This window comes from Strongylocentrotus purpuratus, unplaced genomic scaffold (genome assembly GCF_000002235.5).
Source record: "Strongylocentrotus purpuratus isolate Spur 01 unplaced genomic scaffold, Spur_5.0 spur5_contig_846, whole genome shotgun sequence".
Classification (NCBI taxonomy): Eukaryota; Metazoa; Echinodermata; class Echinoidea; order Camarodonta; family Strongylocentrotidae; genus Strongylocentrotus; species Strongylocentrotus purpuratus.
In genome coordinates this window covers 562185-623132 of record NW_022145553.1, presented here as the reverse complement: position 1 = coordinate 623132, position 60948 = coordinate 562185, and the positions used below count along the sequence as shown (strand labels likewise).

The window sequence follows — 60948 nt, the reverse complement described above, 5'->3', positions numbered from 1 at the left end:
AGATCTAAAAGTATGTGAGTACTCATGCATTTTTCATCCATACATTTGAGGTGATGAACCTCACGAAAGTGCTGTGCATTATGATAGGCCTAATCCATGAAAAATATTTATCTACGAGCAGACTTCAAGTAGGGTCTTCCTTGAGGAATAATCAATCTTTTTTCAAATTCAAAGGCTCTGTGGTGCTGCCTGGTAAAACTAGGCTATGCGCACAGTCTATACTGATTGAAATTTATACTGTACATCTCCCGGGGGCTATACGCATAATGTTTCTTTGTGAGAGGCACACATGTACTGTATGTACGTTTTCTAGTTTTGTGGCTCTTTGTCTTCTTGCTGTTGCATGCTTCAAAAGCGAAGAAATAAGAACAAGAAAAAAAAATCAATGAATGTATCTAATTTCATCAGTGAGAACACTTATAAATGATTCTGTTTTCAATATTTACAATTTTTTAAATGATTTTAAATCAATGAATTTGAAAATGAGAATAAGTTACTCCCTCTTTTAACCTGGTGATAATACTTGTTCTTTAAGCTTTCATTTATTCTATTAAAGCTCTACCTTTCAACCTTTCAAATACCCTCACACTCATGCCAAATTGCCAATAATATTAAATAGTTTAGAATTAACGTATCAAAGTCCCATATAATTGGCTTTGAAAACCCATTTTAACTGGCTTAGCTAGAATAGCAACCTTGGGTCGAAAAGTGGCTTAGAAAACTGACTTTATATTATACACTGGCTTTGAGATCAGTATATCAAAACCTTGGCTGAAGGTCTTGATTACCATCTGTGCCAGCTCAAAATGAAAAATATGATCAGTAAAATTGCTATCCTCTGTCATTTAAACTGTAGTTATGTGATAATAATTGAAAGTTGTGAAAAGGAGAAGGGCATTGTGGGATGGGGTTGATGAATGGAATGTGGGTACCTATCTAAATGAGATAGCTTTTGTTGTCATATATATCGTCCCTATTTTCACGAAGTGACGGTAGTGAGGAAAATCTTAACGCAAAGTGAATGCAATTTTTTTTCACTACCGTCACTTCGTGAAAACAGCGACGATATGATACCCTCTCTGTAAACTAAGGCAGATGGGCTTGAGCATCATTTTTGCCCTACTTTTCCCCTCAATTTTCTTTGCCTTTGTAATGAAAGGATGTAAAAGAAATAATGATGATGGTGATGATGATGATGATGATGATGATGATGGTGATGGTGATGGTGATGGTGATGGTGATGGTGATGATGATGATGATGATGATCCTGATGATCATGACAGCAATGGCGTCATCAACAATTACAGTAATCTAAAATGGAATGGTGATGATGACTATAACAATAATAAAACAGTAATGATATTATGTTCATGAAAATGTATGATGAAAAAAGAAAAAAAAAGATGCAGAAACCAATAAATCAAATCAAATCAAATCAAAACACTGTAACAACAACAAAGGCAGCAATGGCTGTGGCTGTGATAAGGCAGATCGATGTGAATAAAAAAGAGTTGAAAAAAATAAACAGAAGTACATGTAGAGTCTACATGCAGGCCTCGTTGAAAAGATGAGCATTCCTTCTGAACATACCCACCATATAGAAGATAGGCAGGTACATATCAGAGCCGACTTGGTTGCCCTTTTCTCCAATTTGTGAGCAATATATTCCTGTGCGCCTCTTTCCTAGAGTAGGACACATCTTGGTGCAAAGCCCGTCAATTTATGCAGCATGATTGGGTATTGATTGTTGTGAGGCGACCGATTATCGTCGTCCTGGTGAGGGGATGCCACTGAATTTAGATTTGGAAATAGAGTTGAGATTGAAAAAAAATTCATATAATGTCAGCTTAGAGCCGGGTAGAAGGGTTTGAACTTTGAAGCCAACATTCACATGTATGCAATATACAGTGTATTGTCTTTCTAAAGCCAGAAGGGCACTAACCCATGTAATACTACTATATTACAAACACATGTAGTTAGATAACGCCCTTCTGGCTCTCAGCAGATGATGAATACACATTCAACAGCGGGTGTAATGATCATTACCATCTAAACTATTGCAAAATAGAACAGAGCTCTAGGTTTTAAGATTCAAGATTTTATTGTCCATAATATAATACAGAAATTTGTTTTCAACTCATGTGAGTTCGCATTGTGTTTAAATGCCTTTCTGGCTTTCATTCTGGGTAATGCTGATGAGGATTTAAAGGCTGGATAAACAAAATTATAATTATGAATAAGTTGTGTCAGAGGATTTTAAAATTTTGCATACTATTACAAGTGTGCACTGTCTAAAGCAGTTTCAGTTTCGGACATTATTGAATTGAATTGAATTGACATATGTTTCCATCATCCTGACTATATATATATATGTATATATATATGTATATATGTATATATATATATATATATATGTATATATATATATATATATATATGTATATATATATATATATATACAAAGATAAAAATATGGAATATCATAACAGATAGCAGTATCAAAATTCAAAATTGCATATTAATTGACGTATTAGCATTCAAAATACAAAGAAAATATATACACGTACATGTAAGTATAAACCACAGTACAAATTGAAAATGGTGCATTCGTAAAAGCCAAAAGGCTTGAAAAGTTGACAACTAATGCACCAGGCACAGAAGTAATAATAACATATAACATGTACATGTATGCTAGAGGTGAAAGCTTTTTTTTTTTTACCTTGCTAAATCTCCACTTTGAATGCATTGCTTGTACTTTATACTTTACAAATTACAATTTCACTAGTCCCTAGATTATCTACATTAACGCAGTATCATGTACATGTAGATTGGTTTTTTGATAGATGTGCAATTTGTTCCCTTGGCCATTTCTTTGAAGAAGTGTTGATCGTTCTCATTCCTTTTCAGTATTCTAGCTCCATGTTCAGGCTACAAGAAACCACTGTATAATTATCAGAGAGTCGTTTAGATATTTTGGTAGGTAATTACCTTTCCCCCAATCTGAACATCGTTAATGAAACATTGTTCAGTGTATAACAAAATGTCATATCGGAAGCGTTTTTTTTAGCGTTGTGTCGAACAAAAACTCAATAAAGAATCAGGGTCTCGTTCTAATCTGAACATTGTATCAGACGCATATCCTATAAATGGACGGGGCTGATTGTGAGCCTGCACTGATGATTGGCCAGCTGTAAATCCTATAAATGGGCGGGGCTGATTGTGAGCCTGCACTGATGATTGGCCAGCTGTCACTTCTTCAAAACTAGTTTCTGTAGACGTTTCCTTACAATGTTCTTCTAGACTGTAGGCCTATGCCCCTTTCACTATATGAGATGATTCTTTATACATGTATTTATGAGTTTCATCAAAATTTCTCTAGTCTAAACAGGCTTTCTGTCTGTCCGCGCTACCATTCTTGAAAGTTGACATTTGAATGCAGAGTGGAAATCCAATTATTATTCTATAGAGAGGTCAGCTAGCTAGCGCTGGCTGGATGGCTGGTGAGAGAGAGGAAGACATATGTATTAGGGAAGAGAGTGATGATGCAACAGTGGGAGCTAGAGGGAGGATGGAGCAGAGATAAAGAGTGGAAATGAATAGTTCAGATCATTTCTCTTGGAAGTTGAACTGGAAAACAAACCTCAAGTAAAACATGAGGTATTGCAGCAATGTGACTCATTAATTCTTCCCATATGTTGAGAAGGAGTCATCTTTTATTCAATGTGCTAGTCTAGCAGTCAGGACTCTGGAGTATAGAGTAGTGATTTCTAAGGTTTCTAATGATGCCTACTGTAAAACCAGACACTATCACCTACATGTATATGAAAAAGTGTTATGGAATTTTTCAGATTAACAACATTTTCATGCCAACCAAATAATTGAATCACAATTTACACAAGAAAGTTTTGCAATTCATAAACATTTCTTGTCACAAAAATATCCCATTTTCTTGCTCTTAGTTTTCTTTTCTTTCTACCCTCCCCCTCCCCCTCCCACCCCCCCTCTCTCTCTCTCTCTCTCTCTCTACCTTTTTTCCTGTTAAATGCATTTAACACGTATTCAATCCTTTGAATCCTTCGTCTCATTTTTGGGGCTGGAATGTGCACAATTTGCTACCCATTGCCTAGCTTTTATGAGGAATGAAGTAATTGAAAATTGATATTTGATATTAAACCAACAATTACATCAATCATTAATAAATGAGCGTGAACACTGATGGAACATCACATGTATTATGCATAAAAGATTTTCCTTTTAAAATTATCATCTCTTTGGCTTGGAGCCTGCATGAAGGGCTTATTTTTTTGTAAAGTGACACAAGTTACATGTATGTCCTTTTGGCTCCAAATAGACCTAATCTTACCAAAAATACAGTGGATGTACAATGTATGACAATATTAACAAGACATACATATACATTGTATTAGAATTCAAGCCATGTTGTAAACCTGTAGTTTTCAGTATGACATTAAGAAATATAAGTAAAATAATTGAAGATTTTTCAACGCACTATTTTTAGTTTGCTTTATTGTAAATATCGGATTATTCATGTACTAATATTGTGGCAGTGTTTTCAAACATGTCAGGGATGTTGTTGTTGCTTTGCAACTAAATGCAGTGAGTTGTTGTGACTGGAAGAAACTGTAATTTTACCCTTTATTAAATCTTAGTGTAATCCCTCAATAATATGCTTCATTGATATTAATTACAAATAATACACACAAATGAAAATTAATCTGTTATTTTACACCTGGGAACTTTAGATTTATCCTTTAATCATCCAAACACTTTGTTTGAAAGGGTAGCAGACCTGCCAACCACGTACGATTTTTAGAAGCAAATACGACAGTACGATTTTCTTCAATAAAATACGATTTTCAATTATTATTTATTTATTTATTTTTTTTTTAATTTAAATTTGTTCATTTATTAATTAATTTTCAATGGCAAAATGCCCATTCTGTCCTGTAAAGTATCCTTCAAGCATCTCACATAGGCAATTTGGGGATGTTTATTGGTTCATCGAATACACCAGTCGCGACAAAATCATGCATATTCAACCAATGATCCATTTTAAAAAAATCTTCCTGTATGTAGGAACTGCAAGAGGCATTGATCCACGTAACAGTCCGTGTTTATTTTTTAAGAATACAACTTTTGTCAGTAAAATACAACTTTTGGGATTAATGAATACAGTTTTTGATCTCCAGAGGTTGGCAGGTTGGGGGTAACTGCGTGCTTTCAAATTAATTGAAGTTATCTTATAGTAATTGCTTTCAATATAAATTTGTACTCAGAGTACATGTATATTGTGTGTGTGTGTGTGCATGTACCTTGAACATTGTAATTACAAAATATTAATCATACATTTTGCTGTATTTATGTCAATCATGAGTGATTGATATTAATCAGTAATGAAATTATCCCCAGATCATCCTGAAAGGCAATTAATGTTTGATCATCCACCTGTGAATATTAGGTTTGAAGAGCTACCCATCATTCTCAAACCAATTCATCCATGTTCATTTGTTGCCTTGGCATTCAATGAGGACCTTCCCATTGAGCAGTCGAGTTTGCTATCATAGGACCATTCAAATTGCGGATAAAACAATGTGATAAACCATCATTTTTTTTTTAATTACCCTTTTCACTAATGGAAAAAACACTGGTGTTTGATCATTCTAGGTATCTTTTTGTTTTTGTGGGGGGGGGGGGGGAGGGGGGAGTTGTGCGGGTTTGTGACTACAAACTATGCCCCTCCCTCCTCATTGTCAAGTGGTCTGAAAAGCTAATTACATCTAGCGGCTCAACTGTAGTTAGTATTCATGATGAATTGATAGCTTTGGGCTGATGTCTGTCGGGGCATTGTGGGTCTGCTGAAGTGTTTACTCTCATCTGCTCTCATCATTCGATGGAAGACCGAGACAGAAAATTTGCACCCACCTTTAAACAAGCTTTGTATACAATGGTTTGTTCAATTTCCTCTTTTCTGTGTCATTCACATGTCTTCTCTCCAATTTTGTCCAATTAGAGAGGGCCTTTCTATTTTTAGGAACCAAAATTAATGGTAACTAGTCTTTAATTTGTCACTTTGACAAATTAGGTGATACGTATGCTCATGATTTACATAATGAAGAATGCATTTTCACGACGTCATATTGTTATATCAAATGCTTCTCCCATTATGATCTATCCATATGTCAAGTTTCTACTGTTTAGCCTTGATCATTATGGATGTATGGAAGATATATTGAGACAATTTGACCATTGACCCTAATTAACATAATGAGGCCTACACATACACATTACATATTCCGTGGAAAGAATGAAGCGAGGGAAATGAAGGCAGTGACAAACGAGTGAGAGAGAGAATATGGCCAGGTTAAAATTAAGTGTTCTTTAAATTATTAGACCCAGTACTGAGGATCTTTTTATCTGCCATGTTTTTGTTATTGGATGGCTTTTGAAGCTACATAGAAATGCCGTCTTTTGTCACCAAATATTGTTCAAATAGCATTGTAGAGACGATGAACAACTACTAACCAAAGTCGTAAGCCATGACAAGGTCAATTTCTATCTCGTTCTGCTAAATAACCTGAACAATATAATCAACCAAGTGGAATCAACTGTTAAACGAATTTATCATGAGTTCTGAAATTTCAATTTGGTACTGCACGTCATAATAGTATTAAAGAGCAGCAATGGTGAACGATTGTCGCTAAAATTCAGAAATCGTTGCTTAGATTGCTTAAATTACCATGAGACATCAAGCTTCATAGAACTATGATCGACACACATGATATTGTTTGGAAAACAGTCTGAAAAATTGGAGGTAGAATGAATAAGAGATAATGTGGTCATGTAAACAAGTGCATTATGTCCATGTTAATCCCCTAGTTCCAAAATCATGATTGTATTCTTTATTTATTTCTCCTATATAATTTATTTCAATTGAAAATAGAAATTCTAATGTTCCTTCTTTTGGCTTGATAATATTTCAGCAACGAATTGACATTTTTGGTAGACATCTTGGATGTATCATAGCAATAAATTCTTGGCACATGACGTATTGTGTATACGATAATAATGATAAGAAGAAGAAGCATACAAATAACTATAAGAATAATAACAATAACACATACTTACTATAATAATGATAATAATTACGATATTTACTATAATAATAAATAAAACAATGATAATAATAATTATTATTATGATACTGCTGCTATTACTACTACTACAACTACAACTACTAAGGAGAAGTAAATGAAGAAAAAGGGGTAGGAGAAGAATCATTTCAGCAATATTAGTCAGTATATTCTCAATGATTGAGGCATACACGTGCATACACATTACATATTCCGTGGTAAGAATGAAGAAAGCGAGGGAAAATGAAGGCAATGACAAACGAGAGCGACAGAGAGAGACAGAATATGGCCGGGTTCAAATTAAGTTTCCTTTAAATCTCACCCAGTACTGAGGATCTTTTTGAGTGCCATGTTTCCGTTATTTGACTGCTTTTGACCCTACATAGAAATGCCGTCTTTTGTCACCAAATATTGTTCAAATAGCATTGTAGAGACGATGAATAACTACTAACACAAAGTCGTTAGCCATGAGAATATCAATTTCTATCTCGTTCTGCTAAATAACCCAAACAATAGAAACAACCAAGTGGAATCAACTGTTAAAGATGAAGTTGAGTTCCAGTCATGCGATTGCATTGTGAAAGAAAGGGTGTGGAACCAACCAGAAAAGGTTGATCATCTAGCATATTAGAATTTGTGTGTATTGCAAGGTTCTGGAATCATCAAAATGATAAGAAATGTGGCCAAGTCTTGGTAAAGTTACAAACACTTGCACAGAAAGATGTATATGGGACTACACGAACACGTGGCGTAAAAAGCCAGCCCCCCGATTTTTACGATGTTACATGCATATTTAGAATATGAAGGCATTTGAAGAGCCATACTTTTCAGGGAACATGTCTTAACTGATTTTCTTCCACACTTGCATAATATTATGAGTAATGCTCACAAATTATTTTTCACTTCTTCCCAGAACTCAACCTTTTCTTTAAACGAATTTATCATGAGTTCTGAAATTTCAATTTGTTACTGCACATCATAATAGTATTAAAGAGCAGCAATGGCGAACGATTGTCGCTAAAATTCAGAAATTGTTGCTTAGATTGCTTAAATTACCATGAGACAAGCTTCATAGAACTATGATCGACACACATGATATTGTTTTGAAAACAGTCTGAAAAATTGGAGGTAGAATGAATAAGAGATAATGTGGTCATGTAAACAAGTGCATTATGTCCATGTTAATCCCCTAGTTCCAAAATCATGATTGTATTCTCTATTTATTTCTCCTATATAATTTATTTCAATTGAAAATAGAAATTCTAATGTTCCTTCTTTTTGCTTGATAATATTTCAGCAACGAATTGACAGTTTTGGTAGACATCTTGGATGTATCATAGCAATAAATTCTTGGCACATGACGTATTGTGTATACGATAATAATGATAAGAAGAAGAAGCATACAAATAACTATAAGAATAATAACAATAACACATACTTACTATAATAATGATTATAATTACGATATTTACTGTAATAATAAATAAAACAATGATAATAATAATTATTATTATGATACTGCTGCTATTACTACTACTACAACTACAACTACTAATAAGAAGTAAATGAAGAAAAAGGGGTAGGAGAAGAATCATTTCAGCGATATTAGTGAGTATATTCTCAATGATTGAGGCATACATGTGCATACACATTACATATTCCGTGGTAAGAATGAAGAAAGCGAGGGAAAATGAAGGAAATGACAAACGAGAGCAACAGAGAGAGAGAGAGACAGAATATGGCCGGGTTCAAATTAAGTTTCCTTTAAATCAGACCCAGTAATGAGGATCTTTTTATGTGCCATGTTTTTTCGTTATTTGACGGCTTTTGACGCTACATAGAAATGCTGTCTTTTGTCACCAAATATTGTTCAAATAGCATTGTAGAGATGATGAACAACTACTAACGCAAAAAACGTTAGCCTTGAGAATGTCAATTTCTATCTCGTTCTGCTAAATAACCCGAACAATAGAATCAACCAAGTGGAATCAACTGTTAAACGAATTTATCATGAGTTCTGAAATTTCAATTTGTTATTGCACGTCATTATAGTATTAAAGAGCAGCAAAGGCGAACGATTGCCGCAAAAATTCAGAAATTGTTGCTTGTTGCTTAGATTGCTTAAATTACCATGAGACATCGAGCTTCATAGAACTATGATCGACACACATGATATTGTTTTGAAAACAGTCTGAAAAGTTGGAGGTAGAATGAATAAGAGATAATGTGGTCATGTTAACAAGTGCATTATGTCCATGTTAATCCCCTAGTTCCAAAATCAGACAAAAAGCAGACGATGTCCCATGACATCTCACACATTTTCAGTGCCTGTGTTTTCATCTTCTCTTGAGTTCTTTCTCTTACTTCAATCCCGTCAGGCTAAATGTATAATCTATTGCCTCACTCTAAACCCCGCGCATGGTTTATTTTGATGACAAATGCAGCGATACAAAAATAAAGGAATCTGTCGCTTGTAAGCAAAATAAGACGCCATTGTATATTCAGCTGCACACTACGCGGTATGTTCGGCGTTTCAAGAGGGAACAAATGCCGTCCTTAAGATCATTCCGGGGGTTTTTCAATTTGAAAGCCTGGTTTCTGAAACGTATAGAAAATAACTTAGTTTGGGGTTTTAAGCACTTTAAATTTTTGAAATGGAAGGCGCATGTGCGTGGGCTAAAATTCTGACGCATGACCTGAGCATGATTATATGCCAAATTTGTATTGAAATTGATATTGCATGGCTGAGGTACGACCATTAATGACATTTCACATACTGACGTCATGATGACATCATGATGACCTGGCGTCACTGTAAAGTCAGGCAGTTCTAAGTTGGACTAAGATCTATCTTCAGGCCAAGTTTCATGACAATGGCTTGTTCCATTATTGAGATATCCTACGAACAAGTTTATGGAAGAATGATAATAAATTCTTCCATACAGACACAAAATAAATACTAGACTTTAATTCGTCACTTTGACGAATTAGGTGATACGTATGCTCATGTGTAACATAATGAAGAACGCATTTTCACGATTTCATCTTTCGTTTACTACTCCCATTATGGTCTATCCATGAGTCAAGTTTCAACTGTAGGGCAGAGGGAGACAGACCAAGAGAATAAGAGGGAGGCAAGGCAAGGCAAGAGAGAGAGAGAGAGAGGGAGAGGGTGAGGGTGAAAGAGAAGAGAGATAGATAGATGCAGATACAGACCAAAAAAGGAGAGGGGCAGAACATGAGAGGAGGAGGGAAAAGAGGAAGAGAGAGGAGAGAGAGAGAGAGAGAGATGCAATTCAACAATGCCTTCCAGATGACCATGATTAAAAGTGGTATAGCGCCCCCTTCAGGTATTCGATTGAGGATTGTTATATATAATAATTGACATGTCACCTATGTTTGAATTTTTGAATATGATAACGTCATGATAATGTTAGATAGTCTACATAAATATTGTGGAAACTTGTCTCAGCTACAACATACTCAAAAATCAACAAAATCCAAGCAGAAATACCAGCGATATTGCTCAAAACACAGGAATGTAGAATCCAGATTTGAAAAAAGTCATCTCCCATAGGGATTAAACGCAAAAAGTAATGGATTTAGTGAAAATAGGGTAATAATAAAGTAAATAGAGTTGTGTATTACATTATTTGCGACTCTACGTGTTTTAATAATCAAAGGAGATGGTACAGTGAAAGGTCAAAAAAAAAAAAGTGAAGACAACTATTGTTGGAGACACCCGGACTCGAACCATGGATCTCGAGAATTGAAGTCAAGTGCGTTACCGATATACCCAAACATTTCCCATAGCGATTACACGTAAACGGGAAATGGAATTCTCAAATCCTACTTTGCAAGTGAAATATGAGCATGATCCCGGCATATGATCGATATTGCTCGCAAAAGACGGAAATGTAGAATTCAGTTTTGAGAAATAGTCATGTCCTATAGACAATACACGCAAAATGTGAAAAATTGACATGCCTCCTTTAATCGCAAAAATACGCCATGATACCTTTGTCAAACTGGAAAATTATGGACACTGCATTTGTAGAAAATTATCTCAGCTAGAACATATCAAAAAATAAATTTGAAAGAAAAACATTCAATATTTACAGAGATACAATCAATTTTCCAAAAATATGCAAACGTCATAATATGCAAATTTAAATTTTAAGTTCGGAGGCCATTATGATGACATTATGAGTTAATTGAGGGTCAAATGAGACATGAAATCATATCTCCAACTCATAATCTACCCAAGTATGAAAAAAATATTGGAGTTCCCATCTTTTCTGAAGAGTTACAATGATTTTTGTATAGGCATGATTTTGTCCATGTATTGTGGATAAAGAAAACGCAGATCCGCGCGTGCTGCCAACTTTGACGGACGCTCATTGCGTTATTAAAAGCTGAACAAGTTATCAAAATGCTTAGAAAAATATGCCAAATATGATGACAGAGAAAATTCAGCGATTCTATGTTGCAAAATGGTAGTACGCGCGGAAACGCGCACGCATGTGCGTGTGCGCAATTTTTTTTCAAAATTCTTTAAATGGCCTGAAACGTATGCAAAAAAAATTTAAGACGATTTAGAGCATTTTAAATTTTTGCGCACGAACGCGTATGCGCACGTTTATTGACTTAAAATTGAGCGGACAGATATTGATCTTAATCGTGATAAATATGAATGAAGAATTACTTTCCGTTATGAAGATTTGATCATTAGTTGATTTTCACAAAATGGCGCTTGGATGACGTCACGATGTCTTTGAGTCCTTGAAAAGTCACGCAGTTCTAAGTTAGACTAAGATCTATCATCATTGAAAGATTCATGATAATGGGTGGTATTCTCATAAGTTAAGCCGGGACTAAGTCCAGACTAAACAAGAATTTTAGTTCACACTTCTATGGAATGCTAGGTTTCATCTTCCTCCTTCAATATTCATGACAAAGATAATCTACCAAAGACTTTGTTGAAATTCAGTTCATACTCATATTATCTTTTTCTTCCCATTTCATTGCAAAATTAATTTTTTGGACACTTTTCATTGAAGGTTTAAAATAATCTGTACAGGATAAATGAGTTGGCAACTGGCACTCCATAAAAGTGTGGACTAACTTAGTATGCGCTAACTTAGTACGCGCTACCGGAATACCACCCAATGGCTTTATTCAGTCTTGAGATATCCTGCGAACAAATTCGAGGAAGAATAATAATAAATAAATAATAAATAAATAATAAAAATCTTGACGAAATCAAAAGGTGATACGTCTACGTACGTATCACCTAATAATAAAAATCTTGACGAAATCAATAGGTGATACGTAGACTTTGTACGTATCACCTAAAAATGCAAGTGGATAAAGGGTTGTGTGAAGATTTTTAACTTCCGTAGCTGTGCTCACATTTCAGCTGACTAATATGTCATATTAAGGATTGGAGTAAATAACTTTTGAAAGTGTGAATGGAATAGCATAATCAACTTATTGACAAAATATTCAGCATCAATGCAAAATATTCTCAGACAACATGCTCTAATATTTCAAAGAATAGATTTCATACAGCCTGCAAGCCTGGCATAATTACAAACAAATGCATATAGGAAGTTTAATGCATTATGGGATTTAGAGCATCCAAATATCAAACCTCCCTTTGCTCACACATACAGTGCCTGCCAAAAAACTACATGTTAATGTGTGGCTAGAAGAGCTTTGTTGGTACTTTATTAGGAAGAAGATAAAGCTCATCAATGTTATATACATGTTCATCCATATTGGTCTAATAATGACATGCAATTGAAAGTAATATCCTAACCCAATCTAGATTGCGATCTACAAAATTAGATTTTTATGTAATTTTCTCCCCAAATTTTGATGGATTGTCAAGATAAAATATAGATTTTAAAACCATTGAAGTTTCCTGCTTCATCAGATTTGTTGCAAAATCTATGTCTGCTAAAATACTTGAATGTGAACTATTATTAAAACGCTATGCATGCATTGATGCCTGTGTTTCTATGCGGCAGATGAAAGCGCATCTCCTGGACAATCTAGACCAATTTGTTATAAGTCTGTAGCATCTAGCAAAGTGGAGATGGGACCGGAAAAGGAAAGATATGAAAACGAATCTGATATGTAAAAAATGGTGCCTGGAAAGTCATGCATGAGTGATTTGGGAAAATGAAAAGTTCAGTAAGCACATACATGTGTAGGTGTCATGGTCTAGTGGATACGTCACTAGACTGTGGATCATATGGTTTGCGGTTCGAGTCCCACTGCAGCACCAATGTCTTTAAGCAAGGCATCAATCTCCATTTGCCACACCTGACCCAGGTGAGGTACATGGGTACGTGGCCCGAATTAATTCTTTGAAATGCTAAAGAGCCCCATAATGCCGGCAGCCATGCTATATCCTGTGTAATAACTGTGGAGTGCACAGAGTGTCAGGTTTGACAGTCATGAGGGCTGTACAAGAACCTAATATTATTATTTTTGTCGCTCTGAACAGACAAATTTATCTTGACAGGAGACTTGTCTCCCTGCTGTGCCACTATTTGAGATGGTTTTTACAACAAAAATATCTAGGTTAATGTGTGCCACCTCTCTCTGTTTTCCTCTCTACCTCACGTTTCCTCCCATTTTTTTCTTTCACTACCCCCCCCCCCCCCTATTAATTTTTTCTCTTTCTCTTTCTCTCTCTCTCTCTCTCTCTCTCTCTCTCCCTTCTCTCTCTCTCTCTCCCTTCTCTGATCTGTCATCTTGCACATAAATATGTTCCCAGCAGAATCGAGTGCATGTTATTCAAGTATTACTATAGATGCCTCTGCCCTCTAAGTTCTTCCCTGTAAATAACTTTAATTTAAAAATGCAATCTGATTTTTGTTTTGCTCCTCGTAGAAGAATTGTTAAGAGTAAGAAGGGCATTGTTCCTCTGTCAGGCTCCCTGTTATGTTGACAGGTTAACACCCTTCTTGCTGTCAGTGGGTGGCATGGTGATTTGATGTACTGTATGAGCCAGCTATTTCATTCTCTCTCTCTCTCTCTCTTTCTCTCTCTCTTTTTCTCTCTTTCTAGAATGATCCTAATCCAGATCCATTTTCCCCTTCACCTTCTGTTGCTCTGTCTTCATCATATAGATAATTATCCTTCTCTTTTTAATATCTCTCATTTTCTGCCTCATGCTCTCCCATACTCCCTCTTTCTCTTTCTCTTTCTCTTTTTCAGTTCCTTTTTATTAGATTGGCCTTTGATCCCTCATTCATCCTCCATCTTCCCTTACTACCTGTCTCCTGCCATCACTCTAGAATGCTGACAAGAATCATGAGATTGCCTTCTCCTTCTACATGTATATCTCCCCCCCCCCCCCTTCCTGCTCTCCTTCCCCTTGTTCCTCCCTCTTTCCCCTGTTCCTCCCTCTTTCCCTTGTTCCCCCTCTCCCCCTTGTTCCTCCTTCTTCCCCATTCTCTTGCTCCTTCTCTCTCTTCTCTCTCTCTCTTTTATACCTCTCCATCCCCCCCCCCCCTCTTTCTCTCTCCATCCGCCCTCCCCTCTTTCTAACTCTCTCGTCTCTCTCTACCTTTTACCCTTTAAAGGTACTATGTCCCTTTTGCAGCCAACCTCAAATGCTGTAGAACTTTGCAGGAATTATGACTTTGTCATGTATGTCCTATCTGTGAAATTTAAACGTTAGCAGTGTCCTCATATTCAAATTATGCAAGGAAAACTGTTTACTTGCTAGACTTCACTGTCAGACACTATTGAGTGACTGACTGGCTTTTTTTCTTCTTTGGTAATAACATAGACCCTACATGAAAAGAGTTGTAAAGGGTACATGAGCATTTGTCTACATCAATAACCCACTTCTTGTGATGGCCAAGATTAAACTGATTGAATCTTTGTGCAGCATAAAACGTATACTGTGCCCTGTTGATTCTGCACAGTGCTGAATACAGTGCGTCCCAGAAAAAACAAAACCGAGAATTATTGATGTTTTATCATAGCTTAATCACAATTATAATTAATAAATGACACATATTTGTAAAGCTTAGATCCTCCTCTTTCATTTGACGAAACTCATATCATGCATATTTTATGCATGAGTGATTAAAAACAATTTGAAGAGAGGATACCCAAAAGTTATTTGGCGGACGGTATCTAGATAATAGAAATATATAGAGAAAATCACATTTCTAGAAAGTTCATTTTCTGCCCTTTTATATGACACCTCAATAAAAAAAAAATGAATCAGGAAAAACAAAGTTCTGTTTGTTTAAAGTAATGCTTTCATTTTCCATAATTTGATAAAACAAATTCGTTTTCACTGGCTGCCTGCCATAGCAACAAACAAAGTTGACAAAAGACTTAACTCCGTTTCGTTGATGATCAGCCATGCACAAAGAAGACAAAAGACTAGGTTGACCAATGTAGCATTGTTTCAAAGGATAGGTCAACTGATGAAGAATACATTTTGTTGACTTCAGTATTATTTTTATCCACTTTACTAGAGCAAGAAGGGCATCAACTCTATCCAAATTGATGCGAGTAATGCCCTTCTGGCTCTCAGCTAACAATTCTATCTCATTATGTCATCTCACTCCTATCTTTTTTTTTATTCTCATCTTCTTCAAACAGAGCTTGGAAGAATTATGAGTCATCCAAACTTCACCAACTCAGCTCTGTTTGGAGATAAAGAGCGGCCTAAGTGTCTGCGCTGTGCAGTGGTTGGTTGTGGGGGCATCTTGAATGGATCCAACGCCGGCCCAGAAATCGATAGCCATGATCTTGTGTTCAGGTAAAGATAGAAAAATGCTTTTTAAAATGATTTGTGTGATAATGTCGATTTTGCATAGTACATTTTAACCAAATTTCAAGCTACCAGTACACTATTGATTTTTATGACCATATGTTACAAATTAATATAGATTTATCAATATTTATCCATATATACAAATAATGAACCAACAAAAAAATCTCATTTACTCTGGATGTCAAAAAATTCCTTTCAAAATTTAATTTTACCGCTACTTTACGATACAAAACTTAAATGGGAAAGTCAATGAAGTACATGAAGCGTAATCATTAACTGGATACATTTTTGTGTGAAAAACCACATACGTCACATGACACAAGCTGTTATTGATTCATTAAAGATCAATATCACAATCACATGTCATTTTTTTATTGATTGTGATTAAGTTTGGCTTTTTTTCTTCCATTACCCGTGGGAGAGTGATTGTGTGGATGCAACTTTACTTTATAATCAAGATCAAAATGCACTACAGCTGTGTTCATACAACATGCTTTTAGCTCAGAATCACAGTTCTGAAACTGTTAGATCAAGGACGCAACTCTGCATTCATTGCTCTCGAACCATAATTTGACATTGAATGCAAATAGCATTGCATGCACCCTTAGGTTTTTTTCATAATATTCTGTATTTAGTTTACCGGGTATTGCATATTATTTATTATACAACACCTACGTGGATCCCTGTCATTTGATTGGAGGAGTGTTGGTCACATGATATTCAATAGATGGTATATGGCACGGTCGTGCATTTTTGGTTATATGCGCCATGCATTTTTGGTTATATGCAAACTGCGTACCTCTCTGCCGTGCGCGGCGTCACAGACTCATTAGTGAGTTACCAATTTGTCTTGGGATTTTCAAACTTTTTCATGTCATTAACAATTCATAACTTTCTTATTGGTTTTTTTAAACTGGTTTGTCTGATTTTTTTGTTTTTTGTTTCTAGTTTAGAAGAGTTTAGAAGACTTTTAAAGGTTTTTAAAGACATTTTGGTTGAAGTTATGGGTTATGAGGATGAAACCACAAACCATGTGTGATTTACTGTTATGTCAAAAGATGTATTTATTTGATTTTTTTGACTTGCTTATATTCAAGCAGGATTCTTTATTATAAGATAGCAAATTACCAAATATTTGCCTAAGCCTCTTTGGCATCAGTACGTTGTGTAGTCCAAGTCCAGCAAACATTTGTATAATTTATTATGAAGTTAGCAAGCAGAACCATACTTGGGTGGATTTTGACCTCATCTCAGTCATATTCTAAATGTCATGTATAACTCATTAAAATCTCCCTTCTTTCTCTCTTTCCTCTCTCTCTCTCTCTCTCTCTCTCCCTCTCTCTCTCTCTCTCTCTCTCTCCCTCTCTCTCTCTCTCTCTTCCTTTCTCTCTCTCTTTCTCTCTCACTTTCTTCTCTTTCTCTCTCTCTGTCTCTTTCTTCTCTGTCTCTTTCTTCTCTGTCTCTCTCTCTCTTTCTTCTCTGTCTCTTTCTTCTCTTTCTCTCTCTCTCTCTCTTTCTTCTCTGTCTCTTTCTTCTCTTTCTCTCTTTCTTCTCTCTCTCTTTCTTCTCTGTCTCTTTCTTCTCTGTCTCTTTCTCCCCTCTCTCTTCCTCTCTCTTCCTCTCTCTTCCTCTCTCTTCCTCTCTCTTCCTCTCTCTTCCTCTCTTCCTCTCTTCCTCTCTCTCTCCCTTGATTGATTGATCGATCGATCGATTGATCTTTTCTGTCTTTCTCTTTCTTTCCCTTCCTATCTTTTCTCCCAAATCATTTTTATTTCAATTACCTAGCACTCTTGGAAATGATCATTTGTTAATTAATGGGTAAATTGTGGGTTAGGTATTAAATGATGTCTTTACACATCAATTATACATCCACTTGACAACTCAGACTAGAGAACCCTTTTGATGAGCAGCGATGCGTTTGATTGCATGAATATGTTGTTTAGAGCCTGCTCTGCGGTATAACTGAATCAAAGCATGAACTGAAATGATGCAGCCTGGGAAAGCCAAGTCACTCTTGATTAGCTCTAGCTTTGAGCATAGCCTCCAGCCAAGGGCTTGGATGAGATATTTTTGTGATTGAAGTGTAAGAAGATATCAATGTATGAGATATGAGGGAAGAAATGGAAAAAAGAGAGAGGGGGTATGATCGAGTGAGAGAGGCAGAGAAAGAAAGATGAACAGAGACAGAGAGACAGAGAGCAGGCACAAACACACACACATACTCACCTTCACACACATCAGAAGAGAGTTGGAGAAATTTCTACTCATCAAAAAGATGCTTTGGTTTAATTGATATTAAAGTCATACTGTGCATAACACTGTCTGCGCTTCAATGAGAACATTGTTAATTGTATTCACATTATCCACTGTATAAATGGTAAACTTTTTTTCTTTCTTTTTTATACTTTTTTCATATTTCTTTCAGATTGAACAGAGCCTTGTCGTCAGGTCGTTTTGCCCAGGATGTTGGTGTGAAGACGAGTCTTTATACCTTCTTTCCAGAGTCCATGCATGCACAAGATGTCGTTGATGACGTAAGTCTAACAGGATCATTGCCATCATTGAATAGATATCCGATATGGATTTAATTTTAATTTTTACACAAATGTATCGTAGGTACTTTTTTCATAGAGGTTTTGAAATCAATTGCTTTAAAAATGTGACCCGAAGATATAAAGGTCATAGGGTCGATCACCCCAGCGCAGCACGGCATGTCTTGGAGCAAGGCATCTTATCTATGTGTACATGAATATTGCTTTTCTCCATTTAAATGGGTACCCTGTAGGATACAAAAGTTGTTGTATTTTGCTCAGCATTGTGAGCAACTGTAAAGGGGCATGTGGCTGGAATGCTCTCCAAGGAGTGGAGAATGTGCATACATTGTGTGCGATCTAGCCTGAATCTGGTAATCAGGTAATAATGCATCTGCAGAGTGCTTTAGAGACATGGTAGTTGCTTGTAGTTGTTTGTATTGAGATCAAAAGTTTAACTTTGAAACATACTCTAAGGTTGTATCCAGCAATGGGTAGTTGAGATTTGGTATAGAGGGTTTCCCAAATATTTTTTTGTGAGATAATGAAAAATTGAGTGTCAATTTTGAAAGACCATACACTTTAAATGACAAAATCATCTTTGTTTGATCAAAATCGGTTCAGAGACGGCTGAAATATCCATATTTCTAATATTTGTGGCCCCACAAATATTTTATAATTTTGAACCAGCCAATGCCAATGTTGACTTTTTGTTGGCTTTTTGTGTTGGTTGTAATAAGCACAACCAGCCGGGCCCATGTATTGTTATTAATTATTATTAAGATATTGAATTAACGGTCACCTTGTGGCGTTGAATTAGTATGATCAAATTTAATCTAAATTTCACACATTTTAGGGTCTAAAATTACCTTCATAGCAATTTCAGGTTCTAAAAGGGCACTACAAATGTCATAAATGAGAATAAAAGCAATAAATATGCACGTTGAAGGCATTTGCTAACTTAAAGGGCAAACCCATTCCCCCCAAAATACTTTCAATAGAAGCAGAAAATCAGACAAACCAATCAAAATAAGTTTGAGCAAAATCAGATAACTAATAAGAAAGTTATGAATTTTTAATGACAGGGAAAACTTTGAAAATCACAGGACAAATTGGCAACTCACTCATGAGTCTGTGACATCATTGCCTCACTATCCACTAACTGTTTTCTTTATATTGATAATATAAATTTCCCGTTTCCCCCCTTAGAATCTTATTTCTTCACACCAGCATCCAAGTTATATTGATAGTATGTTTTTGTGTGGGTGCACAAATAAAGAGTATTTTTTTTCTAGTTAAATCTTGAAACATGTGAATTTTGATAAACTATTTGTATACAAAATCAATAATTATGAATATAAAACATTCAGAACATAGTATAAATTCTTCAAATCTTATAAATGATTTTGCGAAATGTTATGCAAGCAATATGATACAAATCATATAACCTGGGTAAAGGCATGGGGAAATCAAGTTTTTTGGGATAAAAAGGGAATTTAATGGGATTAAAATAAAGCAATTGATAAATAGTGAGGACTTGACGTCACAAAGTGATAACCAAATTGGTAATTTGTGTAGTGATCTCCATTGTTCCATACTTTTTCATACTTTTTTAAATATTCATAACTTCCTTATTAGTTATCTGATTTACTCAAAATTGTTTTTGCTCTGTTTCTCTGCATCTATTAAAAGCAAATTATTTTTGAAGTGGACTTACATGTAGTCTTTAAACAAGAACTCAACTGTCCCTCTAACAGTGTTTGAAATCTACCACTTGAACAGTTTTTAAAAAAAGTAACCATAAACCGGGAGGTTATATTACTTGACTCACTGCATGAAATTTCCCCCCTCATTAAAATCAATATTTGCAGGAACAATAACAAAAATTGAAACCAAATAGTTGTTCTCAAGTCATGAGTCAGAGCAGGAAACTATTCATGTGAATGTGAGCTACAATGTATGTTGTAAGACAATCAAAATGGGGACAAGAGAATGTGTTTAGCTGAAATGAATATTGACATGATAAAAAAAGGACACTGTAATTAAGATCCATCCTCAATGATATATTAGATGTTCATGAAGATAATTGAAGGAGACAATTGAGTGTACTGTGTATGCTGTGTACATGTATGCTTGTAGCTTGTTCATTGCAACTTCAATCTGAATCAGAATATAGGATGGGAATATTTTATGGAACATTCAGACATGGTTATATGTAGATAGGAAAACATTTATGAAAATGTTTAAGGAGAATATCAGCGCTTGATGTAGTAAGAGTGACAAGAATGAAAAAGAATTGTATTTGTAATGTTGAACAAATAACAATAGAATCATAGATATTATCATAACTTTTTTTTCTTCACATACCGCACCTCAACCAAATGCCCTATTAGGTGTTGATCACTACTTCAATAGAAAACTTCAATAGTGAAAGGTTACTTAATAATGATAAGAATACTAACAAATGGAATTTTTGTGTATTTGAATTCTAAACCTCCTAGTCAAAGCCGTATCGGCTTCAATCTAGCGTTCCCTCCCAAGGAAGCGTGAAATCCATTGAAACTTAAATAATATACCTCAAGATATATAATCTAGTCCATCAAATAACGTTTTTAAAAGGAGATATAAATCATTTTTAATCCAACAAAATAAATAAAGATTGATTCTGTACACGGTCTGGTTTTTGTTTTTGTCCCCCCCCCCCCCCCCCCCTCTATTTAGGCTTTTTTTTTTTAATTACCTTCTCAAACAACAATATAATACTTTATCATACTTTATAACTGTTTTGGTGGCAGCACAATAAAGCCCTTGACTTTCCTAGCTGTCTCCACATTCATATATATTTTTGGTTCCATGACACATGCTCCGCCGACGATTGCTCCGCGACAGTTGCTCCACCGACAGTTGCTCCGCCGACATTTGCTCCGCCGACAATTGCTCCGCCGACAATTGCTCCGCCGACATTTGCTCCGCCGACAATTGCTCCGCCGACAATTGCTCCGCCGACATTTGCTCCGCAAAACGCGACAATTGCTCCGGTGACATTTGCTCTGCCGACAATTGCTCCGGTGACATTTGCTCTGCCGACAATTGCTCTGCCGACATTTGTTCCACGTGAAGCGACACTTGCTCCGGTGACACCGACAATTGCTCCGCCGACATTTGCTCTGCTAAAAAAGTGCCCCGTAAAATACAAAGGCTACTACGACAATAATTGTTGCTCCTCCCCAAAAGTACTCCGCAAAAGACAATGCTCCACCGACAAATTGCTCTCTGATCCAAAAGTGCGGCCTCGTGGAAGACATGAATGCTCCTCTGGCAATTAGTGCAATAAATGCTCAGCCGTTTTTTGCTATTCCCCATGATGTTTAATTTAAAAAACATCAAGTTTTAGCTCCTTATGCAAGTTCTCCGGCGAAAGATAATTACTCCACTCAAAATCTGTTTCATTTATTACTCATTAGCCGATCAAAAGCTCAAGGCTATCTCTCTCTCTCTCTCTCTCTCTCTCTTGCTCTTCCTTTTCCTTTTTACACCCTTTTCTTGTCTTCTTAGCTCTTTTCATTCCTCTCATGCTATTAGTCTTCTTTCATTTTCATCACTTCTTCTTTTCTTCCCCTCTCGAGTTCTATTTCTCTCGTGAAATTGTAACGTAATGTAGTACATGTAGTACATTCTTGTTTAGAATAGTATTTTCAATAATATCCAGTCCGTTTTCTATAGGTTTCTTTCCTTCAGTTAAGTGTATGTAGCTTTACTATATATATATATATATATATATATATATATATTAGTGTGTAAAATCTTTTGAGCTAGTGCTATTCGGTGTGGCGTACACATGGCAATCACATGGTAGATAAAATTATGATCAGCAGTACTGGGTCAAATAAATTAAAGAGAACTGAATTTGAACCCGGGCCATAGGCTACCCCCTCTCGTTCTCTCTCCCTCTTCGTCGCCTTAGTTTTCCCTCTCTTACCTCCCTGTGCATTTGTATGCCTCGATAATACAAAAAATAAACATTAAGATTCTTCCTCTTCCCCTCCTTCCTAGTACATGTAGTAGGAGTAGTATTAGAAGCAGTATCACAATAATAATGACAACAATGATTATTATGGTTGGTGATGTTACTAATGATATTTTTGTAATTATTATGTTTGTTATTGTGATTATTATCCTTATCATGATTATTATCGTTAAGATAAGTTATTATTGTAATTATTATAATCATTATTATTGTTATTATTATGATGAATATGAACATGATGATTTTGATGACAATTAGTGTAAGTATATAGTATTATTATAATTGTTATCATATCATTATTATCATCTGTATTATCAGCATAATCTACAATGGCACTAGTGTAGTATAGTACATGTAGAATTAGGCCTTATAGTAGAGGTATCATTCTGATCATTATTATTCTGATTATCTTTTGCAATACGTCTAGACGATAAACTCATGACGATTGACAATTGTCATGAATCATTGTCTTTAAGTTTACCATTAAATGCATCTGGTTCGAATTTTGCTCAGGTATTTGGTACTGGATGATTTAAATGGTAGAAATTAACTTGTGTCCTATTCATTCTAGTCTTATTCATTTGCATTATGTTTTATTCATTCAAGTTCTAATATTTCTGACTGTTTTCAAGACAATATCTTTTGTGTCGATCATAGTTCTATGTAGCTTGATATCTCACGGTAATTTTGAGAGAAAAGCAATGCAAGCAATGATTTCTGAATTGTAGCGACTTTCGCATTCGCCTTTGCTGTTCTTCAATAATATTTGACAAGAAGTATTAATTAATTTTTCAAGGACTCATTTTAAAAATCGTTTAACAGTTGATTACCCTCGGTTGATTCTTTTGTTCAGATTATTTGGCGGGGAAAATAGAAGTGAATGTATTATTATTCTTATTTGTTCGTCGTCTCTACGATGCTCTTTGAATCAAAAACACCTTTTAGTGTTAGGCTTCCTGAAAGAAATTTCAATTGTTAAGAAATTTTTGGTTGCACTCTGTAGATTATGGTGATGTGTTTGATCTTTTTTTCAATACAAGATCAAACACATGATGAAAATCTACCGGCTGCATGCCAATAAGTTCTTAAAAACAATAACAAAATGTGAGCTAGTGCTATTCGGTGTGGCGTACACATGGCAATCACATGGTAGATAAAATTATGATCATCAGTACTGGGTCAAATAAATTAAAGGAAACCAAAACCTTCATACTAAGTTACTTTTATTGTAAAGTTTAAGATATTTGAAAAATATCAGTGAAAATTTGAACAAAATCGGGCAAGGAATAAGGAAGTAAGAGCTTTTTGAAATGACTAGTCACTAGAGGGCGGTATTCAATTTGATGACATCATCTGTGAACAACTCTCCATGCCTTTTGTACATCAAATTTCATGTTTTTCCTTCGTTCTTGTGATTTAGATAATGTACTCCCCCGAAAGCAAGATATAGCATGCAAAATGATATTCTACTTCACATGTTATGAAGTCGGATCAAGAAAACAAATAAATACGAAGAAAACAAAAAAATTGTGAAATTTTATGTACAAAAGGCATGGAGAGTTGTTCACAGATGATGTCATCAAATTGAATACCGCCCTTTAGTGACTAGTCATTTCAAAAAGCTCTTACTTCCTTATTCCTTGCCTGATTTTGTTCAAATTTTCACTGATTTTATTCAAATCTTTTAAACTTCACAATAAAAGTAACTTAGTATAAAGGTTTTGGTTTCCTTTAAAGAGAACTGAATTTGAACCCGGGCCATAGGCTACCCCCTCTCGTTCTCTCTCCCTCTCTCTCCCTCTTTGTCGCCTTACTTTTCCCTCTTTTACCTCCCTGTGCATTTGTATGCCTCGAATCCCTCGATAATACAAAAAATAAACAATAAGATTCTTCCTCTTCCCCTCCTTCCTAGTACATGTAGTAGGAGTAGTATTAGAAGCAGTATCACAATAATAAAGACAACAATGATTATTATGGTTGGTGGTGTTACTAATGATATTTTTGTAATTATTATGTTTGTTATTGTGATTATTATCCTTATCATGATTATTATCGTTAAGATAAGTTATTATTGTAATTATTATAATCATTATTATTGTTATTATTATGATGAATATGAACATGATGATTTTGATGACAATTAGTGTAAGTATATAGTATTATTATAATTGTTATCATATCATTATTATCATCTGTATTATCAGCATAATCTACAATGGCACTAGTGTAGTATAGTACATGTAGAATTAGGCCTTATAGTAGAGGTATCATTCTGATCATTATTATTCTGATTATCTTTTGCAATACGTCTAGACGATAAACTCATGACAATTGACAATTGTCATGAATCATTGTCTTTAAGTTTACCATTAAATGCATCTGGTTCGAATTTTGCTCAGGTATTTGGTACTGGATGATTTAAATGGTAGAAATTAACTTGTGTCCTATTCATTCTAGTCTTATTCATTTGCATTATGTTTTATTCATTCAAGTTCTAATGTTTCTGACTGTTTTCAAGACAATATCTTTTGTGTCGATCATAGTTCTATGTAGCTTGATATCTCACGGTAATTTTGAGAGAAAAGCAATGCAAGCAATGATTTCTGAATTGTAGCGACTTTCGCATTCGCCTTTGCTGTTCTTCAATAATATTTGACAAGAAGTATTAATTAATTTTTCAAGGACTCATTTTAAAAATCGTTTAACAGTTGATTACCCTCGGTTGATTCTTTTGTTCAGATTATTTGGCGGGGAAAATAGAAGTGAATGTATTATTATTCTTATTTGTTCGTCGTCTCTACGATGCTCTTTGAATCAAAAACACCTTTTAGTGTTAGGCTTCCTGAAAGAAATTTCAATTGTTAAGAAATTTTTGGTTGCACTCTGTAGATTATGGTGATGTGTTTGATCTTTTTTTCAATACAAGATCAAACACATGATGAAAATCTACCGGCTGCATGCCAATAAGTTCTTAAAAACAATAACAAAATGTGAGCTAGTGCTATTCGGTGTGGCGTACACATGGCAATCACATGGTAGATAAAATTATGATCATCAGTACTGGGTCAAATAAATTAAAGGAAACCAAAACCTTCATACTAAGTTACTTTTATTGTAAAGTTTAAGATATTTGAAAAATATCAGTGAAAATTTGAACAAAATCGGGCAAGGAATAAGGAAGTAAGAGCTTTTTGAAATGACTAGTCACTAGAGGGCGGTATTCAATTTGATGACATCATCTGTGAACAACTCTCCATGCCTTTTGTACATCAAATTTCATGTTTTTCCTTCGTTCTTGTGATTTAGATAATGTACTCCCCCGAAAGCAAGATATAGCATGCAAAATGATATTCTACTTCACATGTTATGAAGTCGGATCAAGAAAACAAATAAATACGAAGAAAACAAAAAAATTGTGAAATTTTATGTACAAAAGGCATGGAGAGTTGTTCACAGATGATGTCATCAAATTGAATACCGCCCTCTAGTGACTAGTCATTTCAAAAAGCTCTTACTTCCTTATTCCTTGCCTGATTTTGTTCAAATTTTCACTGATTTTATTCTAATCTTTTAAACTTCACAATAAAAGTAACTTAGTATGAAGGTTTTGGTTTCCTTTAAAGAGAACTGAATTTGAACCCGGGCCATAGGCTACCCCCTCTCGTTCTCTCTCCCTCTTTGTCGCCTTACTTTTCCCTCTTTTACCTCCCTGTGCATTTGTATGCCTCGAATCCCTCGATAATACAAAAAATAAACAATAAGATTCTTCCTCTTCCCCTCCTTCCTAGTACATGTAGTAGGAGTAGTATTAGAAGCAGTATCACAATAATAATGACAACAATGATTATTATGGTTGGTGGTGTTACTAATGTTATTTTTGTAATTATCAGGTGGGCTGTATATCGTACAGACCACCTTATAATTTCGTTAGAATTGCATTTGTTTATTTATTCATTTATTATCAGGTGGGCTGTATATCGTACAGACCACCTTATAATTTCGTTAAAATTGCCTTTATTTATTTATCAGGTGGGCTGGATCTAATACAGACCACCTTATAATTTTGTTAAAATTGCCTTTATTATCAGGTGGGCTGTAAAGCGTACAGAACACCTTATAATTTCGTTAGAATTGCCTTTATTATTTATTTTACTTTTTTCAAACCACTTTTTTTGTAAGCACGATTACTTGAAAATGGCTCAAATTTGGCACACATATATGTATAGGCATATGTACAAAACACAATAACGTTTTCAACTATGACCTTCACTGATGACGTCATCTAGGCGCCATTTTGTAAATTTTTCTGAAAATCAACTCATGATCATATATCTTCATAACCAAAAGCCATTTTTGATTCATATTTATCATGATTAAGGTCAATATTCGTCCGGTCAATTTCAGGTCAAAAAACGCGTGCGTGCGCGTACGTCCGCGCGTCAGTGCGCGCGCAAAATATTAAAATGCTCAAAATAGTCTCAAAATAATTTTACATACGTTTTAGGCCATTTTAAGCATTTTATAAAAAATCTCGCGTGTTTTCGCGCGTTCTGGCATTTTGCAACAAAGAATTGCCAATTTTTCTTTGTCATCATATTTGGTACATTTTCCCAAGCATTTTGATACCTTGTTAACATATTTCTGACCATTAATAACGGAGTGAGCGTCCGTTTAAGATACACGTCCGTGCGTGCGAGCTCTTGTAATACATAGCATATATGGGCAAAAACATGCCTATACAAAATCCATTGTAGCTCTTTAGGATGTGAGGTGACTCCAAATTTTGTTTTATATTTTGTAGAGTATGAATTGGAAATATGATTTCTTGTCTCATTTGACCCTCAATTAACTCATGACGTCATCATAATGGCCTCCGAACTCAAAATTCCAATTTGCATATTATGACATCAGCATATTTTTGGAAAATTGATTGTATCTCTGTAAATATTGATTGATTTTCTTCCAACTTTCGATATGTTCTAGCTGAGATAATTCACTACAAATGCAATTGACATGATTTTTCATTTCGACAAAGGAATCATGACGTATTTTTGCGATTAAAGGAGGCATGTCAATTTATCTCTTTTTGCGTGTATTCTCTATGGGACATGACTTTTTCTCAAAACTGGATTCTGCATTCCCGTCTTTCGCGAGCAATATCTTCGTCGTTTTAGCTTCGTTTACGCTGAACTTCGAGTATGTTGTAGCTGAGACAATAAGCTATCTTAAATTTGCCCTTTATTTTGTCTCAAATTTTAGTTAGACCAGCCCACCTATACTTGTTCAAAACAAGTATTACAAATCTAGTTATTATTATTATCATCAACATTGTCACCGGAGCAAGTGTCGCTTCAGGCGGAGCAAATGTCGGCGAAGCAACTGTTGGCGGAGCAATTGTCGGCGGAGCAAATGTCACCGGAGCAATTATCGCGTTTTGCGGAGCAATTGTCGGTGGAGCAATTGTCGGCGGAGCAAATGTCGGCGGAGCAACTGTCGTTCGAGGAGCATTTGTCACCGGAGCAATTGTCGCGTTTTGCGGAGCAATTGTCGGCGGAGCAATTGTCGGCAGAGCAAATGTCGGCGGAGCAACTGTCGTTCGAGGAGCATTTGTCACCGGAGCAATTGTCGCGTTTTGCGGAGCAATTGTCGGCGGAGCAATTGTCGGCGGAGCAATTGTCGGCGGAGCAAATGTCGGCGGAGCAAATGTCGGCGGAGCATATGTCGGCGGAGCAAATGTTGGCCGACCAATTGTCGGCGGAGCAAATGTCGTGGAGCAAATGTCGCGGAGCAATAGTCGCGTTTTGCGGAGTAAATGTCGCGGAGCAATCGTCGGCGGAGCTTGTGTCGGGTTACCATATTTTTTGTTGTTGATTTATATTGTAAATGTTTCTCTTTAACTTGTAAGCTTTGTTTTGTATTTTATATTGTTTGTTGTGATGTTTTTATGATGAATGAAATAAAGTTCAATTCAATTCAATTGTATTAATCATATGACTATTCAGATCCTTGATCATTGAGATTTTAGAGCTTTGAATGTTCACATCAAATGAAATTGCAAATTCTTCAACAAACAGATTTTAGTCAGAAAGTGTTAAAACTTTGTGGTGGGCTTTAAATTTCTTGGGGAAATTACCTCTTCCTGATGCACGTATAAAAATCTTACAATTATTGTTGGTCAATGTAATGCTAGGAGTCCACTGGGCCGGCGCCAGTTGGTGCCAGTTCGCGCCAAAGATTATGTGATTGGCGCGTAGTGGCTCGCTGTGGCGCCGAATTAATGTCCGCTCGGCATGTGTCGCCAAGTGGAATAAACTGGGTGCCATATGGCGTGCGCCAAATGCCACCCGGCTTGCTCCAAAATGTTGCGCCAGTTCGCGCCATTTCACGGCCATTTGATTCCAAAATTCACCCTGTTGGCGCCATTCGCGCCAATAGACGGCTACTTAGCGCCACTTGGTGATTAGTTTGTGCCAAAGGTCGCCAAATTGGTTTGAACTTGCCGCCGCTTGGCGCTACTTGCCGACTATATAAATACCGGCCATCGGCTACCTGGTTCGGACCCTCCTCAGCTGCTGTATGAACAACATCTCTACTAAATATTTACAATTTTTATATGTCTGAGGCTTTTGATAATGTTGGAGTGATGATGCTGCTCCATCAGAAGATGATGAGAGATGCTGAGGTGGCCACTGCCTATCAACTTATGCTGGCCAATCCTGAAGAAGAAGAGCCTCCTAAGAAGAAAAGGAAGCACAACTGGTGGTTTAGACCCATGCTCCACCCACAGTTGAGGGCCGAACGTGGACAGTACCACACTTTGATGGAAGAGCTGAGGGAGAATTACAGGAGGAAGTTCAAAAACTACACCAGGGTGTCCCCAGAGATGTTTGATGACCTGTTGGTCAGGTTTACACCCCACTTGCAGAAGAAGGACACCCACTTCAGGAAGGCCATTCCCCCTGGTCTCAAGTTGTCCGTCTTCCAGCGCCATCCGCCACTGGGGCCACCTATGCCGAGCTGTCTTACAACTTCCGGGTGGGCAAGGAAACCATCCAGAAGTTTGTCCCTGATGTAGCCAGAGCGATAGTGGATGAGTATGCTGCAGAAGTCATCTCCCTCCCCACAACCAATTAAGGCTGGCTTGAGGTTGCAGGTGATTTTGAAGCGAGATGGAATCTTCCTCACTGTCTGGGAGCCTATGATGGAAAGCACATCCATCTCCAGAAGCCCAACAAATCAGACAGCCTTTACTTCAACTACAAGCAGTTCTAATTCTCGGTTGTCCTGATGGCTCTGGTAGATTCAAAGTACCAGTTTATGTGGATCGATGTGGGTGGGGTTGGCCATCAGTCTGATGCCCAGATCTACAACAACAGTGAACTGAAGGAGTGCATTGAAGCTGGCACTTTAGGCATCCCAGATCCAGCTCCTCTTCCCCATGATGATGAAGAGCACCCTATGCCGTACTTCTTCGTGGGAGACGATGCCTTCGCCATGAGGACGTACATGATGAAGCCCTATGGCCGTCGTAACATGGACCAACAGCAGAAGATCTTCAACTACAGGCTGTCCAGGGCAAGGCGTGTGGTTGAAAATGCCTTTGGCATTCTGGCTCTGCGGTTCCAGTGCTTCCTTGGCCAGATGAGACAGGAACCAGATACAGTCCGCCTGCTCGTTGAAGATGCCGTCATGCTGCACAACCTCATCAGGAAGCGCTATCAGGCACTGGACGTCCGCATGTTGGACCAGGAGGATGCCCAGCACAACCTCATCCCTGGAGCTTGGAGAACTGCCGCCATCGCTGTGAGAAAGTCCTGTGTGTGTGTGTGTGTGTGTGTGTCTGTATTTGGGTTTTTACAGACGTGTATCAATCAGATATGATTATTTACGTCTGGGGACCGACTTTTAACGTCACCATCCGAAAGACGTGACTCAGTTTCGAACCTGCGTTCTCGGCTGAATCAGTTTGTAACTTCCACTTTTAGCAGGATTACAGGCGCACGCCACAACGCCTAGTTGTGGCGTCCTGCGATGCCGCCCTGCGATGGCGCCCTGCTTTTATAGGCGGCAAGTGGCGCCGAATGGCGGGCAACCAGGTGGCATTTGGCGCAAAGTAGTCACCAATCGGGTGCCGTTTGGCTCGCGTAGTGGCGCAAACAAGGTGCCCCTTGGCGCCAAGTGGCGCCATGTGGCGCGAAATCTCATTGGCGCAACTTGGCGCGCGCCATTACATTCCAGTGGATTCTAATTGGCGGATTGTTTGCGCCAAAGGGCGATATGTTCGCGCCATTTGGTGCCACTTGGCGGACACTTGGCGTTGATTGCTCGATGCAAGTGGCGCGACGAAAATTTCAAACATTTTGAAATTTTCTTGCCGCCACATTCAAATGTGGCGCCGTTACGGGCCACCACGAGCCAGTTGGGAGGCAGTTTGAGCCACTACACGCCACTAGGCACCTTATTGGCGACACTAGGCGCCAAAGTAAATTGCATTGGCGCAAACTGGCACCAACTGGCGCCGGCCCAGTGGACTCCTAGCATAAGACACAAACATATTCATGAAGTGACCTAGCATGGGTTCAGCAGGGGAAGCTGGCAATGGGCTTGGATTTTTTCTCCCCCCCCCCTTTATTTTTGGTTACAGTATTGCACAAAACGAAAAAGCTCATGAATTTCATAATTTTTTTTGCTTTAAGCTCCTGTAGTGTACATAGAACATTTACAAATAATATGTGCACTCTAAGAAAGAGAAATATGGGCAGATATCTTCAAGCAAGCTATTTTATTTCATTTTTTATGTTTATAAAAAATATTATAAAAATTACATGTACCCCTTTATATGTATAACAGTAGCTTCCTTTGATAGGGCAAAAGGAGATACTTTTCTGGAATTTGAAATGTTTGAAAATGTGATTCATTTGAGATGATTTGAAAGGTCAATGTGTGTTATTTTCAAGTGTTACTGTGATTCTCTACTTCTGTATAGTGTATGCCTTTTATTCGATTTCCACTGTTTAATGTACATGTGTATTTCAATCTGACACGAATGAAAATGATGGCTTTAATACTCATGTTCATATACTCACTTTGTTCTTTATTTCACATTATTCTTATATCAGCATTTTTAATATGGTCTACAATTTGAGTGTTCAGAGCCAGAAAGGTGTTATTTGAGTTTAACTGTACATGTGTATGACACGTAACTTCCTTCTTGCATCTAGTAGACGATTTGTTGAATTATGTTCCTAAAGCTACTGTCACAAAGGTTTGTACTATCGATGCGTTCGTACGAATCTCCCTGTTTTTCCATTGTCTGAAAATCATTCGTAGGGCGTATGTAGCAGTTCGTAATGGCATTTGTGACTGAGGCTTTACTTCATGACTATTCATATCTCCTTTTTTTCAACAAAGTGCAATGTGCATTCATTAAAATTCATAAATATATCTATGTCATTTCAAATATTGATTTTGTTGAGATTACATTTCATATATTTCTTACATTCATCTCCCATTTAGAACAAGATTCACTGTATGTGTACAGTAAAAATATAAAATCTGTATTTTTTACTTTATTCTTCTCTCATTTTACCTTTCTTTTACAGAGAGCAATGTATGTGTACACAATGTTCAAACAGTATGACGTAGACTACATGGAGAGTATTGTCAACAACAGCCAGTCGCCACCCATCTACATTCAAAAAGGAAAAAAATTGTAAGTGTAACTCTATGCTTTAATAGGATACCAGGAATGCCAGCACAGCTGTACATGCATGTAATGTGATATCAGAAAGGGGATAGGATGACCATATTGGCCCACTATTTTTAGCACCTCTGCCTTATTCTAATGATTTTTGGATATGCTTTGCCTTTGTTCCATAGCAGTCCATAGATTTCTATTTTTCCTTCAAAGCTTGAAATAAATGAACCAGTGCGAAAGGAAATTGCTAAATTTGACTAAAAAGTTGCCAGTTTTTACACGATTTTATAGTTTCAATTAAGCCGCTCTTATTCAAGATTTGCACAATTTACTGCATTGGAAACAGACCTAAAATCTTTGAGTTTTGCTTTTTCTTCACATGTATATGTATAATGTGTTATTCCTAGCATTCTGGATCAAAATATAATGTAAAAACATCACTATCAAAAAGGAGACAATGTAGCCTAGATGCTCCGATGGAGGAAAGGAAACAATGCTCTAAATATGAAGGGTTCTTTGCCGGTATTCTATGTTCAAATGTCAGCTTCATATATTACTTCTTAAACAAATAAATGTATCTCTGGTGCATGTTGGCCTCAAGCCCTGCCATGGTCATGGGTTAACTCAACTTGTACGACCATTGGTACATGTACATGTATGTACATTTCACCTGAGCCTTCTTTTTTGTTTTATTCCTTCTAAATAAACAATACACATACTTTTCCAGTGATTGTTGTACTTTCTTTTACCCTTAAAATTGGACCTTTGCCAAAGAAAGACACCCCACCCCCCCCCCCCCCTACTCTCTTGGTTGTGGGCAAAAGAAATTCATACAATATGAGAGATGACATTAAATATGCCCTAGAGTTGCTATCATCATGATCGCAAAGACTTTCAAGAAATATCATTCAGAGTGATTTCTTAGTTTAGTTATAGCGCAGTGTGTTGCCTCCGAAATTGTCAGATCCTGTCCTTTCAATGACCTCTTTTATTGAGTATGTAATTTAAAACAATATATAAGAAAGCACCACTGCTATCATTATCATGTTGCATTTAAACAGTGTATCAACTCTTTTCAGATAAGCTAGTTGTGTAATATATTTTTCTGTTGACAACACTAATTTTGTATTTTGTGTTCTGTTTTATCTGTCTCTCCTTTGCTTTCTCCTTTTCTCTCTTTCTCTCTCTTTCTCTTTTATCTGGCCCTTATTCTTTCTTTTATCTCTCCCCCGTTTCTTCAAGCATTCTCTTTCTCTCCTCATTTCCTCTATTTTCCCCTCTCTCTTCTCATCTTCTGTTCTCTTCTTTCTTTGCCTCCTTTCTCATCTCTCTGTACTGACTTCTTTCCCTTCTACAGTAAACTGAAGAAACCGCCCATACCACCAGCCAGGCTCAAGCTCTTGCATCCAGATTTCTCTCGCTATGTCTTTACAAGATACTTAGATGGCAAATCACATAGACCTACCACAGGTATGTGACTCTATGTACATGTACTTCTATGTGTTATAATGATAACAGATGCAGAAACTTTTTTAATTATGATAAAACAGAGGATTTTTAGCAAGAAAATGGCAAGTCTTATCTTTGAAAAGACATGGAATGCCATAGTATTCGAAAAGAGCGAGAAAATAGCTAGAAAATGGAGAGAAAATAGTGAGTGGATAGAACAGTTGAAATCTGATTTCAGCACGCTAGCTGTGATACATGCCTGGCACTTTTGAGGATTTCTCAGTAGTCAAGATGCATGCAAGTTTTATACTGTAAGCATGAGAGAATTACAACACATCATGTTTGCAGGCTGTTGTGAACTCTCCCTTGCATATAGTAAGCCACTTCAGAGATAGATACATGCCATTGGTGCAAAACTGTAAAAACCCATTGAGATGACTGCTGGTTAATTTTCATGAAAGTTGTGTAATCATGATTCATTTACGCATCGGTGATACATTCTTTGATACATAGGTGGAAGTATTTTTTTTAAGAGGGCAAACAAGACCTCCATCACTTTGGCAGTGATGATTCTAAAATGCATAAAAGTGGGTCCTCTCCCTCATGTAAACATCAGGATATTCATAGGTCACTTGTGCTTTGTCAGCTAGAAGTGGCTAATCCTTATGCTGTATTCAATAATTGGAAGAGGATACTATACTAGTGCAAACTTCAGACTTTTATAATGGACAACACATCCGCCCAAAGAGGGTTAGCAAGGCACTGTAATAAGCATAATAATCACAGAGTACAATTGTATGTGTTTACAATAAACATATTCATGACAAATTCCTTGTTATTACAAGTACAGTTGGGTCTGAAAATGTACATACACCTAGAGGAAAACATTTTACTCACATTTTCACAACTGCACTCATTGCGATCAGGAGTCACATGAATGTCTCAGAGTGATTAGTGATGTACTGTATATATTATACATTAAACAGACCTCTATCTTCCTGGAGTGACAAAGTGGCAGGATTGAGTGAAGTTGTGATAATGTATACCTTTGTATTGCTTTTCTACCAGGTGTATGTAATCTTACCGACCCAACTGTAGGTGTATATAAGTTTGATCTTATCTCATATACCGGTATCTACATGTAGTATGAAAACAGACTGTAAATGGCACTTGTTTAGTGATGCCCATCTACATGTACATGTACGTTGTAAAGAGCATGCTATAAAATGAATTATTCAGCGAAGAGGCTTGTGTTGCATCCAAATGTCAACCAATAAGACGCTTCAGCAGGTGCCTTGTATTAAACAGTGTAGATGTGTGATAGCAATGTACTTCATACACCTTCAAGTAGATTGAATACCATATATTAACGCTCCAATGGATCTTTCTCCACACAATTTCCTATGTTTTGCTTTCACTTCGTATATAATATGATTCACATTTACCATGCTAAATCGTGTGTCATCCTTTAATACCTTTGATATGTTGGTATAGTATTGCTATATATGCATTTTCCTTTTTATTTCTTAAAAAAATATATGATTTAACCAAGGCTGCGAGACAGATTTAGCATAAATGTACCATTCAATAATCTGTAGAAGAGGAGTATATTAGAATTCTTTTCTAGATGTTCCGTGTATACAAAGACTTTTAGAACAGGCGACATACTCTACTCTATACTCTACCTTCAGTTGTCTTTCAATTTCGTTTTTAAAAGTTAAAAATATACTGGTATGGTTTAATGGTGGCCGGTCCTGTCTAGCGGATTAAGCTTGATTCGGTTAAGACTTGTTCATATATGAATATGATGCAGGGGAAAAAAGGAAAAAGAACTGTGTGCAATAATGGTCCTGGACGCATTCACTGAGCTCTGCGTTATAAAGCAGAGAAATGTGAAGAGTATTAAATACACATTACCTCATTTTAAATATGCTGCAATTTACCACCTCCTATCTCAATAATTTCATTCCTTTTTGCCAATATATTGTTTTTCTTCGCATTTTAAGCTGATCAAATTTCAAGAAATTGTAAGATATTCTTTGATCAGTGCATGAAATGTTAGCAAATATGCAAGCTTCTCTAAATTAATATTAATTAAAAAATCTTCTTCAAAAAAGTCATCTCATGTTTTTTAATATTTTGTTCATTTGTGTATTTTTGTATAATCAGGTGCCTTAGTGGTAATGCTCGCTGTCCATGTATGCGATGAAGTAACCATCTACGGGTTCGGTTACGACCAGCGCTTCACGCTGCACTACTACGACAAGGCCTTCGTCAGCCACACCGACAAATCCACCGCTCTTCACGATATAGACAACGAGAGGGGACTCTGGAACAAACTGCACGAAGAAGGCGTTATTCGCTTCTTCAAAAGGGACTTATGACGGGAATAATGACTATAGCCTAGGCGCTCGCCCTTGAACAACTCATGAATATTTTGCCTCGTTTTATTAACACACTTGAATATGTTTTCGTTTGGATATATTTATGTACGATCAGCACATACAAATTGTTATTCACTGTGTTGACTTATTTTTGTTTTCCTAGAGTTCTATTTAAACCATCTCCTTTTGAGATTATTCAATTGTTGATATCATGTATGTTATGATAAATTGGTAGTTACATGGTGGAAAAGAATTTCCACATAAACTGTTCTGAAGTTGACTTCAATTATATAAATGTTGATATTTTGTGCAACTTATGTCTCCATTACAAAGATCAAAACACAATCTGTCAAATTACTTGAACAATGAATTGTTCAAATTACCAACAAAAAAAATTGTGTTTTTTGTTCTGTTTTACTACAGGTGATAACACAGTATAAAACTTCTTTGAAACCCTGTATCGTGATATTGTTAATAGTTAACAATATCTTTGTTAATCTAATATCACCTTGACGCACACTGAAGTAGCATGTACGTCAACATTAAAAATCAAGTAACTCATTAACACACAGCATAGATGGACATTATTTTTTATTATCTGAAAATGAATACAGTAGCACACACAACCCCAAATTAAATGATTGTCAAGGCAACATATAAAGTATCCTTTGTAGCTCATATTGCCACATCAAGCAGTAGAATTACATTTATCAAATTGTATTAATTTAATAGAATACAATATTTTGTGCCATATATAGTACTATTTTTAATCTGTACACACATTCCAATATAAAAGTTATGTACATATCTGTTGAAATTACATTGTTGGAATCTACATGCTGCTATATCTAGATCAGGTAGTTAAAGGGAAATCCAACCCAAATAGACATCTACTCTAAACGAATGCAGACACATCAGAGAAGCAAACTGATAAAAGTTTCAATTTAATCTAAGAAAGTAATATGAATCTTATAAAAGTTGTAATCACAAATTCACAATACGTTAGGGCACTTCAAATTGGCTGAAGCGGTAATGTCAATGTGATGTAGTGCCAGACTGCTTTCCCATCTGTTCCAACATATAGAATGACTAAACTCTACATTTTTCAAACAGTCATGGCTCTGAAGGGTCTTTTATTTTTAGAGGACCTATAATAATATGCTATTTATCATATATTTTTAGTAGTGCCCCAAGGAAGAAGGAACTTACGAGAAAAACATAAATTAGTGATATTTTTTTACATGGGAAATGGGAGAGTTATCCACGTCCTACGTGTATGTCACAATCCACTAACCAAATACCAATTCGAGATTCGCATAGAATTGACCTAGTAATCTCATATTCCAAACATTCATAACTTTTTTTAATTGGTCAGATTTATTTCAAACTTTTGCCATTCTGTTTCAGTTAGTTTTCTGCTTTCATACAAATCTACTTAACATTGCAGGGGTTGGATTTCCCTTTAAGGAAATATAATTGCACATATGAAGACCTGTCCAGAACACAAAATGTAGAATTGTTATTATAATTCAAGGTGCTCCAACATAGATAACGATAACATTCTGGGCCCCGTAACGCAAAGGTTTGCAATCAATTGCAAATCTGAAGCAACAATCTTGATTGGTTAATGGTCAGCCTTTTGAATAATTTGTGCATGCAACAATGATATTGATTGGCCATTGCCATTTTGTGATTGATTGCAAGTTTCTTGCTACGAGGCCCAGAAAGTGTTCTGGATGCATCATCACCTGCCACTACATTTCATTAAACTATATATTCTTTATAACCCGATATAGTTGAAATATCTTTTGTGGAATTCCTTAGTCTATCTGTCATCAAATTCATGTCTCACTGTCAGGTTTGACCAAAGCATCTGCCGTTCCACTGGTGTGCATTTGTGTATTTATTTATGCACTGGTCACAGTGGTATTAAAAGATGAGGCATTTTATGTGAATCTGGCAGATTTGTTTTTAACTTGACAAACCTGATAGGAACCATATGGAATATGAGAAGCAGTCTAGAATGATTAGGATAGCTTCAGATCATTTTTAGAATGTAAAATTGGTGCAAATTAGTTTAAATTTAGTTAAAGCATGATATGTGTAGCTATTATTAATGAGAAGAAATGATAGCTCACTTGTCATAAAATTTGACTCACTTTGTGATTTGTTTTTGCAAAAGATACTTGGTGCAAAATAAAACAAGTTATAAGCAAAGTTTGTTTGGCTTGATATAATCCACCTAAACAAGGTGCATAGCTTAATGCTATTATTGCAACTTAATCTAGTCTTCATTTTTGTGTTTTTTACACCAAATAATGCATTTGAAAGTATGTTTAGCAAACCAAAGTTAATGTGTGACATTATATAGGAGGAAATATATGAGTTATTGATTACGAAAGTTTACAAATTTCTTTAGTAAAATCTAATCCAGCTATTTTTTTGTTACATCTTTGCAAAATTCTCTCTCTGTCTCTCTCTCTTTTAAAGTGTACAAATTTCCAAAACATGTTTTGCTCCTGATGTAAGGGGTTCCATGTCGCATTACTGTGGTCGAACTATGAGCTTCAAATATTTCTTTTACAAAGAGATATTGCAGTTTAAATACACTCCCAGTGAGCTGCAATAGAATAGAGTGTGCACCAAATCCAGGCCTGACTTGGGTTCTGTGCGCGCCCCCTTTATTCAGGAGTTATGTAATCCTTTACTTGCTTCATAGTCCTTTATTGTTGATTTATAGAATGCCAGGTAGAGTTTGATGAGGTTGATTCTATGCATTCTACCTACCGTAGATACACAACTTATTTTTTGGATTGATTGTTACACTTAAACTCTTTATTTGTGTTGTCAGCCAGGCAACCTACATGTAGATGATATACTGGCAATCAATTTCTCTCAATTTGTTAAATAAAATTCTCTTTCAACATGTTTAATTATCATCAAATTTGGGGGAATGATATAAATATATTTGTAAATAGTCTTCAAGATATATGGAGAATTTAGTTAACCACTAAATATTATATTTTTTGCAATTTTCATGATTCATTACTTTTGCAACTTTTTTGAAAAAGCAAGCTTGTGCAAACAAATCACAGATTTTTGTTAATTCAGTTTTTGTCTGTGTAATAGTGTACATCATTTGCAAATGTATTTTTTATAAAACTTATTGTTGCTTTGTCTTATGTAATAATTGATTAGCAATAATGCAAAGTGTTGTAGATGATTTTGATTTTAGATAAAAGCATATTACTCCCAAGTTATTGAGATTATATGTTTAGACTGCAGTACTGGAGAAACATGTAATGCTGTTACTGTATATTCCATGCAATAAGATTTGCTTTTCTTATACCACATTCTCAATATCATATGTTGTCTGTTTTATAGAATCACACATTGTTGAATAGGATGTACATGTAGCATTTTTTTTTTTTTTTTGGGGGGGGGCATAATTTGTTCCTAAAAATGTTGGCCTTTTTTTTTCTTATTACGTTGTAAGGCATGCACTACAGAGCATACATGTATTTCTCTTTTTCACTAGTTCCATTCATAAGGCTTGTACTCAGCTGTTATATGATTAAGGGTCACTGCCTCCCAGCTGGGTATTATTTACCTTCTCTAACCATCATGGCCATCAGAAAATTATACCTTTTGCTTAAGATTTTCAGACAACGGATCCATAAGAAACATATCCACTTCACTGTTATCTTAAAGAAACCCCAAATTAGGAATTTGCAACAACAGAAAATCCCTTAGCTGGGACTTAAGACAAGTGATCCATAGAAACATATCCACTGCTGTCTTGAAGAAATCCAAGTCTGGAGTTATGCAGGAAAGCCAATTCTTGGACAGAGTTTAATAGTTGCTTGCTCGCTCTCTCTATGTATGAATTGCTGTTGAGAGCCAGAAGGGCATTAACTATGCATAAACTAATACGAGCCAATTCCCTTCTTGCACCAAACAGACGATATCATGTCTTTGGAGCCAGGAGGGCATTTCCATGTAACTCGTTCATCTTATAACAGGGTTGACGGCCATCTGGCTCTGAACAGACATTATTTGGGTGATATCATCCTTATCAAGTTGACTTTTCAATGGCTCTAAACGTCTGTCTGTCTGAGAATGCTGTCTAACTATCTTTCTTACAGCTGAGAGGTATGTCACCCTGATAGAGTTTCCCCACTCCAATATGATAAGAGAAGTTAAAGGGACTTTTATATTCATTGGCAGATTCAGGGGAAAGGGGGTATGGGGGCACTGTCCCTCCCCTGGAAAACCCAGTATGTTATACAGTAAAGTACACATTAACTAAAGCATGAAAGGGACCCCTAGGTGTCCCTCTCCCCTTCTTTGCAGAAATACAGATCCCAAAAGGTATATAAAATGTGCCTTTAATTTCACTATTTTTATTTTCTATTTTAGCTTTTCAGATAATTTTTTAGTTAAAAAGGAATCTAGAAACATGATGTCACTTTGTGCCCACAGCCACAGAACGTTATCTGAAAAGAATACTCCACACTTGATATAGAGTCAATTTAGTCAATGTTGATGCCCCAAGGAAGGATGAAAGGTGAATAGTTATGTAATGATAACATACCATATTGTTTCAAAAGGTATGAGAAATAATGCCTTTCTTAGCAAATTTTTGTTAATTGACATAAACTGTTAGCCCCATGTTCTACTAAAATTCAAATGTGACTGTGGTTTGAAGCTTAGCCTTAAAGGCCCTATCCGATGAAAATACATCTTATCTATGGAAAGCTTAATGAATATATATGTAGAATATGTATAAAGGAATAAAAAATAAATTCCCTTTCAGTTTTGCACAAAATCAAATTGATATCACATTTTCCGCACATCTCCAAATTATGGGTTTAATAACAGTGGTCACATTTGCTCTAGTTATGGAGACAACATAACATGTGGACCTGATTTGCTCGCCTATATTACTGAGGCAATAAGCCACCTTAATTAATGCAAAGACATTTTGAATAATTATGTGTAATTCACATAAGATGATGTCATCAAATTGATAGCAAGTTTTTAGGTCGACAACTTCTGATTTTCAAAGCTTTTGATTTCGAATTTTTAGAGGGCTATTACTCCCTTGACAAACACTAAAAAAGCATGTTACTGATATTATTGTAATGTTTGGCTCATAAGCTTTCCATTGATGTAAAATTTATCTAATTTGTTTTTCACTTCCGACAGGGTCTTTAAGTTCAGTTTATCTAAGGAAGTTACATCCAGGTCTAATCTAGCCTTTTTTTTTCTTCCTTTGTTTAAAGAGAGGGTTGAGTTCTGGGAAGGTTGAGTTCTGGGAAGAGGTGAAAAATAATTTTTGAGCGTTATCATTCTTATTATGCAAGTGTGGAAGAACATCAGATAAGACATGTTCCCTGAAAAGCATGGCTCTTAAATGCCTTCATATTCCAAATATGTCATGTAACATCGTAAAACTTGGGGGTAGGATTTTTACGCCACGTGTTCGTGTAGTCCCATATACATCTTTTTGTGTGCAGTGTTTGTAACTTTACCAAGACTTGGCCAAATTTCTTATCATTTTGATGATTCCAGAACCTTGCAATACACACAAATTCTTATATGCTAGATGATCAACCTTTTCTGGTCGATTCCACACCGTTTCTTTCACAATGCAATCGCATGACCAGAACTCAACTTCATCTTTAACCTGACTTAAATTGCAATACGCATGTGGGGTTTTACTTAATGAGTAATATACAGGTCTTGTTCTTTTGCTTGCTGTTTGTTTTGAGTGTAGTATTGCCATAGATTGGCGGAAGAAAATTAGCTTTAATGAATTTTATCTTGCTCCTGCATTTTCTGTTTCTTGAGTCAAAGAATACTCAGATATTTCTTACTAGTCATTGTATTTGAAATATGTACATAGTGTATTTCCATTTTTTCAGAATGTGAGGATAAAATATTCAAGTTTTTGCTCTATAATGAATAGCCTAGTATCTGCTGCAAATATTTTGTTAATAGCTCCCATTGTGTACACTATTTTCTTCTATTGTTTTAAAACTTATGATTAATATTTTGTTAAATCAATTTTTGCATAAAGGGAGTGTGCACATTCAAAAATTAAAAACTAAAGTTTTAACATTTAAAACTGAGTCTCCCAATAGTGATGGGAAAGAGAGTAATAGTTTAGAATCACTAAATATTCTTAGTGTCTTGTTTTCCTTTCAAACTGAATCAGTAAACGTGAGCTCTATATATGTTATTAAATGTTACTAAACATTTGAGTGTATTTCAGACTACATTCACAATGATATTTAGAACATAATGATCAGAATATGATGTTGCAAATTTGCCATATAGTGCACTATTGCCCAAATCATAAAAATAAAAGTATCAAATTAACATTATTTTTTCCCCCTTAATTTTATTTGGTTATATCTGAATTCTTCCTTTCCCCCAGTATGTGTTGTTAATCACATGTTATTATTCATGTCCATTTAGATTTTAATATATTTCATTCATAGCAATATCAAAGACAAGAATTGCTTTGAACCTGACAGTAATCTTGGTATATCGCATGTGAAATGCCCGATTAGCTTAAGCCTGATCACAAAAACTTTCAAATACCATCATACACGAATTTCACTAGCTTGGCTAACACCTATTGTAATGTGTGAATAGTACAATAATATATGTATAGTACATGATAGGAACACAATTTCTATATGCAATACAGTAGGATAATGAAATGGTCTTAACTTTTTTATTTTTGGTTTTGTTTGTTTTGTTTTCTTGATCTTCTACATATTAATGTATAATGTAATGATGTTGTATTCTTTGTGCATTTAGGTAATCATCGCAGGTTCCACAGTGTTATAAAAAGTCAAACGGTTCCCACAAATTATATATTTGATTAATTTTGTCTAATTGTTTTTATGCAACTCAAATCAAATCATATCCCAAAACTTCGCTTTAGAACTTCTACTTACATTAGTCTTGTATATGATTGGATTATTTTGTGCATTTGGATCTAGAAGGGCATTAGCTCAATCCTATTCTTTAACACAGATAGAATGCCCTTCTGGTTCTGAACAGATGATTTATTCACTAAATACCACATTGAAATCGGGATTTTGAATCCTTGACCGTTGGACCCGCCCGTAGAGTATAAAACACGCTTGCTAACATTAGATTTTATCACCTGACGAAGTGTTGCAGCGGCGCACGAAACCTCGTGATCTTTTAGAAACCTTGTTGCGGACCATACATTGCGAGACAAATGAATATCACTAGCGATATTATTTTCGATACTTCATCCACAATGAGTAATATATTTAGCAACCTACATATAGTTGCGCAATAGGGAGAAATGATGAAATTAGATTAATTTGAGATATTGTGAAAAGTACTTTCTGTAGACATTCCATGTCTAGTACTTTCTTTTATACACAAGTGTTGTAATATGTATAAAATGTTATTGAAGTTGTGAACAAAATATAGAATATTGTGATTTAGGCAATTTTCAAATGAAATGCACATCATTGCTTCTATTGCCATATATTATGTGACATTTGTAATTTTGAATTTTCTTATTCTTTAGTTGGGCAATGTTGTCCTTACTTCATGTTTCAAATGTTTCAACAGCCCTTACTTATTCTTATTGCTTTCTGTTAGCTGCTTCTTGTCAATGATTGTTTCTATGGTTAATATCTGAAGAGCCACTTTTCATCTTCAACATTTTATAAATTACCGCTCTTTTATGTTTCAATCATTTTATATTCAATGATTCTTTTTCTTTAAATTGCTGTGTCAAGCCAGCCAAAAACACCTTTTTTTCTGAAACTTGTTGAATTCAGTTAAATTTGTTTGTTTGTGTACCGGGTATTACCGGTATTTCTACAATGTATGCCACATTCTTAGGTTGGGTAAATACTGTGTAACTAATATTATTTTAAAGGCTAATTGCCAGAAATTCTGAGTTATCTTTAATTATAAAAACACGGTCTTTGCGTGCACAATCTGAGAACTATAATATGTGTGTAGCAAGTGCTGTACAAATGAATACTGAAATGTACCTATAGCTTTATGTGTTTTAATTGTGACATACATTTTTGTAAAATTGTTGATTGTTGTACACAAAAAATTATGTGCATTTATAATTATTTTTGCGAAAACATTATCTCTACACCATTGCTAATAAAGCATTTCCAAACACAATTCCAGAATTTCTTCTTGTGATTTGTCCATTTGTGTAGGCATGTCCTTTATCATGCATTTGTTGTAGATGTGCTTTTTCATTTTTAAAGGATTTTGTTCAACAAAATAAAACAAAATAAAGGTAAGGTGCAAGTTGTTGACAGGTTTAAATTTTAAGGGAACAATATATATTTGATCAAATGTTGATTTTAAAAAATCATAGTGCTTAATTCGTTTTCCTACACCACTCTTTGAAAAATTGTTTTCTTCTTTCTTTTTCAAATCAAGAAGTGCAAGACTTACAGAGAAGAGGATAACAATATAAATATTATTCCCATTTCGCTGTGATTCTCTTTTAAAATTTGATATGTTTCAAAAAGTGTTAGAAAATCATTACTACTTAGAATCTTCATTGATCAATCTCTATGACTCTTTAAATTGATCAATAAAGATGCTAATTCTCCATGACTCTTATGATTGTTCAATAAAGATGCTGAATCTCCATGACTCTTACGATTGGTCAATAAAGATGCTGAATCTCCATGACTCTTACGATTGGTCAATAAAGATGCTAATTCTCCATGACTCTTATGATTGTTCAATAAAGATGCTGAATCTCCATGACTCTTACGATTGGTCAATAAAGATGCTGAATCTCCATGACTCTTACGATTGGTCAATAAAGATGCTGAATCTCCATGACTCTTACGATTGGTCAATGAAGATGCTAAATCTCCATGACTCTTACGATTGGTCAATAAAGATGCTGAATCTCCATGACTCTTACGATTGGTCAATAAAGATGCTGAATCTCCATGACTCTTACGATTGGTCAATAAAGATGCTGAATCTCCATGATTCTTATGATTGGTCAATAAAGATGCTGAATCTCCATGACTCTTTTGATAGATCAATAAAGATGCTGAATCTCCATGACTCTTTTGATTGGTCAATAAAGATGCTAAATCTCCATGACTTTTACAATTGGTCAATAAAGATGCTAAATCTCCATGACTCTTATGGTTGGTCAATAAAGATGCTGAATCTCCATGACTCTTACGATTGGTCAATAAAGATGCTGAATCTCCATGACTCTTACAATTGGTTAATAAAGATGCTGAATCTCCATGATTCTTATGATTGGTCAATAAAGATGCTGAATCTCCATGACTCTTATGATTGGTCAATAAAGATGCTGAATCTCTATGACTCTTTTGATTGGTCAATAAAGATGCTAAATCTCCATGACTCTTTTGATTGGTCAATAAAGATGCTGAACCTATACGACTCTTTGATTGGTCAATACAGATTCTGAAAAGATATATTCTTTATCTATCTAGAGTATTGTAACAATCATTTCATGAAAAGGAGTGAGAAGACAAAATTGCATAATTTTTCAGCGACGGTAATAAAAGGCCCTTAAAAATTTGAGCAGTGTTCCGGTCTAAATTGGACTCGGTCCAAAGGCAAAGCTACAATACAGCACCCAATCATGAAACAAAACGAGATACGAATAGCGACATCTAGCGACGTATTAGAGAGTAATGAAGCTCCGTCACGGGTTGACACATGCACAGTCATGTGTAAGCCCCACTGCACTACTTATAGCTACTTGCGCCCTCTATATAGCAAACGATGCCTAATCGATGACCGTTGGTCCCCCATGGACCCCTTTTTCTTATGTTGATTTAGAGCTGATATGATGAGATATCCACCTGTTTAATATGACTCTATGATTCTTATGATTGGTTAATAAAGATGCTGAATCTCCATGACTCTTTCGATAGATCAATAAAGATGCTGAATCTCCATGACTCTTTTGATTTATCAATAAAGATGCTGAATCTACATGAATTCTTTTGATTGGTCAATAAAGATGCTGATGACTCTTTTGATTGGTCAATGAAGATGCTGAATCTCCATGACTCTTTTGATTGGTCAATAAAGATGCTAAATCTCCATGACTCTTACGATTGGTCAATAAAGATGCTGAATCTCCATGATTCTTATGATTGGTCAATAAAGATGCTGAATCCCTATGACTCTTTTGATTGGTCAATAAAGATGCTAAATCTCCATGACCTATACTATTGGTCAATAAAGATGCTGAATCTCCATGACTCTTACAGTTGGTCAATAAGATGCTGATGACTCTTTTGATTGATCAATAAAGATGATGAATCTCTATGAACTCTTTTGATTGGTCAATACAGATGATGAATATCTATGAACTATTTTGATTGGTCAATAAAGATGCTGAATCTCCATGACTCTTACAGTTGGTCAATAATGATGCTGAATCTCTATGACTCTTAATATGATTGGTCAATAAAGATGCTGAATCTCCATGACTCTTTTGATTGATCAATAAAGATGCTGAATCTCCATGACTCTTTTGATAGATCAATAAAGATGCTGAATCTCCATGACTCTTATGATTGGTCAATAAAGATGCTAAATCTCCATGACTCTTACAGTTGGTCAATAAAGATGCTGAATCTCCATGACTCTTATGATTGGTCAATAAAGATGCTGAATCTCCATGACTCTTATGATTGGTCAATAAAGATGCTGAATCTCCATGACTCTTATGATTGGTCAATAAAGATGCTGAATTTCCATGACTCTTTTGATTGGTCAATAAAGATGCTGAATCTCCATGACTCTTTTGATAGATCAATAAAGATGCTGAATCTCCATGACTCTTTTGATAGATCAATAAAGATGCCGAATCTCCATGACTCTTTTGATTGGTCAATAAAGATGCTGAACCTATACGGCTCTTTGATTGGTCAATACAGATTCTGAAAAGATATAAATTTTATCTATCTAGAGTAAATCATTTTTGTAATAATCATTTCATGAAAGGAAGTGAGAAGAAAAAAATTGCATAATTTTTCAGCAACGGTAATAAAAGGCCCTTGAAAATTTGAGCAGTGTTCCTGTCTAAATTGGACTCGGTCCAAAGGCAAAGCTACAATACAGCACCCAATCATGAAACAAAACGAGATACGAATAGCGACATCTAGCGACGTATTGCAGAGTAATGAAGCTCCGTCACAGGTTGACACAATGTACAGTCATGTGTGTAATTCCCACTGCACTACTTATAGCTACTTGCGCCCTCTATATAGCAAACAATGCCTAATCGGTGACCGTTGGTCCCCCATGTACCCCTTTTCTCTTTTGTTAATTTAGAGTTGATATGATGAGATATCCACCTGTCAGTGACCATGCAGGGAGGTCAAATCCCTGTTCAAACACGAATGCAAAGACATTCATGATATCAGCTCAGAGGCAATTTCAATATTTATTTTATTTCCCATATAGCAATTATGTTCTAATTACGCATTACGCCATTGCAATGTTCGCACATTCTGAAAGGTGATCGACAAGGATTTATTGCATTAGCTTGATATTTCAAAAGTCTTGTCGATCGTGTTTTCAGTTTAGTACGTATTCACAACATCAAGCTGGGGGTAATCAAGCATTTCACCAGGCTCAAGTTTGTCTTATAAAAAAAAAAGGATAAATGATGTGATTGGAATCTAATAGATAGGTTTAGTATTAGGGTATAGGGCTATAATGGGTTCGGATACAAGTCAGGGTGAAAGTTAGAAATGCTTAGTGTTTGGTTCAGGGTTGGTTCATCTAGGGGCGGTTGTTGTCAAAAAGCAAAATTGTGTGATGTTTATTTTACCTGACTGCTAAGAAAGCATAAATGCTTGTAAGTAAGCATCCATGCAGACGGCCGACGGCTTTAGGTCCTCTCCGAGGGACCTGGTAGTGAGGATTAATGCCTTACCAAAGGGCATTATGGCGCATCGCCTTGGTTTCGGAACCCGGGTCACCGGATTACGAGACCACTGCTCTCTACCGACTGAGCTATCGTGGTCGACAGAAATATCCTCGAACGAAATAGACTGATATTTCAGTCTAGTGTCGTTGAACCTATAATTTGGTTTGGGATGGGGTAGAAATGTTAATGCTCCGTACAGTACAGGCACATGAATGTGATAACTTATGATGCAACTCTTTACTTGTATGTACATAAGTTAACCCAGGACTAACTTACTAAACAAGAATTTTAGTTTCAACAAAATAATCAAAGTTTATGGGCAACAGTTTACTTCGCTTGAGGCAGCACACTAAAAACCTTTAAAGATACTATGTCCCTTTTGAAGCCAACATCAAATTCTGTAGAACTTTGCAGAAATTACGAAAATGTCATGTATGTCCTATTTGTGATAGGTAAACATTAGCAGTGTCCGAGTATTGAAATTATGCAAAGGAACCCGTTAACCTTATACTTCACTGTCAGACACTATCGAGTGACTGACTGACATCTTTTTTTCTTTGGTAAATGTACATAAAAAATGCGCTGTAACAGGCAGGTACATGAGCTTTTGTCTACATCAATAACCCACTACTTGCAATGTCCAAAATTAGACTGATTGAATCTTTATGCAGTACAAAACGTACTACCATACGGTAAAAAGGATCTGAAAATTAGACTATAACTTAGGTGATTGCAATCACTTAAGTCGCCGGATTCGACAACTAATGGTCGTTATTTTCCCACTGAAAGCCATTTTCAAGCCCTTTCGTTTTGAGGGAAGTTCTAAATTAGTATTGTCTTTCAATTGCCATATAGGAATTTAACTTTTTTTTTTTTTTCTTTTGGCCTGCAAATGGGACATAATACCTTTAATTGATTTTTTTTTAATGCAATGTTTTTTGAGTTTTATCAATAGTTTAGATAATATGCTGGTTAGGCACATTATGTTCTGATAATTGAAATTTTTATTCAATATCGCTGTTTTCAAGTCATAACAATTCATGATTAAGCTACTTAAATAAGGAATGCAATCTCAATAAGGTGATGAAATATTGCTTCCTTGGATCTTCCTCGAAACATCCATCATATAAATTGACTTATGAATACTCAATAATCCATGTCGAGGATATTCTATGGCTACAAATAATACTGGTTCTTGTGTCTTGACGTAATAAACGATGAAGTTCGATATGATTATATCTACGTCCTTTTTGAATTATTAAAATTTCATGACGTAATTCGTGAACTACCGCAGTGGCATACATTCAAAGGCGTATAAGATAAAAACTTCCGGGGATGGGTGACGCCTTTGCCTTTTGCGAGAAATGAACTTTTTTTTTGTTTTGAAATTTTGCGAGCGAGCGAAGGGAATGAAGAAATATATTTACACTGTTGTATATACGGACATATATACATGTATATTTAAAAATCCATGAAGACAGCCTCCTTGTGTGAATAACCATGACGTTGACGGTGATCGAAAACCATGTTACCATTGTTCGAATAGTGCTCATTTAAAAAACTTTAGGGGGGTTCAACAATCCCCCCCCCCCCGTTAAGTTTTGCAAACAAGTTCGGAAGATCTATGTGAAAATCGACGACAGGACTGTTTACATGTATGTCTTATCTAGATGGTGGGGGGGGGGGCAGAGTCCTCTCCATAGAGATATCGATGACTCTTGTTGGAGTGGATCCATATGATATTGTGAAAGGGGCACTCGGCCTCTGCTGAATAATGTCTGATCAAAAAGCAATAGAAAAAACCCATTTCACACTTTTTCAGATGCATTTGGCTTTAATCACTCGTGGGCATTTTCCTAAGTGTACTTAAGGTGTGGATAGTTTTTGGTCTGAATGGGGCACGGGTGGGATGTATCACACGCCCCCGCCCCCCCCCCCCCTCCCCATTATTCCGTCAAGGGATGATTTCCAGAAGCGATAACAAGTAACAAAGCAGACAGAATATATATACACTGTCGCTCATAAAGGTGGAATATTTTTTTTTAATTCCAATTTATGGAATTATTTTAAAAATAATTTAAAAATAATAGATCTAGATAATAGTATACATTCTCAGATTTTATTGAATAATAACTTGCCAATGCGTATTTTGCGTGACTGCTAAAGCATGTGTATGCTACTATGCTTATCAACTAGGGGACCTATGCCCTTAAGTCATAAATGACAGTAATGTGTATTAATGCCCCACAAAAGGGCACTAATATAGCACATCGACACGGTTTCGATCCTGGGGCCTCACTGTTACGAGGTCATTGCTTTGTCACTGAACCATGACTGTACGCAGCGGGGGCTAGGGTAGGGGGCAGTTTCCATAAATTAAAACAAACACAGAAAATGCAATAAATTTTCAATAATTTATTGCATTTAACCCCGGTGCCTAACATAAAAAAAATTCTGTGTGCCCATGCCTTGAGTCATAATGCATGGCAGCCTAGAGGATTTTTTTATGTTGGGGACCGGGGTAAAATGCAATAAATTATTGAAAATTTATCGCATTTTGTGCATTTTTTTTTATTTATGGAAACTGCCCCCTACCCTAGCCCCCGCTGTGTACAGTCATGGTTCATAGACAAAACAATGGCCTCGTAACTGTGAGGCCCCAGGATCAAAACCGTGTCGATGTGCTATATTAGTGCCATTTTGTAGGGCATTAATCCTCATTACTGTCATTTATGATTTGAGAGCGTAGGTCCCCTAGTTAATAAGCATAGTAGCATACACAATGCTTTAGCAGTTCCGCAAAACACACATTGGCAAGTTATTATTCAATAGAATCTAAGAATGTATACTATTATCTATATCTATTATTTTTAAATAATTTTTAAAATAATTCCATAAATTGGGGTAAAACTAAAATATTCCACCTTTATGAGCGACAGTGTATATATATATATATATATATATATATATATATATATAGCGCCTCTACTGTCCATACTGCGAGAGAGACTCTAGATGTACCTCAGTTAGGAAATCATCGATCTCTGTAAAACACAATCACCCGGAACGTCCTGCGGTGAGAGCCAACACTATAGATTTTGCACCTTTCCAGCCGGTCATCAGAAAATATCGCCGGCCACTTGAGGTCAATATCATGTTTCGGAAAAATCATCGCAGTTTCTGACTTTGAACTTTTCGCGTTTGGTTGAAATCGCATTAGGTTCAATTCCACATTTTGTTTTTCATTTGTAACCTGGTTGATTGGTGAGTTCGTTTAAAACGATGTTGAGCGTGGATTGAAAAACCTATTGGAATTCAGGATTTTACATGAACCAGATTCTTGTGAAACGGGTAAGATCTGGTGAGTTTATAATTTAAATGGTACAGACCTACTGAAATAGTTGCCAGACTTTCGCTCATTCAATCAAAATTTTCAGATGAAAATATGAGTTGTTGACGTTTAACGCATGATATTTGCATGATTGTAATGTTACAAAATTGTATGTACAGTGATAATCATCCTTTAATGTGTACATTAAATTGGCCTCAAGTGACTAATAGTATTTGCTTTAAATGTAAAGAAAATGATTTGACGTATAACCTCTTTAGTTATACGTCAGATTGTTTCGGGTTCTATTTTCTCTGTTATTCTTCCAATATTTGAGTTGGTTTAGAATCTTTGAAAAATATATGAGATATGGCATAGATAGGTATTTCATACAGAACATGTTGTTTTAATGCTTTATGCTATATGACGGATTCACTTTTATTTTTAGTCGAATGTACTTTTTTAACGATATTAGCCCAATCTCAAAGTCCCATACGATCGCACCTTGATCTTTTTTTTTCTTCAAATTCCACCCCTTGAAATGCAATTTTAACGATTGTGATACCGATGCCCTCTCAAAAGTCAACTGCCGGAAGAAAAATAAATCATATTCTCGCTCCAATCATATTTTTGACCACGATGTTCATTCTTCCATCACGAAATAGTGGTAGTATTTCGTTCGTTATCCCAGGCTGGCTTAGAAATAACACCCTTATCCCCGGTCACCCAACACAGCCCAACATCTGCAAATAATAAGTTCACTTTTCTGGCGGGTTGATTGACTTTGATATCTACCATAAGCGATGTTCACACGGTACTGTACTGTTTTAAATTTTGAGTTTGTGAAACCTCGAAGTTGAAAAGTAACAACGACCATAGCTCACACGGGACCGAAAACAACGAATCTGCAAAGTTTTAAACGGCAAGTTGTACAAGCAGTCCATCATTTAACTACCAAGAAGCGGGGTTCCGACTGGCACGTAACTTCGATTGAAGACGCCCCCCCCCCCTCCACTTGTGGTTTATACATTTGAGCGCAGGGACTTGTAAATTTGATTCGAGTACACTGTTTCGTAGCCAGTGAGTGTGTCCCCACATCAAGATAATCTTGAAGTTTAAAATCACGAACTTCAAGTAAACGGACTGTCATGTGAACCTCACTATATTCTTAAACCAATTTATGAGAAAAGTGTTTTCTTCCATCTTTCCACAGGAGATAATTTCAGACTGTGTATGGATTTGGGATATAAACTATCGTGATAATAGACATATCTTGAACGTTAATAGAGCGTAGGGGCGTAGGGGCCGTCTTTCCAATTTGTGCACCAGTGTAATTATTTTAAAGTGGAGCTCATGATTGGTATTAAAACGCTCAATTGCCCCTTCTCTCATCACTTCACGCCTATCTTTGACCCATCTGATATTTTTTCAAATCGTAGTTCTGCAGGTTCATGATTTTATGCAGTAGTGGACATTTACAGTTAGGAATATATATTTGGTTGGCGGGGGTAGCATTTTATTTGTTGATAGCTTATTGCAGTTTATTGAACTGGCGTTTCAAAGTAGGACAAGAGGCATCCCACCTTTTTTTTGAGGGGGGTGGGGTGTTGGGCAGTTTTACAGTCAAGTAAATGGAAAGTGTGAAAATAAGGTACTATTCTTGTTTAGTTGGTATAAGTGGATAAAGTAACATCCCCCTTATGAAAGAGCTGGCTACGCCAGTGATTCACTGATCACACATTATAAAATCAAATCAATTTATTAATGTAAAGTCCACAATTTTGGATTATCGTTAGAGCAAATAGATTTATAAATATAAATAGATAATCGTAACATGATGTCAATAATAAAACATAATAGCATGGAAGTATAGTTGTATATATTATGGGAAAATTAAAGCATTCACAAAGGCCTCTTGCCGAACTATCCCTACTCTTTAGGCCAAGCGTTTTTTGTGTTCAGCTGTGGCTTATACTGAAGAAGAAAAAGGGCATAAAAGATGAATATAGAGATAACTATATAAAAAAAATGAATCAATCAATAAATATATACCCATTTATTAAATAAATGCGAATAAGAATAAATATTTAGATAAATAGATAGATAAATAAATGTATGAATAAATAAATGAATAAATAAATAAAATTTAAAAAATAATAATTACATATCCGATTATTATTTGCTTGCTCTGGCCTTCAGTTTGATATGTTTCAAACAGGCCTAAAATTGAATGCATGACTGAATCTATTCATCCCTTTAATTATTTATTTTTTTATTTTATTTTTTATTTTTTTTTTGGGGGGGGGGTACGCTTTTCACCGCTCATTAGATCGTGGGAAGTAATTCTTGGACCTCTAACCTAATGGGATTCTGCATTGAGGTTCATTGGCAAGAGTTTTTCCTCCTTCTTTTTTTTTCCTACAAACTCTCAGATACAATCCAGCAGGATCTAATTTTCATCAATTACCAACCACCGATTCTCTGATCAAATAGACCGTTCCAAAAATATTATTATAGGCCTAGCCTAACCAGTGGCGTAGCCATTACGTGAGGGCATATAGAGGCAATTAAGTGCCCCCCCCCCACTCACCGCCCGACATCAAAACAAAGGAGGATATCGAAAGAAAGCGAAAGAAAAAGAGGAAGACGGAAAGAAAAAGAAACAAAGGCAAATAACGGACATATATGATTTGAGCCCGACCCCTTCCTCGGTCGCTTTGCTCCATCGCATAAAGGCCGATGACCTCCCCCTCCAGTCGTCCAGAAAATAAATGGTAATGGTGTTTTTATAAACAAATTTAGATTTCATTTTAACGTAACTCCTTTTTCTCAATATTTAGCCAATATTGGTTAAAACTTGTATTTGGATTATACCTCATATTATTAGCTTCGATAATAATACTCCCCGCGCTCACCGTTTCAATCCCAGCGTGATTTCTCATTAGTTGGACTACGTGTAACGAGAGTTGTTCAGATTGATTATGAATCAAACTGCAATGCCATAGCCCCTACCGAGACTTATTTTTTTCAATTGGCTCTCCTTGTTCTGTCTTAGTTGGCAAATATATTTGTAACTTTGTAACGTTTAGTTTCATGATAGCCTATTCAGGTTGGCTTGGCTCTATGATACCTTGCTATCCTCCGAAAAGTCAACTTTGTCTGGGCTTTCCACGCAATCCAATAATCACGTACTCTATCTAGTACTCTAAGCACCATCCTCGACATTATAATAATCATCATCATTTTCATCATCATCATCATCATCATCATCATCATCATCATCACCGCAACCACCATTACCATCATCATCATAATCATCATCATCATCACAACCAAGGTCATACCCCAAAAACATATTTAATCATTTCATTATCCTTATCATCACCAGCATCATCATTACCATCACCACCATTATGCAACCATCATAATGGAGCATCATCGGCATTATCAACATTATAATCGTCACCATCATTATTATTACCATTATCATCATCTCCACCACCACCACCATCATCATCACCATCACCATAACCAACGCCATCCCGATCATAACCAGCATTCATAACATCACCACTATCACCAATACCATCGCAATACGGACCATAAACGGTAAAGGAATGCTCCTGGCGACAGTGTCCGAGGATAATGATAGTGACGAGCTAATTTTAGGCCGTCGAAAGATTGCAAAAGTGGGCTCTAATTTGCTGGCTCCTTGCTGTTTCCATCTTTAATCACAGAAGATGGACTGAAATGATAATAACGATGGAGAGGCCTATGGCGATCACGAATAGAGGGCTGTGAGCCCACCGGAGAGGACGTCAAATTCTGCGAGTCTAATGAGAATTCGTGCTGTGATGATCAGAAAAGATCTAGCAAAGAGGTAGCCATGGGTGGAAGGGAAGAGAATATTAAAATATCCATAAATGGTAATGATGTATGAAAGCTTTATGTAGGAGGAAGTAGAAGGGGGAAGTCAATAGATAGTGCCCCTCAAGACAGTATGCCGTCACTCTATCCTCATGATCACCTCCGAGCATTCATGTTGTCCTTGGAGTAGGCCAGGGTGTTCATTTTCAATTCGAGTTACAGCAAAGACTTATACGATTACAGTGTGTAACACAATCAAGATATCAATTCTACGATAGGAATAGATTTTCAAGATATTGCAAATTATTTGATGATTACACTGTATACGCTGAAATGACAAGTCTCAACTTATTTTGCAGAGATTAGGTAGCTGTTGAAAACTTTAGTCTTGTTGATTTAATATATTCATACAAAGTACTTGTTTAACAATGAGCACATTCACAATACATGCCTGTATAATACAGCAACAACAACACATTGTTTCAATTACAGAATTTTGACTTAAGCAAACAAACACTTAAATGTACATGATTTTGATTATGATTATGGTGTTAAATTCATCTAACAGAGATAAAAAATGATATGCTATCATTTTTAAATGACGTAAAACAACGCCCCCCCCCAAAAAAAAAAAAAAAAAAAAACAAAAACAAAACAAAACAAACAAACAAACAAACAAACAAACAAACAAAAGAGAGGCTAAGAGTAGAATGAAGGTCAACTTGATCTGTTAATTTGCATTTTCATGTTGTAGAAGACTGACATTTCATTGGTGCTTGGTACTTTGCGCTTAATTAGATAAGTGTTTTGTGTTTATTTGAGAGCATGCAATTCACATTTGAAACTAGTCAATCAATCCGCTAGATTGAAATTGTATCTTGTTACTGTTGCAGAATTTAAAGAAGCATCTATTCGACTGATTAGGGGTTGGATTATTTTTGATAGGCCTATAGTAGTTCTTTATCCCACATACTGAAAAAAGGAGACGCAATACGTGAAGATGTGTGGACCAGTTAGCTACCTCAATATCTCCTATACCGTTTTGCTTATGTTTATGGAAAATGTCCGAAATCCGAAATATTTTATAACGGCTTTTTAAATACAGCACAGCCGTTTTTACATTTTTCTGCCATGGAGGCGAGACAGTCGATAACGTGTCCCCTATTGTCACCTGCTTATATTTGTAATCTTCAATCGGTCATCGGATCTGTTTTGAAATTATGATGTAATTATGAGAGAAGCTGTTATATTTGACGTTATCGGTGTTTTATGTTACCCGACTGCTAAAATAGCATACGCTTAATGGACATAATGGTACCTACATACATCCAGTGGCGTAGGGTGGATTCGGTCATACATAGGGCATTGTCATTAAGGGAGAGGGGCTGAGCACCGTTGCTCCTCGGTGATGAAAATGCATATTTAATTGGCAAGACCATGATTATGGGAAGGATAATGGGTAGGGGCTCTATAGCTGCCTATCATCTTACATAAAGCTGCCCTTTCCGTCTCCATTTTATTCCCTCCATTCCTTCCTTTTCTCCTCCCCATCCCCCTCTCTCTCTCTCTCTCCCCCTCTATATTCTTGATCGTTTTCGCCATTCAATTGGGTACACGTGCCCCTGTGATCCCCTCTACCCCCATAGCAACGCTACCGTTTACTTATTATGCTTTCTGTCGTGTTACAATTGTTTTAAAGGTCTGCACTAAACAGAAATTCAGCAAAACGCCCCGTCATGTTGTCCCCCATCCTTCTCCCTATCTACGTAACCAAACAGACATTAGTCATGCATAAATATCCATATATAAATATATATATATATATATATACATAATCACTACACTCCTTTTTATTCGATTGACATGCATAGAATGACCTCATTTTTCCTTCCTGTGGCCCAGAAGTCAGAAAGAGAGTTTAAAAGGAAAGCCGCAACTTTCTGTAATCCGAAAAACACAAGACCGTTCATATTATGTGTTTGTACACTGATGACGGTGAGCAGCCAAATAATTATGTAGGCAAGCTACAAACATTACTGTGCTCATTATTGGAGTGCCTTGATCGCCTAGCTGGCGCGGTGGATTATGTTGTACAAGAAGTCGATATCATTACTATTAACACCCCATCTCAACTCACAAACTCACTACATCTCATCGAAAATGTCAAAGTCCTTGTTTAATTCAGTTTGGATCCAGTGAACATTTCTCATTTCAAAGAGAGAGTTATTAATTTCCTTGACAATCGTACACAAGCAAAATTCAATTCAATTCAATTCACTTAAATAGACCTGTATTTCCGTCACAAAAATTAAAACGAACAAATCATGAAATATATACAATGAAGGAAGGAGGCCAAAGCGCAGGGCTTGTGGTTAAGTCGCCATAGCAAAACATACATTATGAAACATACAAAGTACATTATCTACAGAAAATACCTATGAAAATAAAAAGATAGAGGACAAGAAAAAAAATCAAACAAACAATACTGAAAAAATTAAAAGCAACTGTAATAATATGTGCTACGAATTTAGTTTCTTAAAAAGAAAGAACTCCTTTACTAGTTCTATTCATTATGTGATACAGTCATGTGTGTAAATGGCTGGGGTAAAAGCATTACCCCTTTCTACCCGTACAAATGAATATGTTAACGATTATTGCAGTCTCCCTCCATCAAAGGTATTTCAAAAGTACCCCCTATACCCATCGCCTAATTTTTTTTAAATTCATCTGATATTTCGATTTGTCAATTGCAGCCAATTGCCATAATGCTGAATTATTCACACGTTGCTTTCTTGAAAGATAAAATATAAAAAATACAACAACCAAACAAACCAAAATGAAAGCACTTCATCGCCAACACGATTCTTTGCGCGCCGTGCTGAGTTCGTGAGAATGACCCTCTTCATGTTTGAAGCTTAATCGACAAATTCGATTTGGATTTGATGATATTTGGCTTTGACGTATTAAGCCCACTATACGATCTGACTACAATCCGAGTTTCAAAGAATTTGAAATAGTGATTTGATGTGTACATTCGGACTGCTCTATGAGTGAATAATGATACATGTTTAATCAATGAAATCAATATATTAATGGATTTCACGCTCCCTCTGAGGAGGAATAGCTAAATGGGCTCAGAATCGTAGCGACGTTACACCAGTAGTGCGATTGCCTACCATTTGAAGCCGATTCGGCTTTTTTTCTGACTAGAAAGCTTTTAATGCACTAAAATTCCTGGGTTTTTTTAGGGGGCAGTCTTATCAATATTCAGAACCTACATCTGGAAGATGATTGTTGTTTAGATTTCTGTTTCTAACATAATGAAAGTTGAATCGCAGGAAGATCGTGTAGTTTGCGATTGACTTGCAGTCAGGAGTTAATTCATATTAAATTACATTTTGCATGCAAGCGCATTGCATGTCATTTTAGAAAGTGCTTTTTCTGATTGCGTTTCGTTAAAGTGTTATTACAAGTAAATGAATTATTAATTGGCTGAAAGTTAATCATGCACAGACACGTAACTGAAATCTCTAAATGCAAAGGTCATGCACGAGGCATTATAAAATGTCTCACTATTGAAGAACGCACTGCATTTCATCATGCGTATCCAGTGTACATGACATCTTTTAAATAGAAAGTTATTCATTTGCTAGACGACCGTGCACAAGCATACTATCTCACACAAAAAATAATTACGAATTCAAATTCTACCTTGGATCGGTGGTCGAAGCCTCGTTACTAGGGCGCGTTCACATTACAGTTATAAGTTCACACATCGCGATTTCCCGACAAAAAACAATATCGCAATGTGTGGACGCAGCATATACGGCGTCTTTTGAATGACGCATGCAGGACTGCGCCAAAGACGTTGCGTCATTGGTACGCTATGTTAGAATTGTGTCCCATGAATAGTAAAGGTTGATATACTGGCATATGCTGGCCACTTAATTTTTTCTTCATCGTGAGGAGTGATTAGCGCATGTATTGACGCAACCAAACTGACATCTCATGTGCAATAGATATTACGGGTAAGATGCTTACGAGTTACCAACATTCGGAATAACAAACCTTCGGATGAAGGAACATTTGGAATGCTCGGATAAGCAAGCCTTCTGAAAGACAATATGCACCCGTTGTCATGATAATAATTATGACTAATGATATTAATACTATTAATACTACTTTTATACTCATAACGATGATAATAATGATTATAATTATTATTATGATGATGAAAATTGTAGTAATAATAATAATATAAATAATCATGATAATAATTATAATAATGATAATAATAATAATGAAACAAATAATGGGTTCTTCTTGTAGAGCGCTAATGTCTGTTGTATAGCGCTAAATACTTCATTATTATTTCACTGGCTTCAACGTGGCTGATATCATCATGCTCACAGTCAGCTAACATACCCCCGTTCATTTACCTCAAAATAAAAGGAAGATATCACAACTATCACACCTGATATTTTTATCTAGCGGATTAGTGGGTTTGGAAAGTTCATCAGCATAGCTTCCATCCGGGTACCGGATAAGGGGTATTATACCACAAATCCGATAAAATAGTGAAAGGAGTTTCATTGTGATAAGCAGGTCAGTTAGGTCAATTGGGTTGACAGTGATAACTGTCATCCATGACATTTCGATAGGTTATTTTCTTATTGTAATCAAATATAATGAAGACGTCGTTTTAAAGTGCTTCGATCGTATACGAATCCTTTAATTCTCATTCAATCTAGAAGGTGTTTTTGCTTGGGGGCGGTAGCTTGGTAAATCTTGAGTTTGAAAAATCTTGAAGTAATTTTCTACAAATTCAGATTCAAATTATGATTGCTTATAACACCAAAGATGTAGGATCATTCTCGAATCAATTTGCAGTATCACAAAGATTAAAAAGTGCGAATTCCATAATGACTATACAGAAATTGCGCCTTTCTTATTTGCATGTATAATCAAGATTTTGCTTCTACTTGGGGGGGGGGGGGTGGGGGCTCTTGCATCGCTTCTAATTCTAATAGTCAGGATACAAAGTGCTTAAATTATTTGTTATAAGGTAGGGCAGGGCATAATGCTTTTCCGACTGAGCAGCAGCTTATGTGTGCCATTTGCATTCTGACTTAGTATTGCAGATAAAATAACATGTACAAGAATATAATAGCTAGTTGTTAGGTAAACTTGTATAGATTTGAATACATTTTCATTGACTCGTTGAATATTTGATTCATTTTCTCAATGTGCCTCGCTTAAATTCATTCGCAATGTTTATTTTGTATTGGGGGGGGGGGGGTCGAAGGTTTTTCGTGTGGCAGGATTGAGCTCCTAAGCCCCTCTAGAACCGCTATTAGAAAAATATGATTTACAGCTTAATACTGAAATAATAATAATTATTTATACATATTCTTCTTTTTGCTTTAAGGTTTGATTCTTCTTTTCAAACCACGTGACATCGTATGTTGGTATTGTGTAGACCGATAGGATCATTGATCAAAGACAGGAAATAGCTTGCTACCGAGAGATATAAAAGACAGTCAAAGGTTCAAATTAGATAACACATGAGAACATCATGGTGATTACAGGGTGGGTCTAGGCAGTGGCGTACGCAGGATTTTTTTCAAGGGGGGGGGGGGGTTTCCAAAAGAACATACATAAAACATACACATAAAAAAACTCGAGGGGGGGGGGTTTAACCCCAAAACCACCCCCCCCCCCCCCC

The 60948-nt window shown here is 36.0% G+C and overlaps 1 protein-coding gene across 1 annotated transcript; it reads left to right on the top strand.

Annotated features, from left to right (window-relative positions):
- The first annotated feature begins 15788 nt into the window (after nt 1-15788).
- LOC588899 (CMP-N-acetylneuraminate-beta-galactosamide-alpha-2,3-sialyltransferase 1) lies at nt 15789-39411 on the top strand. The gene is made up of 5 exons (XM_030992252.1): nt 15789-15948; nt 18389-18497; nt 32124-32233; nt 33576-33688; nt 35837-39411. The coding sequence occupies exons 1-5, from the start codon at nt 15803-15805 to the stop codon at nt 36049-36051; spliced, it is 693 nt and encodes a 230-aa protein (XP_030848112.1). The 5' UTR covers nt 15789-15802; the 3' UTR covers nt 36052-39411.
- The last annotated feature ends 21537 nt before the right edge of the window (nt 39412-60948 follow it).

Excerpts from the sequence above, each read along its gene's own strand:
- LOC588899 (XM_030992252.1), top strand. The coding sequence starts at position 15,803 with ATGAGTCATCCAAACTTCACCAACTCAGCTCTGTTTGGAGATAAAGAG. Across the intron at positions 18,498-32,123 it reads CACAAGATGTCGTTGATGAC|AGAGCAATGTATGTGTACAC; the intron begins GTAAGTCTAACA and ends TTTCTTTTACAG. Across the intron at positions 32,234-33,575 it reads ATTCAAAAAGGAAAAAAATT|TAAACTGAAGAAACCGCCCA; the intron begins GTAAGTGTAACT and ends TCCCTTCTACAG.